Here is a 55,523-nt window from a genome sequence, read left to right as displayed (position 1 = left end):
TTATAAGATGTTTTTTTCTACTCTAGACTTACTTTCAATGGTCCAACAAATGAATATGAAATGTCGTGTTGTATGAACTTAGTATCCAAAAATCAGTCTAAGCTAATGATAAACGAATCTTTAATTGCAATTCAATAAATGTTGCCTAGTAAATATGCAACCTGTAACTTTCTTTCTTTTCTTCTCTCTGTATTTTGCTGTTATTTATTCAAATTGAGTCACTCTCTCTATTTTAATGTGACATTTCTCTACTTGATTAAGTGAGACATAATGAACTTACACAATTTAAATCTACTCTTCACATAAGAAAGGAGTCCAAAATTCAATAATTTGCTGGTGTGCAATGCATTCATTTAATGGAGAACAAAAGAAGCATAAGATCTTAATGGATTAAAATTTAAAAGCAAGGTTTTAGCATCATCTGAAATACTATGCATATGAATCTTCAATCTTATTATGGCGTTTGAAAAGACCAAAGAAACATATATATCAATATCAGCAAAATATACATGGAATTCCTAACTCAGCCAATATCACCACAATTATTAAGGTTTCTTATAAGTTCCACTAGACTATAATATTACTAAATTTTCGTACCATGAAGCTACAATTGCGCAAATAGTCTTGGTCATGTCGATCTGGTTTCGTATCACAAATGTACTAGCAACCATATATTAATATGGTGGAATAAAATTTGTGGCGGAGGCACATCCTGATATTTTTCCCTAGCTATTAGATATTTTGCTAACTTGACATGCAAAGGGCATGTGTCTTGGAACTTGAAAGGCCAACCTAGTTTGAAGAGTGTGTCTAAGAGGAATGAACAATTTTGTTTAGCAATTCACTATTGTGTTTTGTAATTAGCTGGGATAAAAACAAAGGGAAAAAGACTATATCTTAGTTTTGTTGAAGAAATAAGTGTAGAAACTTGTGGCATGCACACATGGACTAATCTTAGTGCAAACGAGGCATGGGCAGCCAAGAAAAACAACTCAGAGAAACCAACACTTGCATGGGAATGTCTCACACTTACCAGACCAATTCCTGAGTTTCACCTGCCCCAATTAACTTGTGCTAGCTAGAGCCCTCGATCGTAAACTAGTGCTTTTAGCTTTAGCACATTGAATGCAATACTAGAATTACAAGATTGGAAGTAATGTACAACATCGATGGTTCCAAAGTTATGACCTGTGTCACATATGTGAAAAGTGCTATGATATTCCTTTAGACAATCACAGTATAATGACACCTTGTCCATGTTAGCTAGGACTAGATCACTGGTTCCTTTTTTAGTTTGATGTATCTATCTGCTGTTTTTGCTAGCTCCTGTTTTTTTTCTTATGGTTCTTGCTTAAAACTTGGATCCTCTTTTATGTTAGCTCAAGATCTTGTGGCATAGTATGTTTGTTCGAATTAATTCTAGAAGAAGTTAACGGAAAATTTTGGAAGAATTAATTCTCTGTCTTAATTGCAAAATATACTATTTTGGAATCTCCAAAATATCCAAACCCACGTCATTAATGTGCAAATGAATTTTGACTTGTTAAACAAATTAACACACTCACTACAACATGTCTAATTTTATATGAAAGTAATATTATATTTATTACAGTTTTTTACAACTTTCTTTTTATTTTTGCCATCAAACTAGCACACTCATGTAATTATTTTCTTTCTATCTCTTTCCTTTATTATACAAAATATGATATAAAATTTTGATGTGTAGACAGCATCATCCTTTGTACACACGTTTTAACTTTAGTTACTAGGAAAAAACCTTTTTGTTGAACTTAAACAGGAAAACTGCCAAATATTATTAACGACAGAGTGAAAGTATCCTAAAATCTTGATAAGACTAGCATTTGACAGTGTCTTCATAACAGCACACATAGCACGGATTGTTTTTCATTTATTTTTAGAGCAATCCATAATTATGTGTTTTTAAAAGTTTTCACAAATCTTTAATACAAATAAAATAAATACCAGAAAATAGCTGACTGAGTCATTAATTAGTAATTACTAACCTTAACATTTTCAGGTTATTAGTTGTTATTAATAGAAAGTATCCATTTCAGAAAAATAAGATAAAATGCCTAGTTTATGTGTTTGTTAATTTTAGGTTGGAAATTAGGAAGGACATGCAGAGCAATGGCACCACCCTGGCATTGCGGCAGATTGCAAGTGAACGCTATTCCCATCAGCTTGTGTCGGATGAACGCGTGTAATGTTGATTAATTACTTGTATACTTTCTCTTTCCTCGTATCATTCTATATACATATATATTCTCTTCTTTAAACAATTATTTTACTTTGTCCCATTTTCTCAAACTAAATAGTGAACGCATTAATCCTAATGCACAAGTAAATTTCATTCATTTATTTTATCTCATTAAATACAACTTTTGCTAAAAAATGAAACTAACAAACGTGCTATTTTTTTTTAATGTTGTTATCATTTTCTTTCATAGATATTTGTAGGAGTATGATCAGTAGCTCACACTATAAAATAGAAAAAGTAATTTTTGGTGATAAAAATAATTAAGAATAGCGTTTATCTACATGATTATAAATAATTTTAAAATGTATAAATATTTTTTTTATGGACAGCGATAACAATGTATGAAATTAAAACTAAAATTACGTGAAAAATACCAAAATTACTAGATATAGGAATATGAATCTCGTAAAAAAAAAAACATGAATATAGGACTCTAGTCCATTTAACATCATGGCTATGGGTGAGAAAGTAGGTCGTAGTCCGAGGATATTTGGCGAAGTAAGATGATATTTTAGTTTACATAGAGTGTTCCACTTAATCCATTAGTCTGTTAGGTCAAATGGTAAGTTGAAATAGGTTGGTTTTCCAACTAGTTTAGTTAAATATTTTTTAGAATAAATCATACTCCAATCTCCAAAGATATGAATATTATATTGCGTAATGATAGGTTTACACACTTACTATAGTTTAGTGACTCACTAACAAAAAATATAAATGTCGTCTAATCTATGATTATTATGAAAGTAATACTTAGATATTCATACAACATTATATAGTATAGGATAAACAACTTAAAGTATAAAGTCTCTCAGTGAAATTACAACTTGATCATGTACATATATAAATACAAATATTATAACTACACAACAAAAAATTCTAAGTTATCGATCAAACAATACCTAATTATATCAGAACAACCTCCAACAAAACACTACCATCACTAACATGGCACCACATCTTACTCGCTCTCTAGCCTAATCCTTCTCTATTGTCATAATAATATGATCATTGTAGTTCAACAACATGAAAAAATAATGGTAAGCTTGTATGCAAAGAAAACAACATATAATATAGAAGCCACCAACTAACTATATAAATGAATTTCCAACAATAACCACAACACCATCTACACACTCAACTTAACAACGCATAACAAAATAAGTAATCATTCACTCAATTAACTTTTGTACAACTCAACATTACAACTTAACAACTTGATAATATTCTATACAACTCATCAACATATCAATACGACAACATAAAAATAGAACAATTTATCAACACAACATCTTGACAATATAACTTTATGTGTTATCACACATTTCAACTAAGATACCTTTTATAACACATGTGAACAATCTAAGTGACTTGACTCTACCGAATCACCACTTAGCAAGACTTATTACCTTAAGGTTAGACCTCACATATTTAGTTCATACAACACAACATTGGTTTATCAGATTTTTTCACTTAGACTAGGAAACTTCAATACTAGTCGTCAAGTATAGCATAGCTTGAGTGTGGGTCTAATAACTATCCCTCTCGATATCACACACCCTTTTAGTAACCAATTAAGGGTTTTACCTCTTAACTTCATACCTTACTCAATTTGGTCACTTCTAAACCAATATGACTTGACCTTTCCCTATATGATATCGACTAAGGACTTGGAGGAGACATAACACTTCACTTAAAGAGTCAACTCTCTTAAGAAGAGTTTTTTTTTTTTTTTTTAACAATTTGGCTCTTAGAGCACCACAACACATATTCACACAATGGGATATCTCATTTTTAAAAGAAAAATCTCTCATCTAGTTCTAAGTCAACAACACAACTCAACAACATGGTTATATAATACAACTCAACTTATTAGCACAAGTTATACAACACTAGAATACCTTCTAGTTCAACTAAAATTAACTCAACACAATTCATTTTCTTCTTTCTACAACATATAACTCATTAATCATTGCAGCATAATACAACATAACATTCATAATACTTCATCTCATCATCATTCAATATCATATAAAATATTAAATTGAAAATCAAGTAATAGAGTTCTCCTTGCGTGAGCTTAGCTCTTTGAAGCTCCTCGCTAGGTAGTACTACTCTTGCTCAGCAAGGGAAACACCCTATTCATTTCCTTGTTGGATGGGCTTTTGGCTTACTAGGTGACCAAACTCCTCTAGAGCTTGTCGTTAGATGGTCAATAGCTCATTGAGTGCTTTACCTTCTCTATGAGTATTCTTGTTGGTGAGCATATCTTGTTGGCGACCAGGATTCTTTGTGGGTCCTCATGTTAGGTGTGATATGTCTCTGTGGGCAAGCTTAATCACAGAACCATTTTCTGGTTGGGAAACCCATCTACCATTGAGCAAAAATATAATTATGGACAAAAGTTCATCATTTTATGCATCAATATTGGGCATCATGAACTCATGTTGGGCAAGAAAAGGGTTTTCACCCACAAGATTCAACTTCTCTCAACAATTTTGACCATCAACCCATATCATTACCCACATGCAACCTTCAATTCAACAACCAAACACCATAAACAACTTAGATTCATGAGATTAAACAACATGCATCAATGATTAGGTCTAGGATCATCAATTTTCCCTTCACCAAAAAAGACAAAAACAAAGCACACCAAGTATCAATCCTTCAATTTCAACTTTAATGTTATTTAAGCAAAATCATCACTACAAAATCCACATATACAACAGAGAAAATTTGAACTACAAACTTCCCCTATCTTGAGTCTTTCAAAAACAAGGAAGAGAAAAAAAGAAAACCTCAATGTAACACCATTTACCCCTCATGCAGAAATTCAATAATATAAAAATAGTAGTCTGGAAAATACTTCATTAACTAATAAAAATTAAGGGAAAAGGTATCACATTACAATTCTCCAAATAACCAAAACTAAAAATAACTGAAAGTAATTATGAATGGAAATAACTTAAAGAAACTAATTTCCTAAAGTGATAATAAAATAAAATAAAGTCTTTATCTAAAGTCCTTATGTCACATCCTATCAGAGAGATCTGATTGACAATTTAAACTTTTTCATAAGTAAAATCACATGTATAAACATATCAAAACAAGACACGAGAAAATGGGAGTAAAAAATATCTCACTCTGACTACCAATGTAGGAAATGACTAGGTAGCCACACACATACAACATATATAACATAACACATATAAACCAATAGTAATTATTTCATCTATATCAATATGTCAATTGAAACAATAATCACTCAATACGTTATATCACATCACATGTCATTATATATTAATATCACAACCCAAACACAAAAGGTATGTTATGCCCATGCAAGAATGAGACTCTCCTAACTTCATGCATGTGGTGCTAGTAAAACACTTTATATCTGCCTAAAGGTTGAGTAGCCTAGGGGTTTATGTCGAATCAAGCCAACACAACACTCTACACTAAGAGGACATACAATCAGGGTCTCGTTAAGATAGTTGTGTCACACAAGTTCTGCCCCATGCACATAATGGGTGAGATTGAGGTTTTCCAAACCCAACTAAACTTAGGGACTAATCCCCAAGTTTTAACATAAGGAATCCTTCCCTGCAATATATTCCATATTGTACCGATCATAAAAATACATTACGCAAATGATGTATGTCATACGCATTCTCATGCATGGTCACAAAAATCATATTCACATAGTCTCTCAATTCATAATTCACTTCAATACTAAGTTATACTTAGGCTTTTCACAAGATCACAATCACTTATCACATCTCTCATATTCGACAATATCATAGATCCATATCAATACCACATACCTAAGACCTCAAACTTCCGTATGATGACTCTTTCTATTGATTCCTAGCTTCGTAGCTTTAAATCTTAACTCAACCATTATAACATATGCTCTAGAGAAGGATCACTATGAAGAAGCTAAAAGGAAGAAAGATCACCTTCAATTATAAAGTTTATCTCTCTAAAATCTCTTTAAGAATTATGATAAATGAACTTATGAAGTTTAAGTTCTTAGAATACTTTATATACCTTTCTCTAAATTTGGTCAACTTTGACCTCAATACAAAACAACATCAAATAACTAAAGTCATAAAAATTCCTAAATCCTTAGAGTTTTAAAACATCCAAACAATACATTATCATAAATTAATTAAATATTAAAATTTAAAATAAACAATTTATAATACAATGTTACACAATCTCTTATGTTAAAAACCATGGTCCCCTCCGTTGACAGATTCCAAGATATAACTCTTTACCAATTTTTAAAAAAAATTTCATTAAAGTTTCATTAACTTTCATTAAAAAAAAATCTTATTACCAAAACATTCTTTATCCCTCAAAAAGATAATATTACACCACTCTTTATTCTTAGTTATCTCTTAATTATATATTTAAAAATATATATTTTTATTATTAATTTTTCAACATATTTTAAAGTTATATATATCATAATAAAAATAGTATAATATATATATATATATATATATATATATAAACCAAAGACAAGTATTAAATAGTATTTAATCAATCTAATTAATGAAATATATGTATAAATATTTAAATAAAATAGTATTTTATTAAATATTATTAATTATATATATTAAAAGCAATATATAAGTATTAAGGTGTTATTTGATTGATGTTTTTAATAAAATATTTTATAGTATATAAATAAACTAGTATTTTATTATAAATATTATTTATTATATTACTAAAATATGTATATTAAATACAAATTTTTTAAAATAAATATATTTAAATTAAAAATTTATTATTAAATAAGATATAATTATTAAAAAATTTAATACTTATATATATACGTGTGTAAAAGTATACATATATGATTTATTTTATATTTTATTATATTTATTATTTTAGTAAATTAATTAAAAATTTAATTATTTTTTCAATTTTTTAATCAAGGAGATGAATGACAATGAACTAAAAATATTTTAATTAAAAGTATACTTTTTTATAAATGATTAAATTAAAAGTATATTTTTTTATGAATAATTAAATTAAAAATGTATTTTAAAATATTATAATAATTATTCATCAATGTTAAGTTAAATATTATAAAAATGTAATTTATTTGATATTTTAACATATGAAAGTTGAATAATGTAATACTTATATCTTTTAAGGGAGAGATGTGTAATTTACTTTAACAACATTAAATTAAATGGACTAAATTATATATTTTAATGTAAGAGAGAAGAACATTATAATATTCTTATCTCTCGTGAAAAAGTAACTTAATTTACTCTATTTATTTAGTTTGTAATTTAGGTATGTCTCTCTCAATTGTAGTATTTTTTTTAATTATTAAAGAATTATTAGTAGTAATCTTAATTGAAAAAAGATTTTTAATAATTTATAATTTATTATTTTTTTTATTATAATCTTAAGGTTGAAAAATATATTTTATGTCATAAATCATTTGATTAAATTTATCAATCACTATTAAAAAGAATTGATTTTGTCAATTTAAATTAGCTGTAAAATAAAATATAATAAATTTGGCTGAAGAATGGACCAAGATTCCCAACCCAATTTCAACAAATGAGTTGGTCTTTATTTCTTTTTTGGTTGTCAATGATAGAATTGGTCAAATCAGACATGATTGGCCTGTTTTGTGACACCTAATAAGTTAGAACAAGTTAAAATGTTGATATACATTTTTTTTTTATATATTTCTAATAGGTTGGAACAAGCTAAAACGTGCATATACTTTTTTATATGCAAAAAATAAATTTAGTATAAAGAGATTTACAATAACTCTCCCACACTATTCATTCATTTGAGCTATAACCCTTGGTATGTTGATCCACTTAAATGCATGTTTATTTGACATGGTCCGTCTAACTTGTGAATTAAACGAGTTTGGTTTGGGGATTGATTAATTAACTAGCTAGCCTGACAAATTACTTTTTAAAATTTTATTTATCACTTTATTTAATTTAATACTTTTATTTAATTATGATATGTAGTTGGAATTATTAAGTACCTAAATATTTACTATATTTAGTATTAAAGATTGACATCTTTCTCAGTATTTAAATGCTTATAATTATCTATATAAAAGATTGAAATATCGACGTTTTATGCTTTAGATGTTTGATCATTTCAATTAATTCATGCAATTTTTTTATTATATTTTATTCTTAATTTTAGTTGTTTTTCCGTATATATACATTTTTTAACTGGTATTTAAATTTGTGCAATGCATTATACAAATTTATTTTATGTAACTAATATTTATAATATCAAAAGCGGTTAACTTTTTAAGTGATTTGAAACTTATATTTTTTAATTAAATGTTGAAATTTGATCTTTAATTTCTTAAAGTATCATTTACCTCTTATAAGAGACAATCTGGTGTGAATGATTTTACCTTCTTATAAATAAATAAAAAAACTAATATTTATAAATATAAATTATGGTAAATGGCAGTTTCACGGTGCACTTCGATTTAATTATTAAAGATATGTAACAAACAAAATTATTGTTCAGTAAAATATCTAGATGAAGGGGGGAAAATGTGGTTTTTTTTTTAATTATTTGATTAGATACTAATTTTTCGGTATAAAAAGAGAATTGTGGGGGGAAAACCCTACAAATTCAATTAATTAAATATTATATATATAACGAAAAGAGAGGGTTTAGAAATAATTGATTCTTTGCTAGCTTATCACATAATCTATGAATTGCTAATACCAAAGTGCTTCGTCACCTTGTCTGGCATGACCATGACCATCAACAATTATTGTAATCTATTTTGATGAGAAAAAGAATAAACTATTCCTTTAGCAACTGAGTTAAACCAAACCATGATAATTAAATGAAGCATAATCACAATTTCCTCGGTTAAATGTTCTGTGGTCTTAATATTATTACGTTGCAGAATACCATAATAATAAGTACAAATGGCAAGTGGTTTTAGTTAATCTAAACCGTTTGATTGGTGAGCACGAGTCTTACATAACCGATATGATCAAAAAATGTTGATGGCACCCTTTACCGCAAACCCCGTACTAAAGCACGTGTGCTCAATCAAGTTTGGTTTAGATTACCCCCATGAATTACTAGATTGCTCCAATGAATATCATTAAACTTGTCTCTTCAAATCATTTAAATACCATCATACAATGTATTTGTCAAATCATTTAGCTACCTCATTGTTATTTGGTGGAATAATAAGTTCAAGGCAAAGAAATAAGGAAGTTGTAAAGATACGTAAAATGAACATGCTTTTTAATTGACAACTACGTTTTTCTTTAAATTATGGCAACCATTGATGTGTAAAGTTGATGAATTATGCTTCTTCGTGATCATAATTTAAAGGAAATAGTTTGTCAGCGAGTACGTCATAAGATTGTTGAGTTAAAATAAGTTAAGTAGAATGTAGAATTTCTTGAGATACATGGAAGGGACAAGGGTTTAAAAAATAACACTATAATCAAGATTTAGTTTTAGTTATAGAGAAGTAGCCCCCACTAGAAGGAAGGGCACGTGAGGTATTGAATGTACTAGATGTATGGGGTTTGGGAACGGATACCTTAAGTAGAGTAACAAACAAGATGACTTGCCAATTTTGGAAACCTAAGCAACTTCCCCTATGAAATAAGTAATGGGTTTCATCGTTGAAGTCGTGGACATGTATCGATCATGCAAGTAGTGATCATTATAGTTTGACTAACTTAATAACTTTGATACATACACACTTGTCAAACAGTAAGCAAATGTTTATTTGTTGCATCAAAGTAATCAAATTTTGACCCCTTTTCAGCTTGCCTCTCCAAAACATAAGATCCTCCATACCTGCCCTTCAATTAGGAAATTGTTTGATAATTAACATCTTAATAAGATTGTGCTGCTCTCATTTAGACACGATAATTACCAACTACCAACCTTTTTTAATTTACTTCACATTGTGATGTAGAGGAATCAATTTGAAATTAGAATTAAAAAAATGAAATTTAAGATTAAAATTGAACTTGTTAAATAAATAATTAAATTTAATCTATGTTTAGCTTAACCCAAATGATTCATCAACTAACTTTATATATATAAGGAGGGGGTCTATCATACCAAAATAATATTTTATGTGATAATAAAAATAGTGAATCTCAATTCTTAGATTAAAATAAATAATTTATATTAGAAATACTTACTTAAAATGTTATCATTTTTTTATTGTTATTGTTATCACTTTCACCAATAACAACGATAATAGTGACAATAACAATGAGGTAATGATGGTGATAGTGGAGGTGGGAGTGGTTGCATCAACAATAATGGTGGTGATTATGATAACAACAATGATAAGGATGTTGAATTGAAAGTGATAATTGTTGTATATATGTATTACAAAAGAAACAAGTCACATATTAGTTAGCATTGTCTTTGGAGAATGGTTTATATATCAAGTATATCAAGTTGTGATATAAGCATATAAAGAGGCTAGCAAGAATGGAGAGGCTTGGACACATGTATATGGGCCAAGTGGGTCTATCATAGTGCAAATCAACAACTTTCTTGAGATGTTCCTGTTGTATCTTAGGGGGACCTGCCAACCACTCTTGCTTTTGTTGTCGCTGCCTCAGCATATGCAAAACCATTTCCCAGTGTCTCCAAAATTGAAGTCTTTGTTTGGTAATAACTTTCGTTGTTGGTAGGAATGTGTTCATACCTTACTCCATATGTATGGAGTTGTATTCACTCTTACCACTCCGAAACTAGATTCTAAGGGAACAACCAAACATATTGAAGATTGGAACCAAGCCAATAAGGTATATTATCACACTTTAAGTAATGTGTTGCACGGGGTTAAAGTTTCTTTTGAGTTTGACAAAGTTGTTATGAATAAGAATAATGTGCAAATGGGAAAATAATATTGTGATCAAGGACTATTTGTCTTGAACCTTTCAAAAATTATGAACGAATCGAATTCTTCTACATATGTGGTTGATTTGTATGATATACAAATTCTTCTTGTATTATTAAATTGCAAAGTTTGGGTTTAATTAAATTGCATGAGAAAAATGTTTAAAAATTTGATATATATATATATATATATATATATATAGAGAGAGGGAGAGAAAGAAAGAGAGAGAGAGGAGGGATCCGTTTATTCTAGAAGTAAGTTTACCTAGACTTACTTCGTTCAATAACTCATGTTTTACATCAAATTTCAACGATCCAACCATTGAATTCAAAGTTCTTAATGCATAAATCAAATCAACAAATTAAAAAAAAATTGAAAATCATTTGATACTTCATTTCATTAATTCAAATTGACGGGTAATCATAAAATCATTTTATGCATTGATTTGAATTAATGAAACGAAGTATCAAATGGTTTTCAAAATTTTTTAAAATTTGCAGATTTGATCTATGCATTAAGAACTTTAAATTCAACGGTTGGATCATTGAAATTTGATGTAGAACATGAGTTATTGAACGAAATAAGTCTAAGTAGACTTACTCTTGGAGTAAATGAACCCCTCCTCATATGTATGTATGTGCGTGCGTGCGTGTGTGTGTTGAATTAAAGTTAACTAAGACTGTAACAGCCCAATTTTCACTGGGCCTTGGGCTCAATTCGTTGCCCGGAACAGGCCGTTTCAAAAGTGAAACGGGTCGTTCCGGAATAAAGATTTTGCCTAAAAACGTAGTTGAGAACGGGCCGTTCCGGTTGGAGAACGGGCCGTTCTGGTTTGGAGAACGGGCCGTTCTGAAACTGGAATCGGTCGTTCTGCTGGGATTGAGAACGGGCCGTTCTGGTTTTAGAACGAGCCGTTCCAGTTGAGAAATTTACGTAGGTTTGAAGGGCCCAGAACGGGCCGTTCCGCTTTTAGAACGGGTCGTAGTGGTAGGTGAGCCAGAATTCCTATAAATAGGGGGCTTCACTTCTCATTTTTCACACACCTCTCATTCTCATTCTTTCTTCTCTTCTGTTCTCTCTTCTTTCCCTCTCCTTCTTTCTGAAGACCAAGAGGAATTTAGAGGAGGAGGTTCTACCCTAGTTTTAGTTCCGGTCCCTGTTAAAGGAAAAAGAGGAGGAGGTTCTGCCCTAGTTCCTATTTATCCAGGTACGGGGGAAAAAGGAATTATTTATATGTAGAGTTACATGAGAAAATTGGGTAGAGGAAGAACCCTAATTTTATAATTATTTCTGTTTGAAGAATTATTGGTCTTATTTGATTATGTATGTATTTAGGAACATGGATATATGATTAATTGGTAAAAATGATGCTCTGGAAGAGAAAACGAAATTATAGAAAAGTGCTTGTAAGTTAGGTTGTGAAAAGTTGAATGATTTCTATTTGAGGAATGGATGATCCCATTAGATTCTGTATGTGATGAGGATTATAAATATGTCAATAATTTGTAAGAATGATGATCTGGGAGAGAGAACGAAATTATAGAAAAGTGTCTGTAAGCTAAGTTTTGGAAAAATTAGAATATTTCTGTTTGAGAAATTAATGATCCCATTAGATTTTGTATGTGTTGAGGATTAGAAATACATATTTAATTTGTAAGAATGATGACCTGAGAGGAAGAACGAAACTGTAGAAAAGTGTCTGTGAGTTAGGTTTTGGAATAATTGGGAATTTTATCGTTTATGTTAAGATTGTATTAAAATTGATTATTATATTAATTTATGAATCTTATTGCTATATTACTTGATAAAAATTGATGACTTAGATGTGAATTGCTTGAGATGTGCGTATGGAATTGAATTATGAGATGTTGTGTGGAATGTGAATGAGATGTGATTGTGGTTCTTCACACCTATGACCAGGGGTGGGCACGACCCGAGATTGTTACGTGAGTATCGTGACCTTGGTTAACATGTCAGGGGTGAGCACGGCCCTCAGCTAGGGGTAACGTGACCTTGGCACAATGTTATATCAGGGGTGAGCACGGCTCTGGATTGCTACGTGGGTATCGTGACCTTGGTTAACATGTCAGGGGTGAGCACGGCCCTGGGATAGGGATAACGTGACCTTGGCACATTGTTATATCAGGGGTGAGCACGGCCTGAGATTGTTAAATGGGTAGCGTAACCTTGGCATAGTGTGAAGTGCAAGATTTGTGATGATTTGGGTGATTGAAAATTATGACGTGATGACGATGCATGATTGATTGAAATACGATATGTTGAAATATTTATGAATATTAAGTTATAATGAGATAATATGTTGTGTTTTCTTATGTGCTATATATATAGATATTTTCTTTTCTCACCGTCCGATTTGTAGATATTTTAGGTGAGGAAGATCCGGCTACGAGTGACATCTAGAATGCCAACGGTTGAGTTGTGGGTATGCTCTGATATTGTGACATCGGGGCAGAGGATTTTCTGTAGGACATAGATTTTTATATGAAATTGGAATTGTAAATATTATTTTTGAAAATAATTTGTAAACTCTTGCGTTTCATTTTTATTATTGTGATTATTGAAGAATAATTTTGAAGATTCTCATGTGAACCCTTTTTACCGAAATTGAAAAAAAAATTATTATTAAGTTTTCATTATTACAATATATGTGTTGAGGTAGTAAAAGTGTCACAAAGACTCCTTGTCCTTCTATTCAACATGATTCAAAATTGTTTGGTTTAATTCATTATGATCTTACTGATTTAAAACCAATTATGTCTAGAGGTGGTAAAAATTACTTTATAACTTTTATAGATGATTACTCTGGATATACTAAATTTTATCTTTCTAGAGATAAAGATGAAACTTTTAATATGTTTTTATCTTATAAAGTTGAAGTAGAAAATCAACTTAATAGAAAAATTAAAAGGATAAGTCTGAAATGGGAGGTGAGTGCACTTTGTTTAATAATTTCTATGAATGAAGGTATTATCCATGAAGTAACCACATCTTATTCGCCATAGTATAATGGAATAGTTGAAAAAAAGAATATAAGTCTTAAGGAAATGATGAATGCTTTGCCTATTAATTCCTTTACTCTTAATAATCTTTCAGGGGAAATTCTTTTAATAGCTTGTTTCTTGGTGTACTAGAGAGTGTAGGGGTACTAGCAGGAGTGTTGTTACCTAATCCTAAAAAAAGAAAATAAGATCTAAGACTTCTAATTGCATTTTATTGGTTATGTAGAACATAGTGTTACCTATGAGTTTCTTGTCCTCAAAAGTAATGTTATTGAGTGCAATACTATCTTAGAAACTAAGAATGTTGAATTCTTTGAGGACATATTTTCTTTGAAGGTTAGAACCAATGCTAGTACTAGAGAAGATATTGATGATAGTTTTGAACAACCTAGTGAAGCATATAGTGAAGATATATGTAAAGGTATTAGAAGGAGTAAGAGACAAAAGAAAGAAAAATCATTTGGAGATGATTTTATTACTTATCTTGTTAATGATGATCCTTTGTTTGAAATAAATAATATGTAACATAATCATAAAATTAAGTTTTATTAAGTAGAAAAGTAAGTTCAAATACTTTTGATTTATTTGTTTTAAACTAACTATTTGAACCGAGTCATTTGTAAACTTGAATCCAATTGAATATGAACCGAAAAATAAGATTAGTTTAGAGGAAAGCTAGCAATACTTTCTCTAATATTTTCTTTCTATTAATTGCTCTTTTTAAAAAAAAAATAATAATAAAAAAAAAGTTCTGATGGTTTTTTCTCTAAATTCACAGAGGAATTAATTAAATGAAATGTGAAATTCACTAAAAAAAAATTATTTTAAAAAAATATAAAGAGTTAAAATAGAAATTTTGTGATGCTTGTATTTTTTTTACATGAAGCTAATTACATCGTAATCCTTAGGTATCTGTGGATTTCCTTTAACATAAGATGACTACCATGCATGAAATGTTTAAAGGAAACAAACCACTATTATCTAGGATCAAAATTTCATTATTTATGTGTTAATTACTACTGATCCTGGCATCAATTATTTGAATCTGTTCAGTCCCTTCAATGTGTCAAATTTTTTGTTCCACTTTTTCTCACCAGTAACATTTTGATTATTCTACTGCACAAAATGCTCGTTTTGGTTAGATGCCGAGTTTATTGTGCAAAACACGGGGACCGAATCTAGCCGTATGTGATGAGTATTGTACCACACATAATGTTCATACTGGAATCTCATTCTCAATTTAGATCAACAGATTAACTGTGTGACAAATTAGAAGCAGCGATAGAAACTGTAGCAATCATGTATATGAATTGCATAACTGTAGTGACTCACAAAAGTACAAAAAGAAGTTGTGTTCCTGCTTCAAACTTGTACCAGCTACAACTCATCGTGCTCTGCAATTACATCTGTCAAAAGAGGTTATCAATATGATAATGGAATTTGGAAAACAACCATCTTAGTTGCTTTTAAAAAGGATGCTTATACTAGCAAGTTGATCCATAATATGAGTATGTCAGGATGCTGATGTCCTTTTTTCCATTTTCTTTTGAAAAGACAACTATCTACCCATTATTCTATTACCATTAATTACAGAAATTCTTTAAGAAACAGGAATCTTAATAGAAGCTGATTGATAAGTAATAATTCCTTTCATCGTAAGATGATTGCTTGTTCCCTGTTTGCCCATGTGGCATCTAGGAGTCCATTAATGTACATTTTAAATGCCATCTGATTATATAACAAAGCTAACGCCTAAAGAGTGAATACTTTATTTATTTTTGCTTAAAATAGAATTTAAATTATTGACCTGCAGAGAGCTCATTGAAGAAAAATGGTATCTCTCTTTGTGCAGATTTGGGAGAGTCTGAACCATGAACACAATTCTTTTGCATATCCAATCCACATTTTGCTCTGATACTGCACAAAATAGTAACAAGTTCACCAAAGAGATAATTAACACATATCATGACATCAAACTCAATAAAATTGGCCACCCGCAATGACACAGTCTAGGGGCTAAACTCTACATAAGTTGAACAAGTTATAAAGTTCACAAATCACAAGTGCAATGCAATGCAATTAGTAACATGTATGACCTGTGAGGGTGAGTAATCTTAGCCTTGCTTGCATCTGTAGGGCCCATTAAAGCACGCCAATCAGCAATAGCATTATCCTTCTCCAAGACCATAACTAACACCGGTCCACTGATAATCGTTTTGGAGAAGCAGAAGAGGAAATTTAGGATAATACAAGACTAACAACCATGCAGAAAGGAAAGTTAATGTCAAATATGATTAAAATAATTAGTGATGAACCATTAACATCCACATTCCACAGTATTGTACGGGAGAAATTTCTCAATCTCAAGTACATAGTCAAGGTGACAAATCATCTAGTTTATTCTATAATGACTTTAAACAAGAAAAAAGAAAAGCTACAATCTCCCAACTTCTCTATGTGGTTGGTACCCTATATTATAGCATGTGTGCTTAATCAATTAGTAATACAAAAAAATCCCCTCTTAGGGTAATCCTGTATTCGGTAACTTCAACTTTGCTGACATGCATGAATTAACGAAACATAGCTAAATTCAGCCTTCATCTTCACCAACTTCTAGCATATGCCACAACAAATGAATAAAAATTAAAGAGATAAGGGAAAATATTACCATTAGCAAGCAAATAAAACTGGAATAAGGAAATCCAACAAACATCAATATAACGAGGTTGACATAACAGCTCAAGAAACATTATATACCATCATCATACATTAAGACAATCATGGGAAGGGGATACCTCATACCTTGTCATGTATTTTATAAGGCTGGAAAAGAAGCTTTTTGAAGAGTGCTCAGCATAAAAACTTTTCACAGTGGCCTCATCAAGTTGAACAATCTTTTCCTTAAAAATTCTGAAACCATATTCTACAATTGTTTTCTTAATATCATCTGTGTAGTTACCAAGCAATCCGTCTGGTTTTATAATTGCCAAGGTTTTCTCCGTTTTAATATTTCCATCGGTAGAAGAACTGCAACTTTGAAAAGATCACATCGTGAATTTACATTTTTCATTACTTGTCCAGTTTTAGGTACATCAATCTGAAATTGCACACACATAGATGTACATGTAGATAACCTCTAAATCTGGAAACAGTTTTTTTTTTTTTTTTTTTTTTTTTTTTTTTTTTGTGCTTGGCATCTGGAAACAGTTATTGCAGAGACTAAATAATAAAAAAAAAATTCAACAATTTGATAAATGCAAAACATGCACGAATCTCCAGCATCAAAATCAATTACCCTTGCCGCAATAATTGCTACTCAAGTGTTATTAATCTGATTCATGCAACAAACATTACTAGAGAAATGAAAAAAGAAGTTTAGAAATTTCATTGAATTCAGTTGCGAAAAAGACGAAATTTATAGACATGGAAACAAAAGACAAAAATGATAGGTTAATGTTATTTGACTAAGTTGACTGATTAGGCAATTAAAATGATTTGAAACCCTAGCAGTAGCAGTAGCAGTAAAGTGAAGTGAGAGCTTACCAGACGAAAAGAGAAAGCACAAGTATTGTTGATCCAACAAAAGGGGGTCTCATTTGAAGAATGAAACTGAAAGAACGAACAACAATCACAAAATGAATGTATGTTGGAAACATTGAGACCTCATACCTCGTACCTCAACTGCTCAACAACAACGACTTCCCTCCGACCCAACGTCAAACCTCAATACAACACCAACATCGGGAAATATATTTTATTAGATCAAAGGAAAATAACAATTTATTGTAAAAATATTTTTATTTGGATTCTTATGAACTAAAATATATATATATATATATATATATATATATATATATATATATATATATATATGTACATTTCGACTTGCATTATAATGCATGGGATAAAATTAATTTTAACTATCTAACTTTCTTTTGTGCTGCTATTTAAAAAAATTAATTGGGATAAGATTCATGGATAATATTTTATTTTATAATGAAAAGGCTCATAGGATATATGTATACACATTTTTTAATTATTTTTATATAAACATTTCATTTTTTTACCATGGAATTTTCTTGTCTTAACACGATGTAAATAGGTCTGTTTGATTATGAATAAAAAAAATGAGTGAATAGAAATAAGAAAAAAAATTGATGACATTTTGAGAAAAATATTACAAAAATGTTTGATTTGAATAAAAACATTATATTAGAAATTTAAAATATTAAAAATTTTACACGTTTTTAACAAAATTTATTTGATTATACTGTGTTTTTTTATTTTATTTTATGAAAGTTTAAGTGAATTAGATTTTTGGAGACTCATTAAAGATAGAACAGGTCTTAAGACTCTATTAACACTTATTAAAATACTTATAGATTATTCATCAAGAAATTGATCACATTGATATAAATTTAACTCACTTTAATATAAAAATTTTAGAAAGTCAATCTAACTATAAGAATGAAAGTAATATAAACAAAATTTTGAGTCAAAACTTTATTAGCTTAAATATAATATTTATTAATCATAAAAAAATTGAATAATATTTATAAATATCATTACAGTAAACCCGATTAACAAAGATGTAAAATTGATTAACACCAAAATGTGTGGGTTAATTTGGGAATTTTCTCTCTCCTCACCAACTACAAACAATTCAATCCTCATTTTCACTCGTATTAGCATAAGTAATTTGGTCTAGTGATCTAGTATTGATTAATTGTGGAAAATTACTTTCTCCATTTTCTTTTATTTGACATTTAAGGTTGTAACTAAACTAAAGAATTAAAAATACAATATTTTTTTTTTTTATATATAAATATTATTACATGATTTTTTTATTATGTACTATTTATATCTCATATTAATTAATTAATAATAAAAACGCATAATTAATTATTAAGAGTGAAATTGAAAGAAAAAAATTGGTCATTAATTGTAAAATGAAAATGAAACAGAAATAAAGAAAAATACAAAACTGTCAAACAAAAGGGATGGAGGGAGTATTTGTTAAATTAATTTATGTCTGGTTAATCAAAATACAAACTAGAATTTTAAAACATATATAGCGTTAATTATATTTGCATTTTTACTCACAATATGTAACGATTTAATTAAAAATTTGAATTAAAGGTAAAAAAAATTACCTGGGAAATTCTAAAAATACGTGAGGGATTTGATTTGATTTGGTTATTTTTAATTTATGATAAGTTATGATTAAAATATTACTTAAATAGCTTTAAACTATACGTTATTTACATGCTATTAGTTGTTTCTTGAAAGGAGGAAGATATTTAGTAAGATGAAACATCATGATATCATCACTGCATCCCTGTCTCAAGACTAGTGTTATTATTAAGTTAGAAATTCGTTAGCTTATGTTATTTTATAATTTTTTTACCTTGAAACTTTTTATTAATTAACTTTCATCATACTTGTAAATTTTAATCAAAAAATTATTTAATTTAAATGATGTCATATTTTTATTTACTTTACATTTAGTTGAAGATACCTTGATTACACCAATGTTATTTAAGTCAAAAATCGTTCATAAAAATATTTAATTCTACCATTGAAAGTAACAATAAGCATGAGGGAGGTTTTGCTTCTCAGATTTGCTGAGAACTGAGATTTACGCAATTGCCAAACCCCACCATTATTGTGTTTCTTAAATGAAAAGAAAACACAAATCCACATGGGAATAAAATAGTAAAATTAGTTTATATCTGATTATTTTCCCATTTTTCATAGTTTAGACGAGGAATTGAGGGAATATAAACAAGTATAAGCTGCAAACATGACAGCACAAGAGCTTATATATATAATATATACCTTGTTAACATTTGTAATATTAAACAGATTTTGTATGTTTAACTTAAGCATATACATAATTTCACTACAAACAATCACAGTCGCAGAGCTCAATACAGCATTTGATTAACTCAAAACATGCGAGGGCTGCACAAAGTTGAGTGCAAACGATGGTGCACTTGTCATTCATAAAATTGCAAGTCTGCAGCAGACACATGCCACAACAGTTATCAGCCAATCGACTGCAACAAGTGGAAGCAGCCTTCCCCAGTAGTCCTTCAGGTGGTTTTGCTTCTTTTATAGCTGGTGCCAAGTTCTCAGCAGTTGCTTTCACGTCTCCAAATCCAAGACTCCACCCTCCAAGGAATAACTTCTGGATGTTGTTCATTTCCAAACTCTGGAAGCTAAGCTTCTTGTATGCCTGTTTTGTAGGAATGTAAGTATTTCAGTTCAGACATATTGTGCTGGAACTATTATGATACAGTATTTTACGAAGTGGATCAAGGTAAAAATTTGTCCTTATTTTTCTTAAATTTAAGGCAAAGGTGTACCTTTTGTAACAGAAATTGTTCAGGTGCCTTCTTCCCTTCATCACTCTGTACAAGAACCATGCTCATGCAGGTATACTCTGACGGGACTTTATTTTGAATGCTCATTTTAGAAACCTATAAGAGAGCAGTTTGGCATTTGCTTATAGACGAGCGTGTAGCTAAACACAAAATATACTATAAACAATGGAAAGCATATCAAAATAAAACTATATTAAAGTGAAAATGCATATTTATCCCTGCTTATTGGCTGATTTTAGAACTAGAGAGAAAGTTGAGCAAAAACTTATATTTAACAAAGGATTAAATTAAAAAATTGGTTCTTATACTACACGCCGTTTTTTGATTAGATTCCTATAAAAATGTTTACATTTGGGTTCCTACATTAAAGAAAGATGTAATAAATTGATCCTTACCAATTATCAAAGTTATAATACTGTTAAGATTTTGCTGAGTTGACAAACTTCTATTGCGTGGTTCTCAAGTTATCATGCAGGACAAAAGTTTGTCAATCTAGCAAAATCTAGTACGGTTATAACTTCAGCAACCCATATGGATCAATTCGTAAACATATTAGAATATTTTCATGTAGAGTTTAAAAGAAATAATGATAACAATTATCAATTTTCAATTTAACATTAATAATATATCACACTTAGATAGCAGACATGTTTTTTTTCCCAAAACATTTTTCCAGTTCAGCACTATCCAGCGGCAGCCCTCCTTTCCTGCAACTCTTTCTTGAATGTTAGTGCGTAAAATCAGTGCCACTTTGTTTGAAATAAATGACTTAATGTAACCTGGTCTCCTTAAAATTTCCATTTTCACCTTTTTAAGTTTCTTTTTCTCTTTCAAAAAGAAATTTAATATGCATAAAAAATACATAATAGACAAACCTTCTCCTCCAGCTCTTCACTTTTTAATAACCAGGCTTGAGCAGTGACCAAGTCTATATGTCTCTTTGAAAGAACCTGGAGAGAATACCAAAATTTATATCAAACCACATTTCAGTGCATAGTCGAGTATGCATTCAGCAATCAACCTATTTAAAGGATCTATATTTCAAATGATTCTATAAAGTGTTGAGTGACCAATGGAAGTAAAGAGTGAAGCCAACATAACAGCAGCATAGCATTGCATATGATATGTTAATACCATGTATGCATATTGAGTTCCCATTTGTTAAGATGGGATATATCACAACCAGATATGATGATTAGGTGGTAAGTTAAGCCTTAGGAATGAGATATTACATTACTGAGCTGAATATCCTTTTCTCTTTTCATTTTAAGGTCTACTACGAAGTTAGTCATATCTGCCAAAGTACCGGTGACTTTAACTGATTGGGGAAAAGTTCCACTGTATCTGCCTGATAGAATCAACGGACTTCCAAATGATAGATCTTGTATATGAGTTGGGAATAACTGCAGTAATCAGAATATAGTGTAAACATCAAATAGATGTAACGTGTAAATGTGATCTTTAAGTAAACTATAGTGTATCATTAGAGCATGTTTCCAATTATAATTGAGGATAAAACTTTACTGGATATGTACCTCATATGAATCAAGACCTTCTAAACCTTCGATTGTTATATCAGCAACCGTAACCGATGAAGCTGTACTGAACAGCCTTTGCATTCTAAAGTCGATTGCATCTGGACAAGATTTTATTTTTTTTTAAAAGGAGATTAATAAAACTTAAAATATGTATGATTAAGCAACTTGTGTTTCCCTTGGGAATATAACTAATTGGCAACATTACGCAAAGGCTAAATAGTTGACTTTCGGTGGCAAAGTAGCCCCAATCATACAGCCAACACATTCGAAGTATAAAAACTTAAGATATTCGAAGAATAAAAAAAAGCACTCAATTTGCTAGTGTTTTAACTAGATTTTATGAGCGGGTCATGTCTAAAAGTGTGGGAGAGTGTGGGCTTTCACTTTTCAGCTTGACAAACTTCAACAGTTCAACTTGTTTATCTATGGACATTTTTATTTTTTGTACTAGGATATCTTTTGACTTAGAGACTAATTCGTTTTTGAAGCGTTGAGATAACGGAAGTGAGCTTTGTTCATTCCAACAAAATCTTATTTATAATCATGGACAGAGCACGGTTAAGAAACCAAGTGCTGGGACCTTGACACTTTAAACTTATGAGTTATTTATGACTCTTCCTTCTCAATTTTATTTGTTTCAAACAAGATGTGGGATTTGTTTTCCAATAATGGCCTCGCTCCCCCATGTCTAGTTGGCTTGGCCGTAGCTGTGAATTATCTTCAATTGCTAGTCTGGGCTTGAACTAAGTTGGGACTTCAAAGGCCACAAGTCGTGCTTTTATTTACTGTCTAGGCATTTGCTTCTTTTCTTAAATTTTTAGATGCCTAACAAATCTACAACAAACTATCTAGTTTTATTGTTAGCTCACCTACAAAAAATTAATCCTAGAAACTCCACGTGCTAAATATTTTAAGATGTCTCACATGATATGTCCAGAATACTCCCTACAAATTTTGGACAATCCTATTTGCTTGAGCTAATTTTTGTTAGTCCCAATCTAATTCAATAGTTTTATGATTCATCTGCCTAAACACACTGATTAGCGTTATTAGGGACTTCAAGACAAATTACTAACAAGAAAGTTTAAAATTTGAGCCTCAAATTTACGCTAACGTCAAGCTGACCTAAATCATGAGCAAAATCATAGTGGCCCCTCCCAATTTGCGCTAGCATTTCCAGGAAGTAGTGGTTGCAATATAAACCTGAAATTTTCAAAATACGAAACAGATAAACAAAGTGTTGCAAGAAATAAAGTGATTAATATTAAATAATCAATATTGAACATTGGGACCGTCTATTTAAACTTAAAAGAAATTGTATAAATTTATTTTTAAACTAATTTCTTAAGAAACAGATAAAAATTGTTTCTTAAAAAAATAGAAAATTGTTTCTTTTTAAATAAACAGTTTAGACAGATACATAAAAAAAATAGAAAATTAATAGTTTTATTAAAAAAAATATTAAACAACTGATCCTATTATGCCAATTAGAAATATGATAAATAGAAGCTTCTACATTCAGACGGACAACATGGTAGTAGTAACAATTAACAAACCCAATAATTGGTAATTGGCAAATACAAATCTGTCTTTTAAAAAAAATGTTTTGGTTACAAAAAGTTTGGGTAGATGGGAGGTTACCCCATGGTCCATTCCAAGGTCAGGGAATCGTCTAACATTCAAACTGGTACTTCATAGATGACCTACGGATGAAAGTTCACGAGCAGAGTCAAACCCATGACCTTGTCAATATTGATCGACCGACCCTCATTTGCACCACCCTTTTTATTTGGTGCGTACATTCTCGATTTACTTTATTCTTGAAAAAAGTGGAAGCTATTTTCGAACACTCTCATCTTGACAAATTAAGCAGCATATGTCAAAGAAATCGTTTCTATCAGCTTAAAACATGCCAAAATTAAGTTTCAAAACATTTTTGGCTACTTAAAACATCAGCTGAAGTAAGCAAAACACTTATCAAAGGTTGAAGTGTCAAACAAACATTGCCAATTAATGATGTCACGTAAACTGTTTACTTAAGAGTATAAATAGAAGAGGAAGCTAGAATCCTTGCCTATGCCAAATGTACATATGCGTGGTGTTCGAACCAATTGCCCCCTTGATACATAGCTTGTCACAAAATTGCATATTTCTCTCTCATCGTCAACAGCCCCATCAGTAACGAGAAAAATAAGAGGGACTGAATCAGTTGATTTCTCAAGTAGCTTCATTGCCTATGATACAGCAGAATATTAAATAAAATATCATATGACAAAATGTACATATATAGGATTCAACATTCAAAAGTTTTACACGGGATACAAGTTATTAAACACTGCATAGAATGTGCTAGTCATTAAAAGGCAAATATACCATACCAGCAACAAATCTACCTTTTACCTTTACGTTTAACATTACAAGCAAATCAAACACAGATGCCAAGCCTGGAAGTCAGATAAGGCATATGATATTGTTAATCCAAGAAAACTTCTGAAGAGTCAAAGTGCGATGTACTAAAGATAAGGTGTTGACTTTTAGCCATTAATAAAAAATAATAATAATAAAAAAAAACAAAAAAAAAAACAGGTAGATTCCAAGACAAATGGGAGAATACAGAGTAAATAAGAAGGAACTAACTTTTGTTGGGTACAAATTGCTCAAGTGAATTTAACACTACATCCAATTCAAACTCTAACAATGTTAGATATGAGTCCTTCTCCTTCCAACTTATATGTTATTCGACTTATTCCTTTTTAACGAGGGACTTCTTCATTCACACTTATCACTCCAACCAATTTGATATATAAATAATAAAATCAAAGAGGTAAGATAATAAAACAGTAGCCTTAGGCTTTTCATCTCCTCTTCTTAGACATATAATACTTTCACTAGTGCAGTTGAATTGAGAAAACAAAATTAACAAAAAAGACTTAATTAACAAGCCATGAAATAAGAGAACAATGTTTTGCAAAGCACATTGAAAACTTCAACAAATAAGAATTACCTGAGTTAAGGGAAGCATGATATTAGTGTCACCATTAGCAATAAAATTAGTATCAACCCACTTGGTAGCATTCAAAATTGCTTCCTGTGTAGCCGTTTCCATTGATGACGAAAATAAGGATACCGCCCCATTGAAAGCTATAATGTTAAATGTATCTTGTGCATGTAGTTGAGAGAGTGATGTCAGAAGTGCATTCTTTGTGTTTTCAAGCGGACTTCCCTTCATGCTTACGCTTATATCTACTATAAACACCACATCCTTCTTAAAAACCTATCAAGTGACAGAATGCTCCATTCTAAATAAGCTTGAAAAGTAAAGGCAGCATGATCGAAAATTTGAAACATGCATGCACCTGTGTAATGTTGACCATATTATTTCTATCTGCCTTTGAACTAGTTGTGTTCCCTGACAATTTTCCGAGTTCCATATGATTCTAATTACTTCTATAAATATAAATTATCTTTCTACTTTAACAAACATTTATTCTGCCGGGTGAAACTGTCTTGCTCAGCTAAAATTAAGCAAAGAACAACATCTTATTTGTTCGTATATGAGAAAGAGAAATGGAGATAGCTTACACGCAAGCTGCAAGATAACCATTTTATGCATTCATGTTGCATGTATACACACAACCTTAAATACCTCATGTTAAAGTAATCCCAAGAAAATTTTAGGAAAAAATATATCACATATCTTAATATTGCAACAAACCTTTCCATCCTGGCTGTTTCCCGGGTAAAGATACAAGCAAAATATCTCTCTCTCATCAAAATCACGCAGGAATGGAGATTGCAAGAGAAGACCTCCAAAAATGTCATTTGAAGTAACCTGTGTGAAAGCACTAGACCATTAAGCTAATAATTTTTTTTATTATTGCAGAGAAATATTCTGGTCTGATTCTGAATGTCTATGGTTAATTAAGAATCCACTCCTTGTATGGAATTGCATTAAAAATTATTTTAATTGAATTCTATGCTTCAAGGTCTTACAGTGTACGAGAAATTGAAGTCTGTACTTGACCATTCTAGCACTTCTGCTTCATATAATAAATTTAATTTGCCGGCTTGGCGCAATAGTTCCTGGAAAATCGTAAAGATAATGTTTAGTTCAATTCAAATCTAACGGAAGCCAAACAGAACTTTGTAATAGCGCAATAGATTTTACCTTAAAAGGATGACTGGCGGTTTTGCATAACATTTCCGTTGCACCACCAGAATTGACTTTCAAAAATATCTTCTCTTTCTTAGAAATTCTTCTCCCAACAGGGTTGACGTAAGAGGGAAAGCTGAAAGGGACACAGACTGATAACTGACCATCATGAAATAAAATTTTCTGGGACCATTTGATTTTAATTGAGAAGACGGAGCCTCCCCTAAACTGCAAAACATAATTAATTTCTTAAATTAATAGGCTGTACACGTTAATAACTATCAAGTATCAACTCTAGTAAAATGTAAAACAAAAAAAAAACTGTCAAGTATCATGTATCAACAATTAAGTTGTGTTTTGCTATGTGTGATGTAATAATAACCTGTGGAATCTTAATGGTGTATATTCGACTGTTCAAAAAGTATCCGTCTTTAGCTTTGGCCACTTTATCCTTATCCTTCTCATCTTTCAGAGAGATCAATTCAGTGTGGTAAGATCTTCCGGAACCATCAACCTCTAGACCTAGAAGTGAACCCTGTTAGCCACATCATATTAACTTGAGAACTCATGAAACAAACTGCCTATCAAGTTGCAGAAAAAAAATGGCATGCAATTTCATCAAGCATCATGACATAAATCTAAAAAACAACAAAACATTTCATGGTGTCCACAATCATGACTAAAATATCAAGGATGTAACAAGACCGACTAAGAAACGCAACTTAACCAGCACAAATGCATCTTGACGATTACGCTCGCAACACTTAAAACCCAATATCAATAGATTGTTAGGATGGCAGATATATTCATGTTGTCTAAACAAATGAGTCAGCGCGCTAATTATAATTGTATTAATTAAAAATTAATATTAATAATATAATAAATTTTAAATTGAGCCAGCCTAACACAACGAGACCCTTGATATGATTAACATGAACTTTATGAAATTAAAGTTAGTATATATGACATACATAGAGAAGAAATGAACTTTATGCCAGGCAGATGATATGATTAACAGGAACGGCTAAATTTATTAGGTCGTGACTAATAATCTCTAAATTAAATCATGAGTACTAGACTGATAAAAAAAAATTATGAGTACTAGTGGCCTTTCTTTCAGCTTCACTACAAGATAACAAGCATAAGCTGCAGAACTGAGCAAAATATCACCCACTAGAAAAGGACAAAAGGTGGGACATGCTTCGAAAATATTCTAAAAGTTATTTTTCACATAAAATACTAAATAATGCAGAATATTATGAGGATAGTTATATTAATAATCTTTAAAATTAACGTTAATTACACTTCACTTTACTTAACTAAAAATTATACCTAATTTCCTTGCATTTTCCTTATTTTATTATTTTAAAAATACTATGTCCATGGTTCGTAATTCGTATCTAAAAAATTAGTACAATTTTCTAAAAACATGTCGTCTCAACAAGTAAAAATAATATATAAAGTAAGGAAAGTAAGTATAATGTTTCAATCAAAATGGATGTAAACATCCTTAAATTAGAAGTTATTTACGATATCCGATAGATCAAATGACTTCGTGTTTGAGTATTTAACATAACTTGGACGGATCTAGGAGATTATTTATTTTAACTCAAACTTAATTTGATTAATTAAAACGAGATGTGTTGTAGGAATGAATTGGGTCATGTACCCCCCTTACATGCAAAATCCAATGCATGTCTCTTTTTTTTTTATTATTAGGATTTTGTTTCTCTTTATAGCTATGTTAGCGTAAGAGTAATTGGCAAGACCGCAAAAATAATGATTTTAAAATTTATACAGAAGAAAAATAAAGAAAAAAATATACAGAATTCAAAATCAAAATCCATTGATTTTAATTTCAAAGACTAAAATCATATTTAGTTGATATGTTTTTAGAATTTAATTATCATGAAGTATGAGTATAAATATTTTTACAATATCAAAATAATTAAAAAAATATTATCAATATAATTTTAATATAATTATTATGAAAATTATCAAATTTATCATATATTAAAATGTATGATTAGATAATAGTATAGAAAATTTTTACATGATTATTTATCAGTACATGATAATTAATTTTGTATTTTAATTAATAATTACAAAAGAAAAACTTTAATTTTACATTTTCTTAATGCAATGAGTCAAAATATTTTTTTCAAAAATTTTAAATACAAAAAAAATGATATTTCTATTAATAATTACTGATATATATACACGTAAATAAAATATTTTTTATTATCTATTGATGAAAAAATTTTCTCTAACTAAAAATCCTAAAAACAAACAAAACACACTTTTCTCGTATTATTCCCTTATTTAAAATTTTTCGTTTTCGCACATGAACATTCAAATGTTTTCACTTTTGTGGTAACAGACGTTTTTATTTCAATCATTCATAAAGAACAACTTTTTCTAAAGAACAATTTCAACCTCAACAAATCATTTAACCAGTTTAGGCCTAGCAACCTCACTCTTCAATCATTCATTTTTTCCACCAGTAAAAATAATATTAAAAAAAAATCAACTTTACCCTACTTCTCAAACAAACAAATTAACACATGCACAGTCGCACACAATCTTTTTCTTTATATGCATATTGACAATATTATATAAACACGTGCCCCTTTTACCGCGGTACCTCCTCCGCGGATACAATTTATTTTAAGAAAATTATTATATAAATGTATTTTCCTTTTGTCTCATTTCCAATATTATTTTCCTTTTTTCATCGCATTATCTATAATTTATTATTATTATTTTTTTTTTACTTTTCATCTCTGTCTATTTCCACCTGAATTCATCTCAAAATGATAGGGGGGTAATCATCGGTCAAATATGATTGATTTTAGAATGATACAATCCTAACCAATATAATTCATAGTTTGTATTAATTCGACTCAAACATGATCAAATGACTTGTCGATTTAGACGGATTTTAATTTGAGTAGGTCTCGATTTTATTAAACGGATAGAGATATATTGAACTTTTAATCATTTAATTGGTGTAAATAAAACTTTTATTTAATTTATTATCTATTTCTTTTCAATTCTTGTATCCTTTTTTATACATTCAATTATCCAAATATTATTTAGGTCGTCTAGAGTGGAAATGCATAAAATTATTCAAGTTTCAAATAATTTAAATATTATATTAAATTATTTAGGTATATGATATAAATAAAAAATATTACAAACTACACCCTTACCTAGAGGATTTTGTACATCAACAACAAAGATTAAAGATGACTCAAAATAAACTTTATTTTTAGATCTAAATTATAATTATTTTGATTTTGATTTTGTTTAGAGAGTTGAATTTAGATATCAATGAGTTCAAAAACTCAAATTCAAAGGCAACTGAAATTAATCATTTTAAATCGTATTTTTAATTCACCTATATTAATAACTCGTTCGAATTCATCTATTTACCTTTTTTTTTATTTTTTTATTTGGAGTTGGATTTCGAAATTGGTATTCACCCTTACAAAATGAGATGTAATATTGTACACTGCTCTTTATTTTTATTTTTTAAAATAGATATATCTCTTTCTTAAGTTGACATATTGAACATCAAATTCCAATATTTAGTTAAGTAGAGCAGCCCGTGTTAACAATTTTTTATTATTTTATTTTACTTTACTTTTACTATAAAGTATATTTAGATGAGCATATTTTGTATTAAAATTAAAGTTAAGAAAAATGAAGTATGAATGCATGATATTAATCGGTATTGGTGAGTATTTATTTACCTGTTCACCCATAGGTATGGCAACCTGGCAGTCACACGTACTTCTTGCCGTGACGCAATGCACGCGCCACTTTCCGGTGACCGTTACGAACGCCGTGTCCAAGGAGCACTCCACTTCCATGCCAACTCCGAGAACCTGAAGCGGAATCAGCGCCGGAGGATCGCACTCGCCCAGCACGTACGGCTGGTAGCTTCGAATGTCCGGGTTCTCCACTTTCTCCGGATCCGATATCACCGCGTAGCACATCGGCGCCGTCGGAAGGAATCCCTCCGCTGACCTTTCCATCGCCGTCGCCGGCGACGGAGCCATTCCTTTCCCGTAGTAGACTCGCTTGGAGAGGTTCAGTCCGAATTCGACGGAGCTGGAAAAACAGTCGGCCATCGCCGCTGAGAGAATTTAGAGAGAGAGAGAGAGAGAGGTTTTTGATGGGAGAAGACGAGGGTTTGCGAAGTGGCACTAAAAAGGAACGTTATGCAAAGAAGACGAAGAAGAAGAAAGAGGAAAAGGTAGCTCTACTCTACCCACGAGTCCTGGCAACCGCACTGGACCCGCGAACCAAATTTTCTTTTATTCTTTTCTTTTTTCTCCTTAATATTAACATTATCTAAATATAATAATAAAATAAAATTAAAAAAAAATAGCCGTCAATAATTATGGTGTTAATAGCAATAACCATGTGACACGTCACTGACAAAAGCCTTATTGTTGGAACAAGATAACATCCTGAACTAATGAATGGTTTACATTTCATCATAGAGTTAATTTGATAGCATAAATATATAGATTAATTTATTATATATAACGTGAGAAAAAAAATATTTTCATGCGAAAAATTAAATAAATAAATAAATAATTTTTTTCTTTTGGTCCTTAAAGTATTCAGAGTCGATATCAGATTAATCTCCTCGTTATATTTCTCATAGTGCATATACAAAATAGAATTCGAAACCTTAACCTCAAGGACGGAGCCAAGGGGGGACCTACGGGTGCCACGGCCCCCCCAACAATTTTAATTTTTTTTATATTTTTTTTATATGCTTTTGATACTTTAATTTTCATTTATTATAAATTATATATTATTTATTCTCGGCCCCCCAGTATTGAAATCCTGGCTCCGTCCCTGCTTAACCTTACTTAAACATGAATCAAATTCTACTACTAAACTACAAGCCTGGGTTATAAACAGTATATAATGTAGCAACAGTGTAAAACAGAAGAAGAGTACGTTGAAGTGGATTTATTTCTTTGAAACGAAGAAGAGTTGTTACCGCAACAAAGGAAACCGCTAACGACAAAGTAAACTCTGTTTGAAATGGACAAACGTGATTGGAAAGCAACATGAAAATCCTTTAATTACTGCAGTACAGTATTTTACTACCATAACTGAAGTTACTCTTCTGCATGAGTAGATTATTTACTTTTATATTAAATAACATATAATTAAAATTATCAAGAAAATACTTTTAGTGTGCTGTGTGCATCTCTTTTCATTACAAATAAACATGAGAGTGATGAGACAGGAAATTATACAAATGTACAATTTATTACTAATAATGATTATTTTAAAAAAAATGAATTTGATACGTTCTATAGTTAAACATAAAATATAAAGGAAAATGCTTAATTAATCCTCCAGAAGTTATAATCCGAAAAATTCTCTAAATGTTTAGAGTTGTATTTGTGTAGATTGATTTAACCTAAAAAAATTAATTTAATATTAGTTATTTTAAACTTTGAAGATAAATCAACATGTATGATTCCAACGTCCTAACATTTCTCACATATAAAATATCACTTAAATATAGTTGTTATTTTTTTATTCATTGAAATTAAAATGATTATACTAGAACCCTAATAATATATTCTAATACATTTAATCAGTACATTGGTGGGGTTAGTTAAAGATTATAATGAAGTCAGATCGCAATATCAAACTTGAAAATGATATACTTATCTTTATCAAAAGAAAAATAACAAAACGCCTACCACGTGCATCATGTTGAATCAGAGAATTTTTTAAGAATAAATAAATGCATGATAAAAAAATAATCAGAATCTCTAATTTGCTTCTTTTAGAGGAAGTTCACTAAGGTCGTAGTCCTTTTGTTCTTCTTAGATATTAAATTTGCATAAATTATTATTTAAATAGACATTAAGTCAAGAAATTATTTAAGCGATGGTCCCCCTCGTCCTCAGCTTTTTTTATGCTCAGTCACAAGAAGCCAAGCATAATCATATGCTAAACTTTTATTAAAAGATAAGCTAAGGATCACCATATATTTTCTTTAACATATGCTTCATAATTAATTTTGTTTAGGGCTGAAAAACAGAGTGGCCATGCTAGCTGTGTGCGTATATACTATTCGTGATTGAAGGCCCTAGTAAATTAGTAATTAAATAAAGTACTTTGGTAACTATATATATGCAAAAGCCTAAACTCAAATTAAGTCTCTCTTTTATGAATAATAATATAGCAGGGGGGAAACAGAAATTATGATAAACTTCCTTTTAAAAAAAGAAAAAAAGTTATGTCCTTACAACATAAAATAATTTTACAAAATTATAATATAATATCACAAACTATCATTTATGATAAATTTGTCAACTTTTACAATAAGTACCTTAAAAATTATATTAATAATAATTTTTTAATTGTTTGACTAAAAATTTATGTGGGTGTATGACTATTAAATTTTTAAAAGAAATGATTTTTTATTTTCTAATTAGAATGCATGCAATGGATCATAGGGCAGGAAAAGATCATGTGGGTGGAGTTTTGACATGTAATGTAATCATATTATGAAACGTACTTAATTAATTAGTGTGAACAGAATTCAAAGTGATATCAGAAATTAGGGGATTGATTAGTCAAAAGTGGAAACATTTGCATTTAAGTGGAGCCATTATTGTTTGGTTATGAGTGTGAAGTTCTTCTCTGAATGTATGGTACATTGTTTCTGGCATTGGAAGGAAAATGAAAGCGATGCAACTAAATCACGTATATATATTACCAGGGTGGTCCCCTATCATATTAGTATGGTCCCTGCATACGAGTATCTTTCATCATCCTATAATGTCGAGGCCAAAGGTAACATATACAACAATTCAATATATACGTTAGAAAAATACTTTACGTTGTCATTTAAATAAAACTACTAAGAAGAAAGAACTTTATCACTCATAATAATTATATTCGACGTCAAGATAATTGATTTCAGGTAATAAACGAATAAATGTTTTCTATAAAAATAAAATTCAAGACTTTTGTCCTTTCCATTCTTGCTCTAAATTGGGTGTTGATATATTCAATTAATAGTTTAATTGGTAGTGATTGAGAATTATAATTGTAATATACAAACTATATTTTCCGTTGGAGAGGCTTTTTAATAATATAATTTAGAGATAAACCTCCCTTGATTTTTTTAAATATAATAAGTGTTATATCAAATTATCAATATAACTTTGGATAAATTATATTTTGGTCTTTTATTTTATTTATTAGATTTATTTTATTTTTTTATCTATTAAAATGTTTATTAATTTATTCCTTTTAAAATAACAATAATTTGTAATTTTGCAACACAATTTTGAATCAATTTTTGATTAATTTGATATGTAAAACTTGTAACAATAGATTCAACTGTATAAAAATTATAAAACTCAATTAATGTTTAAATTCATAAAAGCTATAATATAATTGAAAATCATGTAAAATATATGTCTAAAAACAACTAGAAAATATATAATATGAAATTATAGATTTTGAAATTCGAATTGTCTTTTGGACTTATTCTTATACAATTTTTATCATGTTTATAATAATTTTTTATTTAAACTTTAATTGTATTTAATAGTTTTCACATAAATAAGATTAATAAGACGAATTTCAAATTTTAAATCAAGAAAAAAATAATCTAAAATCATGTCTAAAATTAGAAACAATGACCATTATTTTTAATAAAGGATCAAATTGATTCAAATTTAAAAGATAAATAATTATAATAAACATTTTAAAAAATAAATGACTAATAAAATGAATATAACAAATAAAATAATAAATCAAAAGAATAATTTGTTCTATAACTTTTTGATAATAAGTATTTTTGAATCATCTTTTGACAACAATTTTTATATAAAATTTTCCTCTTTAAAGAAACAATTTAATTACACAAAAGCGATATTAAAAAAATTGATTTTTCAAATTTTGACTTTAAAAAATGGTTTAATGAATTTATTATTCGAGTTAAATTAACATGTATCATTTAGGTGGTGAAAATTGTGTTCACTCTATAATTTAGAATTTTGTTCTTCACAAGGATATATAACGGCATAAAGTTGCATTGCAACAAAATTAATTACCATGCAAATTGTGAAATATATTAGGTTGGAAAGATTTCCAGTTTTATTTTGTGAGTAAAGAGAAAGAGACTCTTTAGAAGGCAGTAGCCGTATGAATAGGTGCAACAAATTAATAACATTATTTATAGAATGTATACAAAAAACTTTTTTTGCCAGCATATAGCATGTATTCAATGTTTCTGTATATCATATCATATTATATATATATATATATATATATATATATATATATATATAAAGAAATTCAATACAAATCACAAATTTTATGAGTCTCTTGTATTTTTTAATAAATATTTTATGATTTTTTTGTATTATTTAATGATTTTCTCTCTTAATTTAATTATAAGACCTACAAAAATTTGTGATTGTATGTATGTTAATTTTATCTTATAAACTTTTTTTTCTAGGAAAATTAAGTAAATATATATCAATAAGAGTGTCATTTAAAAAATTGTGAGAATTAAATTATTTTAATAATAATTATTATAATTATTATTATTATTGATTATAATTAGAATAAATTTTTGTTTGGATATTTTTTGGAAATTGATTTTCAAATATTTAGATAGTTCCATTTGGATACAACCAAAAATTAACTTTAATATAATAAAACAGTTTTAAGAGAAAAAATTATTAAAAAAATATCATAAATTTTAAATTTTCACATTTATAAAAATGACTTATTTTTCCAGAGACAAAAAACTGTAATTGCATATTTTGACGGATTATCTCAAAAAACCGACTTATTTCACAGACAAGTTTTTTTTTTCCCAAACAAAAGCTAAAATTTATGGAAAAAAATGTTTTACATACACACTTAAATCTAAAAAAATTTAAAAAAAATACTAATCATTTAATGATGTTAATTAGTAGGCTAGGGCAAGTACAGGTTAATAGTTACAACTATTTACGCACTTGTTTCATCATCAAATTTCAATGGCGAACTATGAAATTTAATTTTGAACATCGTGAAATCTTGGCAATAGTTAGTTACTAGTCATTCGATATTTGATGGTATTAAATAGTAGGCTAGGCCTAGTAAAGAGATTTTTATTTTAAATCCAAGGAAAGAGATGTTTTTCTCGTGATTTCATAAGAAAGACTGATCCTCGTCATATGATATTACAAATAAGATTTTTTTACACAATTAATTCATATATTTCATCACAAATTTGAAGTAATTCTTATAAATTGAGGAAAGTGATTTCAAGCATGGAATGCAGTGGTAATTATTGATTAGAAACTTAATTATTAAAATTTATGATAAAATAAAAGTTAAAATTAATTATAATATTAACTATTAATTTTTTTAATAAATAGCTATTATTGTGCTTTATTCTTTAAAGTACAATTATCTCATTTTAAAATAATTAGATCCAATTTTAAGGTGTGACCTTTCCTTATTTTTTTAAAAAATAACTTTTGAATAATGTTTAGAGTGTGTTTTGTTAGACATTAGATAACTTATAAGTTATTTCACTCTTTGTTTTTGGTAGAATTTGATTTCATTAATTAAATACAAATAACCTATTGTGTATTTTAGTAAGGCTCATAATCCTTTAAAATTGTGTTGATTCTTTTTGTTTGGACTAATAATTTATTGGTTTTTAATTTTAAATAAAGTAAAAAAGAGAGAGATTTTGCATAAATATAAAATAGTAAGAGTTTAGAGAAAAATTTGAGATTAAGAAATGAGAAAATTAAGTTTGGAGAAGAAATAAAGATTAAGAAGTGAAAAGTTAAGTTAGGAGAAGAACAAGTAGAGATAAAAAAAATTGACAACAAATATAAATTATTAGAAAAGAGATAATGGTTGGTCATTAATCCATGGTTGGCACTTGTAAACATCTTACGTATTTTAAATTCCAACAACACTCACGGATTAATGAGGTACTACAATATTACCAATCACCATTTCCTTTATAATAATTTATATTTGTTTTCATTCTCTTTCTCTTTATTTATTTTTTTCCAAACCTAACTTATCACTTCTTGATTTTCATTTCTTCTCTAAATCATTAAAAAGGAAATAATGGTTAGTAACATCATAGTAACTCGTGATTCATGTTTGAAACTTGTAAACACCTACATATCTTAAGTTTCAATGATATTTACGGATTAACGAGTTAAGATAATGTTAATAATCACCATTTTCTTTCTAATAATTTAGATTTGTTTTCAATCTTTTTCTCCAATTACTTATTATTCTCAAAACTTAACTTTTCACTTGTTAATTTTCATTTCTTTTCTAAACTTAATATTTTTTACTTTTTGATTTTAATTTTTTCTCCAAATTCTTACTATTTTACATTTATACAAAATCTCTCTCTCTCCCCCCCTCTCTACTTTATTTTAAGTTGAAAACCAATAAAAAAAGATCCACATGATTTTAGAAGATTTCGAGTCCTACTTAAATAAATTTTTTGTATTTAATTATCTTAATCAAATTTCACCATAATAAACACTCTTATAAATTAATTTAATTAAAATAAAAAATATTTAATATGTCATTTTAGTTTAATTACTTTTAACTTATTTTCATAAACTACTTCAAGTAATTTATAGCTTATAAATACGAGAGACTTCACACAAAATAATATATTAATTTTGTAACAGCCCAAGCAACCCGCATGAGGATATTGTCCGCTTTGGCCCACGGCCGCACGGTTTTGCTCTTGGCGATGACACGCATGCCACCCCAAAAGGCCTCCTCCAAGGCAAGTCCTGCCAACCCATCAGAGTAGCGCAGCGACCCCACATGGCAAGATATTGTCCCCTTTGCCCTCAGGCCTCAGGGTTTTGTCCTAGGCAATGCCCTCATGGCATCCCTAAGGGCCTCCTCACAAGGAAGGTATCCACACCCATATATATGGCATGCTTCGTTCGCCTTCCTAACCGATGTGGGACTATATCCACCCCCCCTCAAGGGAGTCCAGCGCCCTCGCTGGCACACCGATCCGGGCCCCGGCTCTGATACTAATGTAACAGCCCAAGCAACCCGCATGAGGATATTGTCCGCTTTGGCCCACGGCCGCACGGTTTTGCTCTTGGCGATGACACGCATGCCACCCCAAAAGGCCTCCTCACAAGGAAGGTATCCACACCCATATATATGGCATGCTTCGTTCGCCTTCCTAACCGATGTGGGACTATATCAATGTAACAGCCCAAGCAACCCGCATGAGGATATTGTCCGCTTTGGCCCACGGCCGCACGGTTTTGCTCTTGGCGATGACACGCATGCCACCCCAAAAGGCCTCCTCACAAGGAAGGTATCCACACCCATATATATGGCATGCTTCGTTCGCCTTCCTAACCGATGTGGGACTATATCCACCCCCCCTCAAGGGAGTCCAGCGCCCTCGCTGGCACACCGATCCGGGCCCCGGCTCTGATACCAATGTAACAGCCCAAGCAACCCGCATGAGGATATTGTCCGCTTTGGCCCACGGCCGCACGGTTTTGCTCTTGGCGATGACACGCATGCCACCCCAAAAGGCCTCCTCACAAGGAAGGTATCCACACCCATATATATGGCATGCTTCGTTCGCCTTCCTAACCGATGTGGGACTATATCCACCCCCCCTCAAGGGAGTCCAGCGCCCTCGCTGGCACACCGATCCGGGCCCCGGCTCTGATACCAATGTAACAGCCCAAGCAACCCGCATGAGGATATTGTCCGCTTTGGCCCACGGCCGCACGGTTTTGCTCTTGGCGATGACACGCATGCCACCCCAAAAGGCCTCCTCACAAGGAAGGTATCCACACCCATATAAATGGCATGCTTCGTTCGCCTTCCTAACCGATGTGGGACTATATCCACCCCCCCTCAAGGGAGTCCAGCGCCCTCGCTGGCACACCGATCCGGGCCCCGGCTCTGATACCAATGTAACAGCCCAAGCAACCCGCATGAGGATATTGTCCGCTTTGGCCCACGGCCGCACGGTTTTGCTCTTGGCGTGCGGCCAAGAGCAAAACCGTGCGGCCGTGGGCCAAAGCGGACAATATCCTCATGCGGGTTGCTTGGGCTGTTACAAATTTCTTGTATTTAATTTAATTATGTGTGTAACTCTGCCCTATATATAGTTGTTTAGTAATTTTATTTTTACTTCTCAAATCTTTTTTTGAGCTGATACACAATTTTTTCTTTTGAATATTATTTTAGTTTTATATTTATTTGGGTATACTAAAAAAATATTTATTTATCAATTCAATTTTTTAATATGATTACGTTATATTCTATAATTTTACCTAATTTATAATTTATTATTTTATTATTAAATATATTATATGATATTTAAAATATTTTTAATTTAACAACTTTTTAATTAGTTTTTCAATTTAGCTATAATCTAACCATAATCCCACCTAAAAACAACATAATCCAACAACATTTTCTGAAATTGAATAGTGAATTAAAAAATATTTGATTTATTATTAAGGAACATTATCTGTCAGATACGAGATTATCTCTTTTAAAAATTTAACAAACATTAATACTAATGTATTTTAGAATCAATTGAATTGAACTCAACTATAATTGGAAAAAAAAATTACAATCATAAACTTTTACTTTTTTGTATTAGAATGTATTTTTCAATTAAATGTGATTTTAATTGATATTCAAGCATAAATTAAATAGATAAACATCCCATCTAACTTGAATTTTCTACATGTATCTCTAACTACTTAATTAAACAATATATACTTCTCGTGATTCATACCAACACAAGTTGGTTTAAAAATTGTCAACTTTAGACGTATGTATAATTGATTTCTTTTACTTAAATCCTACTGTACATTTTTTCGCTTTTTAGAAAATTACCAATTGTACTTTTTAGCAATAATTACAATGAACAATATATAGAATATAGGTAAATTTCTATGAAAAATGTTAATTATTCTTTTTAATATATATTTTTAAAATACCCACAACACTGGAGAGTTACGGGCAGTGGCCCTAACTTCCAGAGGCACCTATAATTGCGATTGGACAAATATAGATCTCACGAGCTATAAGAGAAAGGTAGGATTTGGTTGTTTTTTATTATTGGTTTCTTCAAAATGCGAAATGCATTCTTTAAAATATAAGAATAAAATGAAAATTGTTAATAAAAAATTTAACTATTTTAAAAAAAGTTTTATGTATATAACCAAAATTTTAATTATTCAATTTTGAATACTTATATTTAGTAAGTAGTTTTTTACTTTTTAATTAAAATACACAGCTCACTAATTTAAAGTGTGAAAGTGAAAGTGAAACCATGGCATGATGTAATGACTTTTTGTTCTTTATTGAAAATAGTGTTGGGTTTAACTGTTGAAGTAAAAGCCAAGCCATAAACCATTGACTTGTTTTTTCATGCACAAAAGCTGGTCCTCAATAAGATTTGCTTCACACAAAAGCTGTAGATCGAATACACATTAAGGTCCACAACCCTGCAGTTGTATTCATCAATCAGGGAATAGAAATCAATTGTCCCTTTTTGTTTGCACTTTCATGTTTTCCTATTAAAAAAATTGCCATGCATGGGATTAAAATATTATCTCTCCAATTATATTTTCGTTCATCTACATATATATTTTTCATTGAAAGGACAAGAAGCAAAACACGTATAAAAAGAGAGAGATAATTTGGGTCCCATTGATCCCCACAATTCAACTATTCAGCGGACCACGTTTTTAAGTCTAGGCAATAAAGACACACTGGTCCCTCTACTGTAATGATCGATGTGTCCCATTGCACTGATGGGAAATGCTAGCTACCACATTTGATTTCATTATAAGATCATGGATAAAAATATCACTCTAACTCTAACATGATTATAGATAATTAAGTTTTTAAATATCTTGATAAGGATTAGTTTTTTTGATTGTGTGTAGAAAAAACATTAAGAAAAAGCAACGTGGCTAGCTTCAAGTGCATGTATGACGAAGGTGGTAGAAGAAACAGAGAATCAGAACTGCCATGCATGTCTCAGAGGGCCTACATGACTTTCGGGCTGTATATGATAAAGGTAACTCTTTCATATCAGAAGACAGATAAAGATGGTCATCGTAGACTAGAATAAGGTGTGGGCTTCTATTTAAAAAAGTGACACTTTTTTTCTTTTCTTTTTTTTCTTTTTTATTTGCTAAAATGACGTGAAAGCATTAGGGGGAGGAAGTCACTTTAGTGAAACTGTATTCGGTTTGATTGATCGGTAATTAACTTGTAAAATTAAACAAGATGAAATAAAATAACTACATACCAATCACAATTAATCCAGTCAAACCTTTTTCAGTAGAAGGGAATGATGGTGATGATATTTGTTTGATAAGGAGACTAAAGTGTGAGAAACATTTAATTTAAGTATATGTATTAGTAGAGTTGTTGTATATATGGACAGAAAAATCTATCTAATGATACTATATATAGACATTTATTTAAAGCATTGATACTATATATGGACAGAAAAATCTATCTAATGATACTATATAGACTATCTAATGATATCTAAGAAATTATCCACTAACTTGTAGATATCGGGAAGAAGGAAGGAGTCTTTAGGACAAACTTTGCCCAATTATTTTGCATGATCTACGTTGAAGGAATGCCTACTGTGGATCACGAAGGGGCACCTATTTCATTAAAGTTTCTTTTTTTATATATGTATACATTTGAGTCAATCTTGGACTTTTTAGTTATTGGGCTTTGATGTGTACTAAGTAAGTCCAGGGTATAAATAGTGCTATTGTTCTAGTTTTAACTCATTCTTGCAAGACACAAACTTGTATAAGAAACTTTCTCTCTAATTCTTGAGAGTTATTTTAATTCTTATCTTAATTTTTTTTTATATTCTTGTGACGAATATTACTTAGCTCATCAATTCATCACAAATTATGGTTTTAATCTTCCATTTCTATTCTCATTTAATTTTAATTTTAATTTTTCCCAAATTAATCGAGTCCTGTGTTCTCTAGTTTCATGTAAATTGTGAATTTGTTGTTGTTTTGGATCCTAACCATGGGGATTTTGTATCATTTGATATCAAGAGCCTAGATAAACATAAAAAATAATAAAATTGAATCAAGTAGAAATTGGAGCAAAGCTAAAGAGGTTGATTCAAAAATTCTTCAAGTTTTCTTTGTCTTTTGTGTTTCTTCTTTGTTAGGTTTTGTTATATTTGTATTTGTGATTGTTTTGACACTAATTTTGGTTCAATTAGTGGAGTTTGAGTCTTCTTTTGTATTCTTCCTTATTCTTATTGTATTTTCATAATTCTCATCTTTGATTCATTCGTATATATGTGGTTTGGTGTTTTTGTGCTGCATAATGACTTGTTTTGATGAATTTAGGAGTATACTTAGTGAAATTATATTGATTTTACTTTGGTTAGGCACATATTATTGATTTTTATTTTTAGTGGTTGGACATTGGAAAAGAACATCTTCAAAATGTTCATTTTTTTTGGTTGTGTGCAAGAACACGAATGTGATCCATAAACAAATTATTCGAATGAGGTTGAGTGTTTTTGGAAATGTTGAAAACTTTGAAGACTTATTTGCAAATATTAAGAGTTAAAAAGAAAAAAAATATATATTTAAAAAAATTGGGCAAAAGTACAATAACAAAAATAGGGGTCAGAATGAAAATGTCGAAAAAAAAAGTAAGATCAAAATATAAATAAAATTAATATTTGAGAATAAAACAATTTGTCCTTTAGAAAGTCCTTCTACTATTTTTATAAATTCTTTTCCTATCATACAATTTTAGAGTCATTTTGCTCATTTAAGTATACTAATTCTCCACAAGGTAAAATTTGTTGAATATTTTGTTTTGTGTAGACCTTTTGACTTTGTGTTTATTTATTTATTTATTTATTGTCAACATTTCTTTTGAGTTTTCCTTTTTTTTTCTTTCATCTTTTGTTGTTTGTATTTAAATTTCCCCAAGTTTTTTTTTTCTTAGAATTTTCCTATTTTTAGATTCTTGAGTTAAACTTAGGTTTGTTATGTTTTTCACTTTGAACAAAATATTATTGATTTGTTGGTTCAAGTATTTCTAAAGCATCAAAATATGGACAAAGTGAGGGAAAATGCAAGAAATGTCATTAGAGAAAAAAAATTTTAAAGTGTGACACACAAAAAAAGTAGTGTAAATATTTAGTAAGTGGTGAAATCTAAATATTTTTGTTATTTTTGTGCTAACACTTCTAGCATGGGTATGACTTTTTTTAGTAAGGATAGTGATCCACCTTCTCTAAAGATAACTAAAATCATGACAAAGATTTTGAAATAAATTGAGAGATTACAAAAGAATAGTGAGAGATGGTTGAAAGTGAGGTTTAAAGGGATTAAAAAAATACCTAAAAGATTAATGAGAAGTCATAAAGTGTAGAAAGAAAGAAGAAAAAACTCAAGTCTTCTTACTCTTATTATGTAAGTGATAAGGGGTTTGATGAAAATGATGGAAAAGGGAACTGCAGAAGGCATAAAGAGAAAGAAATCCTATGAGGAGTGAAAGAAAGCATAAGGAGAGAGAAGTGTTTGGGAAAAGTGAAGGTAAATATTCTTAAATTTATTAGGAGTAGTGATTCAAAGTGGAGAAAAGAAAGACACTATAAAAAAAAGGCTGAATGGTGTTAATAAAAAATATAATACTTTTTTCAAAATAGTAAAGTAGTATCTAAACTTTAAGAGTGTAGATAAAAAGTTGAGAGTAAAGAATACAAAATATTTTTATATTGATTTGTCTTAATCATTGAAACTATGTCCAATTCTTAATCAACTTGATTAAGTTTCACTATCTTTTACAAATATACAAATATTCTTTTACTAATCACTTATGGTTCAACCTAAATGTTCTTTGACTTGCCTCTTCAATGCAACTACTCAAGTATTCTTTTATAAAGGTTGTTTATTGGATGAAGAAGGTGAAAAAGGATGATGTGGTGTTTAGAAAAAGGAAAGGAAAAATGAGAGTGAGAGAGGGAAAGAATTTGAGTAAGTGGGGGAGACATTTGTGAGTTTTGGGGTGTGAGGAATAGGGGAGACATTTGTGGGTTTTTGGGCATGAGGAATGGGGGAGGGTGATTGGGTATTTATAAGCTTTATATAGGATAAGATAAACTAGGATAAGATAAACTATGATGTCCTATTTAATTAATTTTCATGATAGCATGCTAAGTAATGTGTGTTATAATTCGTAATCATTACATGTAGAGGTATTAGATTCTAAACTCACATTAACAAGAATTTTCAACATAACATCTCACATAGGCTAAAAAATCAATTTGGCTCATTAGAAAGTCTTTAGAAAAGTTTTGTCCAAAAACTTTAAATTTTTTTTTGTAAAATTCAATTCACCCCTTCTTGAATCAACCAATTTTTCTTACAGCTTGGGCAATCAATTTAGTAGGATTAACAAACGGTCACTCTATTTGTTTCCACTAATGGTCTTTTCCCTTTGCCTTCATCCTAGCATCTTCAATTTGATTTTGAAGAGCTTTTGGCCTTTCCCCCTTTTTTGGGCTCCTTTATTGTATTTTGGAATATTCACTCGCAACTTCTTATCTTCGATATAGATTGTGTCTTATACACTCCCCACACCTTTTCTCACCTTTGAAAAATACTTCACATATCAGTTTCTTTGAAAGTATCAAGGAAGTGAGAGAAGAAGAAAGAAGTGACCTCACCCTAGAACTCCTTGCACCCATAATGACTCCCTCTCTTGTCTCGCTTCTCTCTTTATGTGCCTATCTCTTTTCTTTTTCTCTTATTTGTATGTGTGCATTTCGTACATTATGTTCCACATTATATTCATAATTAGTCATAGTATTTTTTTTTGTGAAATATCTTACATTGTCATCATATATTATCCTTTTTAGTTTTATCCCATTCTATTTTACTTTTTTAACATCTAAATGAAATTTCAAAAGTTTTATTTAAAAGAAATTGTCAATAATAAAAGAATTTTATATAATAATTTAAATAATTTTTTACAAGTCTAAAATATAATTTTAAAATATAAAAAGAAGAGGAATCAACTTATTTCATTCAATAATTTATGTCTTATATCAAGTTTTAATAATCCAATCGTTGAATTAAAAGTTCTTAATATATATATATATATATATTATTTTCACAATTTTTTATAAAAAATTTAAAATTATTTGATACTCCATTTTATTAATTCAAATTGATGAATAATCATAAAAATATTTTATATTTTAATTTAAATTAATGAAATAGAATATCAAATAATTTTTAAAATTTGTAAAAGTTTACAAACTTAATCTATACATTAAAAACTTTTAATTCAACAATTAGATTATTCAAATTTGGTATAAAACAAAATTATTGAGTAGAGTAAGTTTAATTAAATTTACTTTTGAAGTGGATGAATCCCACTTCATATAAAACTATTTATTTTATTTTTAATTATATATATATATATATATATATATATATATATATATATATTGTTTATTGCACACATGATAATATTAGGTAATTATTGTTCATGTTTGTTTCTTCTATTTTCTTTCTTTTAGCTTAAACATACCGTTAAAGATACCAAAAAAAAAATGTCGTTCACGATATTTTTTTTCTTATAACTATCAATAAAAAGAAATTAATTAAAACATACTGCCATTGTTAATATTTCTATTCTGAACCTAATTTTATTGGTCCCCTTAATTAGGTAATTTTCGTCTTCGTAGTTTTAATTACTTAATTTTATGTTATACATTTAAAAAATGGATAATTTTAGTTTTACCGTTAATTTTCTTTTAATCACGATATTTATAAAAAATATTTATTATTAAAAATAATGACTAATAAATGAGTATTTATTTTTTAATGTACTTTATTTCAAATCTAAAAATAATATTCAAATACTATTAAATTAACTTTTAATTTGTATTTAAATAATTATTTATTTTTTATAAGTTAAATTATTTGATATGAAAAATAAAATTATTTAATATGAAGCAGTAAATTATTAACATTTAATATTTATAAATATGGTAATAAAATATTGAAAAATTTTACTTGTAAAAATAAATAAATAAATAATATCACGTCAAATTAGACGCTTATATGGCATAAACTGTCTAATTAAAATTGCAACGTTTCCAAATATTAAATATTTATGACATATAACTGAAATTTATAGTAAATTATAAATATTATATTTAAATATATAAATTATATTTAAAATAATCACTAAAATTAAGTTAGTGATTGGATGGAAAGGAAATGAAATAATTAAAAACATGAAAATGTAGATTTAACCTTCATTATATAAAAGAATAACATGTTAACAATTTTCTTTATTTTTAGTTAGACTTGCCAACAATTTGAAGGAATATCTTGAACTGGTTGTAACAAGTAATAACAATTTAAAGTTATAAGTTTTAACCTGTAATTTGTTAAGTAATGAAATTAGAGAGAGACAATATGACGTGTGAATTTGCTGGTGTAACTTATCATCTAACACTACATTGACGTGGTCTGTTTTCACTCCATATGCACGCGCCACGTGTCCATTAAACACATTCAAAAAATACTATTCTTAATTTCTTGTTGCTTCGTCCAGGTTCAAAGAAAACTGCAAAGTTTATTATTACTATATTATTGTTTTAATATTATTATTATTCAACAGAATAAAAACAGACATCGAAACACAAAATTGCTTCGGTGCTATCTATGGTCCCTTCGTACCCAAGCTAATTTCCCCCTCTTCAAATTTCTCCAAAATCACGTTATTCAGGTAAGTTCATTCCTCTATTTTTATAAATTTTTTATCCTGATTTTGGAAGATTTAGGGTTTTGGGTTTCGGTGTGTCTTCATGTTCTTCAGGTTGCTCCGATTTTTGTTTCATTCTCTTAATTCATTTTGATCCTAATTATTCTGATTTTATTAATTGATCAATCGAATGAATCGGTGTTTTGAAATTATAGTTCCATGGCAGCTGAAATTGTCGAATTAACCCACCAACCAGATTTCCCTTCTAGTTCAAGTTTTAATTTTTTTTTCCCTTTGTTATTTTGATGCCCCCTATGAAAAACAAATGTTTTTGGTTTGTTTTGTTTGATTTGATCACGGCTGATTGAAAATAAAGGATTTGAAGTTGGCTTGTATTGGGAAATTGTATCACAGTTTTCTGTTATGAATCGTTTTCCTGATGAAGTTTTTTTTTTTTTTTTTTTGGATTATAGGGATAGTAAACTGATGGCAACTGCAACCATGGCTACTGCAGCAGGTGCAGCTGCCCTTCTGTACTACACATTGAATAGGAAATTGCAGACTGACGATGCCATCGATGAAGATGGTGAAGAAAATGGCAGTGATACGCCCACTGACACGCCCACTGATACGCCATTAGGTGGTGATCGTGTTTCTCATCGGTTAATCCAAGCCCCTGCTACATGGTTGGAGACAATTTCAACATTGTCGGAGACTCTCAGGTTCACTTATTCAGAGACACTTGGGAAATGGCCCATTGGGGATTTGGCGTTTGGTATCAGCTTTCTTCTAAAGAGACAGGTAATGACAATGAGTAGATTTTGCTTTTGTGTTTGAAGCAACTGAATAAGCAGGAAAGCCGTGGCATTTTGTTTATCTATTTATAACTTTGGATGCATTTAAGTAATAAGTAGAATAAAGAGTTGGTATATTTGTAGGAAAGACAGATGCATATTTTACAGGTAGATCTATAATTGAACAAAAATGGTAGTTGCAACCTGCAACCTGCACTTAATGTGTACCACTCACATAATTCACCTAACAAAGTACACATCACTGACTTTGATGAATGAGAGGGAGAGAGAGATAAAGAGAAAGAATAATGGACGGTGGTCATGAAAGTTATGTGAGTGATGTGAACTTTTTCATGTGTAAATAACATTGTTGATGACTGAATGGTTGGAAGGCTAATTTAATGCTCACCAGCTCAATAAAAAAAAATTATGGTCTTTAAAGAAATAATCCTACATTTGGAGAACAGTGTTATAATTTATATTCTCTCTGAAGTGTTCCTTAAATATGATTTTTTTTTCATGGGTGTTGTTTTTGTTTTGCTTTTCTACGGCTTTGCAACATCACAGCAGTGGATTGGGATTATCATTTGCAAAATTTGAACTGCTGCTGTTAATCATTAACACTTTCATGTTGTCGTATTAGATTATTCTTGGATTTTATGATTTACATGATATAATTTCTATTATACTTTCTAGGAGAGTAATATGGCTAAATATAAGTTGGAGTTCGGACTATTTTCTACAAAATGAACCCTTCCAAGGTTGTTCTCATGACTTGTGCAACCTTGTATATTTGATCTTGATTTAAATCATATATTAAGCAATTTTTTTGGAGGTAGATCAATTTCTTGCTATCCTTGGAAGACATATTAATTTATTAGCCTGAAGTCCTGGACTACTGAATTTCCTCATCTCAGCTTTACATAAGTAGATAAGAAATTGCTCCGTAATATTGACTTTGTGCCAGTTTAATTTGTTCATATTAAGCTGTTGTTCAAGTATAGTAGTTGCATATCTTCTTTTTCAATGCTCGTGGTTGGATGTCAATGCCATGTTTGTTTAGATTTTGGCCACTCAAACAATCCAGCCTGTCCAAATTAAATGCTTACAGTATTTGTTGTGTGGTTAAGACGTAAGGTGTTTAAAATTGATAAATATTAGGATTTAGGAGTGCATTCTATTGAAGTAACTCATCATTAGCTTTTTACAGCCAAGAAAAATGATTTTGAGCAAGAACTAAGACCTACTAGTTTTTCAAGCAAGGTCTGCAATCCTCAAAAAATAAAAATAAATAAAAAAATTGGCAGGTTGGACCCTGCAATTTTCTAAATGTATCCCAATTCCCAACAATTATAATTCAGAAACTAGTTAACTAGTTATACTTTGTAACGTCCAGGCAAAGTTCAAAATTCCATAATCATTTTTTACTTCTAATCCAAATGGACCCTAAGATAATAAACTATTGATACTCACAGAACATCAGCCTTATTTGACATGAAAAATGTGGTGTGTGGTTTTGATGATTCCTTTTTCTAATTTATTTAAGTTTGACTTAGTTTCTAAATTATGCTTTGCAGGGGAACTGTCAAATTGACAGTGTTTTTTGTGGTAACGACAGTGTACAGCTGAAAGGATCTGAGATTACTGCTGAACTCAAGTATTTCTTAAACTTGTTGACACTGTGTTGGCATTTTTCGAAGAAACCCTTTCCCTTGTTTCTAGAAGAAACTGGCTACACAGAACAAAATGTTCTCCTTAGGGAAGCCAAAGCAGGAGTAAGTTTTGTTTGAATTTTAGGAAAAATTGATAATAGTTCAATATCTGTACCGTTTTGACTACATTTTCTTTTGAGGAAGGATGGAAGGCTGAAGCAACAGAGGATGTTGTTTTAGACTGAGAAAATATGGGATCAAAAAGAGGTAGTTGGGGCTATTAGGGGTTTTCTTTTTGTTTCATTTTTGGAATATTTATGCAAGTTTTTTCTTTCTTTTTTATTTTTTATCTTGAAGGGGGTAGGGTGGCTCAAATGGATCAGATACAGATAAATAAGTAAAACTTGCTACCATGTCAGTAAGCTGTATTCATTTGGTAAAAAATGTATGTTTAAACTTGTGTGTTCATTTGTAATGCAGATTTTGAAACCAGCTTTTACAATAATAGCTGATCATGACATGAGATGCCTTTTGTTATTGATTCGTGGCACACATAGTATCAAGGATACTCTCACAGCTGTTACAGGAAATGTTGTACCATTTCATCACACTGTTGTTCATCAGGGGGGTGTCAGTGATTTGGTTTTAGGTTATGCACATTGTGGAATGGTTGCTGCTGCTCGATGGATTGCAAAGCTTGCAACTCCTTGTCTCCTTGAAGCACTTGGCCACTACCCTAACTATAAAGTTAAGGTAAAGTTGTTTCTTTTTATAATATCCCCTGCTCATTTGACTAAATATTCCTTTTGACAGACACTTCCCTGTTAGACCATAATATCATCTTTTTAATTGTGAATATATATATATATATATATATATATATGTATGTATATATATATTATTATTGTGATCTAGCATGCATAGCTAGTACCTGTAATGTAGTTTTGTGGATTTCTTTTTAAAAGATTTTTTAAACACAGATTGTAGGGCACTCTTTGGGTGGAGGCACTGCAGCAATTCTAACTTATGTTTTGAGAGAGAGAAAGGAACTGTCTGTCGCCACATGTGTTACATTTGCTCCAGGTATGTCTTTCTTATATATATTATTATATTTTTTGGGTTTATATGATTCTACACTTTTATTTTCAATTTGAAAGGGTAGTATCCTAGAACACTTTGGGATTAATATTGACAGCAAGTCTCTTGAACCTGACATCTTGTTACTCTTGCAGCTGCTTGTATGACATGGGAGTTGGCAGAGTCTGGCGATAGTTTTATTACATCTATTATAAATGGAGCTGATCTGGTGCCTACATTCTCAGCTGCTTCTGTAGATGACTTGCGTTCTGAGGTTGTGATACTTAGCATCTTGTATTGGAAAATGCTTTTAGTCTTGATTTATTGACCGACATTTGATGATATTTGTTGGAGATACATTGGGGAAGGGTAATTAAGACTTGCAGACCCAGATGTTGTACTAGATTGTATGACTCCAGACAGTTTAGAGGACATTATTCTGGTGGATTTAAGTCACATTTATGGTCATGAACTATTTTAGGTTCTCTCAAAACTGTGTCAAAGGAAATGTGGGATTTTTAGAAAGCAGTCTTATAAATGTCCTTATTCTCACATGAAGTTATAGGGATTCAACAAAAGTTTTGCATTGGCTGTGCCTGTTACTCTCGCTTGAAGTTTTATTCCTACACAGAAATTCACAATGCTCCTGATTTGATTTGCTTGCCGTATTGGAATTGGTTAAACCAATACACTTGCTACTATGTTTTTTGCATGATGAATATGTTTGCAGCTCATAAAATTTCATTTTAGTCACTCTGTCATTTGTGTATTTAAATTACTTTTTCAATTTTCAGGTGACTGCATCAGCATGGATAAATGACTTGAGGAATCAAATTGAACAAACAAGAATACTCAGTACTGTCTATCGTTCTGCTTCAGCTTTAGGTTCTCGCCTGCCATCGATTGCCACTGCTAGAGCAAAAGTTGCTGGGGCTGGGGCCATTTTGCAGCCAGTTTCTAATGGCACCCAGGTACTTTTTCCTTCTGTTATATAAGGTCAATTCACTTTTTGATTATCATGCAACAATATATTGTCTTTGAAAGCAGGGCAAATAAACTATCCATTGTTGAAAATTAAATAAAAAAGGTCTTTCTTATCTTATCTTGAACAAAATTTATTGATGTTGCAATCCAGTTGTTAAAAAAGTAAGTACAAATTATTTTGTTCTTTTTATCATCAGACTAACTTGGAAGAAAGAATTATTTTAATCTTGTTAGTTCTCTTTTAAGGTTAGTGGTTGATTTGTTCAATCTGATCATGCAAGAAGTGCTAGTGCATCTGCTTTTAATCCATGCCTGACTTTTGAAAACTGCAGGTTGTGATGAAGAGAGCTAAGAGTATGGCTCAGGCAGCATGGACACGTCCAAATCTCAATTTATCCTCTTGGTCATGCATGGGACCTCGTCGCAGAGTCTTGAGTGGTCATTCAAACTCCAAAGATGGGGGAAGTTCCCCTACATCTTCTACCTCTAGCATTGTTGAAAGTTCTGAACCGCTTCTTGGTTCTCCCACAAAGGCGATTAATGCAAAGAACATGAACCTTCCTGTATCTTCATCTATAGAAGAGTGGTCTTCTGAGATTGAATGTGGCAATGGAAGCAATCCTGATGCTGAGGTGGATGTTGATCACGATGACATTGAGAACATGATGGACCATGACAGATACGAGGATCAGATGAGTGAAGTGGAGTTGTGGCAACAACTGGAGCATGAGCTATATGATGGACCTGAAGGCGAGGAGACTGATGTTGTAAAGGAGATAAGGGAAGAGGAAGCAGCCATAGCAGAGGAAGTAGGGCAAACCCAGAGCTCTGCACCAGAAATAAAAGAAGTCCACAGATTTTTCCCTCCAGGAAAGATAATGCACATTGTTACACTCCACTCTGACATCGCCGAGCATGAAAATGATGGTAGCCCCACCTCTGTAAGTTCAGATAATAGCCAGCTAAGTGAGGCTAAGATTGGGATTTTTCTAACTTCAAGGTCTCTATATAGTAAACTTAGACTTTCACAGAGAATGATCAGTGATCACTTCATGCCAGTTTATAGAAGGCAAATTGAGAGGCTAATAAAAGAACTTGAGGAAGAATCTATTGAGGATCACAATACACAAGAGGTAGTGTTATAGTCAAAGACACTTAAAAAAGTTTGATTTGTTTGTACCATACTGCGTGTCATTGGGTGTTTTTTGTCCCATTGATCTCGGAACAAGTCTCATAGGAACTGCAGTTTTTGTGTTATGCTGCAATAAGGTACCCAAACGAAGGTGATTACGGCCACCTAATTACTGATGCTACACTCTGATGATCAAATGGAACCAACTCATTACTGGATACTTTTAACATTGATGTTTTGCCGGGGAAATGTAATTGTAAATGGTTCCCCAAATCCAAGATGTATGTAAATAATAATGTGGCAAACTGACCAGTAAAAGGTTAAAGTGATTCGTGGTAATTCGAATGAAATGATTTGCTGTCTTTGTGAATTGAATGTTTGATGTACTGTATGTATCATGCATCCAATTTTTTATTTTTTTGATTCGTTAAACGTGCTAGTTCTCCACCATCATTATCAGTTTGGTGGGAATGGTTGGAGTGAGTAACAGAAAGGTTTGAGCTGGACCCAGGTGAGTGAGCAAGTGCATGCCAAAGTTTTTTCCAACAGAATTTCTTGAGAGGTTGAAGAGACAGACCACTTACCAAAGATTCTCAAAACGTGACCCCTAACGCAGCCCTTTCACTTTTGAGCTTTGAAACTTGAATGGCCGTTTAAGCAACTAAATTTATTGGTTGATAAAAGGAGATGATGATGCATGCCATTCAACAAAGTAGTGCTATAATGAACTTTATAATAGCAGCAGATGCAGTTCACACCTAGCAATATTTGTCTAAGTGGACCTCATAAATTTGTTGCAGTTTCATGTCACAAACTTTCGAGCTATTGATTGTTCTTCAGAAACTGTAACACATTTATTTATTTAAACAATAACTAAGAATTTTCCAATTTCGCAAGATGTTCAAAATATACTCCCACCAATGTTTAAGATTTTCGCACATCCCTTAAGACACAACTTTCAAATATTTATTATAAAAATAATCATTAATGATTAATATTTGATCTACATGGAGACTAAAATATCCATGAGTGCTAACGACTCATAATTTGAAACCTTTCATTTTTTCTATTTTCACAACTACGAATGGCATATAGTAGAGCTAAAGAGGTGTGGTTATCAAATCAAAGCAAAGTTTGTGGCATTAACCATCTCACGTCTTCACATCAAAACTAGTATGAATTCTTCTAATTAATATGGTTTGATTAAACAGCGAAGAAAAGGACCACTTTGAGCCAACTTGCGACAAAATTGCATGCATCCATGTTTTGACATAAAGATTAAGAAAGCATTAATAATTTTAATCCGCAGTGTAATTGTATCAAAATATCTTTATTGAAAGATACAATAAAAAGAAATTGCTGAAAAAATAGTGTTCAAAAGCCACACACTTATTAAGGATAAAGTTGAAAGTATATTTAATTGTGTATTAATTTTTTAAACGATAATTTATGTTAAAAAAATAAATTTTCTTAAAACGTGGTAAACGTGAAATAGACAGCGTATTCATGTAGATTTTTTTATTTATTATTATTATTAGAATTCGAGAAAACTATATCCAATACTAGGTCATGGAAATACTAGGTCTAAAATAATTGTACTAATTCATAGGACATGGAAAATGTGAACATCGGCTTCCTTAAATTGATTCTACATTTAGAAAAATAATATTTCAACTAGGTAATTTTTGGTGCAGATCACTAAATCATTTAATAATTAGTCTATTTCAATATAAATTTAAAAATATTCCAGAACTTCTTTATTGAAAAATAATTTTTATTTTTAACAGAAAAATTCTAAAAAAAATGTTTGTAGCTTATATTCAAATGAACTCTTAATATATATATATATATATATATATATATATATATATATATATATATATATATATATATATATATATATATATATATATATATATTAGTGGAGGACTATCATAAGAAAAGAAAAAATTATTAGTAGAGGACCAGTAATGGTCGAGCATCAACTATTAATTATACGGTTCATTCAATGCTTTCATATTTTGGAACGAAAAAATAAATAAAAATATCAAGAAATTGTTGTTATATATTTCGCGTCAACTAGAGGTCCTTCATTTTATTATGCAAACATGAATAAAAGAGTGCAACACTATTGTATATATCTCTGTAAAAATAAAAAAATAAAACTAATTGTGTATATCACTATCACTTCTGCTCTCACCATAATTATCATTTTTTGTCTTTGACACTCTTTCGATGTGATTTTTCTTCTTCATGAGGAAGAATACAAAAATCATGCACTCATCCACGACCTACACATTTATCAGAGGTACAAATTCTTAAATAAAAAAAAACTGTAATATTCCAATTTTTATTATCCAATACTCTACTTTCAATCTTTATTGCTGGTGATTTACTTTTCCGTATAATCATTTAGTATTTTTCTTTTCGTTGTCCATATTTATCTGTCATCCCTGAAAACTTGTATCTCTAGCCTCATTTTTTTCTTCTTCTTAACAATGAAATGCTGCAACAAGGCAAAGATAATATACAATAATTGGTGATCGTGTTATTATGTTTATTCTTTCATTTGATTTTTTGAAACACCAAGTTAAAAGCAATATTTTTAACCCTCTCTTTCTATCATTCTTTTCATTATTAGCCAAAATTTATTATAAATTATTAATTTTGATAAATATCAAAATTCAAAATCCAAATTTGTACGAGACTTATTTCTAAACCAAGCATTTCAGTCCACTTTGTATAACAAATTTGAGTTATTACTTTTAAAAATTAAATAACATATAGGGTTAAGTGGTAAATCATTATTGATAGGATTTTAAAGTAATTATTGTAAAAATGAATAAATTTATTATATATGATAGTTTGTAATTATATCATAATGTAAAATTGTACATAATCCATACAATATTTAGGGTTAAGTGGTAAATTATTATTGATATAATTTTTAAATTGTTGATATATGTCTTATTTTTGTATTTGGCTACCTAACTATATCTTATGCCCTAAGTTAAAGTGAAATTTTTAAATATTTTTATATAAAAATAATATCATAAAATAACTTGTTACTAAAAATAATTATATATATATATAAACTGCTACTAAAATTAATTAAAATATATATATCAAAACAAATATACAAAAATAGAAGAAAAAATGAATATTATATAACATAATATAATATATCAAAACAAATATATCAAAAATAAAAATAAAAATTGAATAAAAATATTTTAATAATTACTAATCATTATTAGATTTGCATAATATTATTAAATAATTAAAAAATAAATATATCAAAATAAATATATTAAAATAAAAGAAAAAATTAGATAAAAATATTATAATAATTAATAATTATTATTAAATTTTCACAATATTACAAAATAAATTGATATTTAAAATCATTATATATATATATATGTGTGTGTGTGTGTGTGTTTGTGTGTGTGAGGAGGGTATAATAATATTGATGTAACTAAGTTTTTTTACACTGTTCAATAATTTTATATTAAATGTAAATTTTATAAATTCAACTGTTAGATTGAAAGTTCATATCATTTTATATGTTTATATCAAATTTTATTAAAATTGAACAACAATTTGAAGGTAATCAAAGTGTTCATATTTTAGTATATTTTGAAATGTATATATTACGTCAAATTTGTTTTATAAGAATGAAGTATCAAATCATATTTGATTAATATAAATTTTTGTATATATGATCTAAGAGTAAAAAACTTTCAATCTAAC

At 29.9% G+C, this 55,523-nt stretch overlaps 3 protein-coding genes across 10 annotated transcripts; 1 reads left to right on the top strand and 2 right to left on the bottom strand.

Annotated features, from left to right (window-relative positions):
* Positions 1-15,424: 15,424 nt before the first annotated feature.
* LOC109812591 (Nucleoside diphosphate kinase family protein) lies at positions 15,425-18,009 on the bottom strand. 7 transcript variants are annotated; one of them, XM_020376584.3, is made up of 6 exons: positions 17,886-18,009; positions 17,753-17,818; positions 17,012-17,242; positions 16,306-16,413; positions 16,017-16,126; positions 15,425-15,615 (listed from the first exon to the last, which is right to left on the bottom strand). In XM_020376584.3, the coding sequence occupies exons 2-6, from the start codon at positions 17,803-17,805 to the stop codon at positions 15,587-15,589; spliced, it is 531 nt and encodes a 176-aa protein (XP_020232173.2). In that variant the 5' UTR covers positions 17,806-17,818; positions 17,886-18,009; the 3' UTR covers positions 15,425-15,586. The 7 variants fall into 7 exon arrangements, with proteins under 7 accessions (XP_020232173.2, XP_020232174.2, XP_029130070.2 ...); XM_020376585.3 differs by having other exon boundaries at positions 17,012-17,236; XM_029274237.2 differs by having other exon boundaries at positions 17,012-17,236; positions 17,879-17,897.
* Positions 18,010-20,000: 1,991 nt separating this feature from the next.
* Positions 20,001-30,594, bottom strand: LOC109812586 (inter alpha-trypsin inhibitor, heavy chain-like protein). 2 transcript variants are annotated; one of them, XM_020376578.3, is made up of 13 exons: positions 30,042-30,594; positions 26,669-26,821; positions 26,302-26,514; positions 26,127-26,216; positions 25,849-25,965; positions 25,138-25,407; positions 24,208-24,367; positions 23,259-23,336; positions 22,131-22,231; positions 21,828-21,998; positions 21,471-21,545; positions 20,578-20,691; positions 20,001-20,447 (listed from the first exon to the last, which is right to left on the bottom strand). In XM_020376578.3, exons 1-13 carry the CDS (start codon positions 30,420-30,422, stop codon positions 20,112-20,114), a joined length of 2,259 nt encoding a protein of 752 aa, XP_020232167.1. In that variant the 5' UTR covers positions 30,423-30,594; the 3' UTR covers positions 20,001-20,111. The 2 variants fall into 2 exon arrangements, with proteins under 2 accessions (XP_020232167.1, XP_082930946.1); XM_083074820.1 differs by lacking the exon at positions 30,042-30,594 and adding an exon at positions 27,009-27,042 and having other exon boundaries at positions 26,669-26,808.
* A 15,401-nt stretch (positions 30,595-45,995) lies between these two features.
* Positions 45,996-51,978, top strand: LOC109812587 (Alpha/Beta hydrolase fold-containing protein). The gene is made up of 8 exons (XM_020376579.3): positions 45,996-46,155; positions 46,605-46,932; positions 48,503-48,700; positions 49,058-49,330; positions 49,558-49,660; positions 49,810-49,928; positions 50,449-50,625; positions 50,971-51,978. The coding sequence occupies exons 2-8, from the start codon at positions 46,618-46,620 to the stop codon at positions 51,781-51,783; spliced, it is 1,998 nt and encodes a 665-aa protein (XP_020232168.1). The 5' UTR covers positions 45,996-46,155; positions 46,605-46,617; the 3' UTR covers positions 51,784-51,978.
* Positions 51,979-55,523: the final 3,545 nt, after the last annotated feature.

Source organism: Cajanus cajan, chromosome 5 (assembly GCF_000230855.2).
Source record: "Cajanus cajan strain Asha chromosome 5, NIPB_CcT2T_4, whole genome shotgun sequence".
NCBI classification, from domain to species: domain Eukaryota; kingdom Viridiplantae; phylum Streptophyta; class Magnoliopsida; order Fabales; family Fabaceae; genus Cajanus; species Cajanus cajan.
Note: the sequence above shows the minus strand (reverse complement) of the source record. Positions and strands in the feature narration are given on the sequence as shown.

What these genes read in the sequence shown, in the direction of transcription:
- LOC109812587 (XM_020376579.3), top strand. Translation starts at nt 46,618, where the DNA reads ATGGCAACTGCAACCATGGCTACTGCAGCAGGTGCAGCTGCCCTTCTG. An exon ending in TTAGGGAAGCCAAAGCAGGA is followed by an intron (nt 48,701 to 49,057) that starts GTAAGTTTTGTT and finishes TTTGTAATGCAG; the next exon opens with ATTTTGAAACCAGCTTTTAC. An exon ending in CAGTTTCTAATGGCACCCAG is followed by an intron (nt 50,626 to 50,970) that starts GTACTTTTTCCT and finishes TGAAAACTGCAG; the next exon opens with GTTGTGATGAAGAGAGCTAA.
- LOC109812591 (XM_020376581.3), bottom strand. Translation starts at nt 17,865, where the DNA reads ATGTTTCCAACATACATTCATTTTGTGATTGTTGTTCGTTCTTTCAGT. An exon ending in GTGCTTTCTCTTTTCGTCTG is followed by an intron (nt 17,243 to 17,752) that starts GTAAGCTCTCAC and finishes ATCTTTTCAAAG; the next exon opens with TTGCAGTTCTTCTACCGATG. An exon ending in CTTATAAAATACATGACAAG is followed by an intron (nt 16,414 to 17,011) that starts GTATGAGGTATC and finishes AACGATTATCAG; the next exon opens with TGGACCGGTGTTAGTTATGG.
- LOC109812586 (XM_020376578.3), bottom strand. Translation starts at nt 30,422, where the DNA reads ATGGCCGACTGTTTTTCCAGCTCCGTCGAATTCGGACTGAACCTCTCC. An exon ending in ACACCATTAAGATTCCACAG is followed by an intron (nt 26,515 to 26,668) that starts GTTATTATTACA and finishes TATGTTTTGCAG; the next exon opens with TTTAGGGGAGGCTCCGTCTT. An exon ending in TGATTTTGCTCATGATTTAG is followed by an intron (nt 22,232 to 23,258) that starts GTCAGCTTGACG and finishes AATCTTGTCCAG; the next exon opens with ATGCAATCGACTTTAGAATG.